At 56.7% G+C, this 69,816-nt stretch overlaps 1 protein-coding gene across 1 annotated transcript; it reads right to left on the bottom strand.

Moving 5' to 3' along the window:
• Positions 1–40,811: 40,811 nt before the first annotated feature.
• On the bottom strand, positions 40,812–69,445 carry LOC148222061 (protocadherin-9-like). Its single transcript, XM_088173909.1, has 3 exons — positions 69,284–69,445; positions 46,594–46,636; positions 40,812–44,778 (listed from the first exon to the last, which is right to left on the bottom strand). Exons 1-3 carry the CDS (start codon positions 69,317–69,319, stop codon positions 44,393–44,395), a joined length of 465 nt encoding a protein of 154 aa, XP_088030035.1. The 5' UTR covers positions 69,320–69,445; the 3' UTR covers positions 40,812–44,392.
• Between the last annotated feature and the right edge of the window lie 371 nt (positions 69,446–69,816).

Below are 69,816 nucleotides of genomic sequence, written 5' to 3'. Positions count from 1 at the left end.
GGAAAAGGGATGGAGGCAGTGATGGATTTGTGCAAAGCTCAGTCCTGTGGCCACCGGAGCTGCACCATCACCCTGCTCCTGCCGCACAGGGGTACTTGGGGAAAGGGATAATGAGCCAAGAAATGGGGAATTCTGGGGAAAAGGGATGGAAACAGCGCATGAACCCAGCCTGGTGCTGCATCAGCTCAATTCTGCCGCACAGCAGCCGCTCGGGGGAGGATTCCTGTGCAGGCCGAGGGCAGATGGGCACTGGGAAGAGCTTCCCAAAGCTCGGCTGCGGTCACCGCGCTCCCCGGGCGGGGCTCAGCCCCTGCCGGGCTCGGCGCTGGCTGGGGAGGGGGGAGGCGGCAGAAAAGGCAGAAAAGGCAGAAAAAGCAGAAAAGGCTCTTTTGATGGAAACGAAAATGTTGGCTTTTGAAAAACCTGGAGTCGGGGAAGGAGCCCGGGGGTTTCCATGGAAACCCAAGGCTGAGCCGTGCCGCAGCAGGAGCCGCAGCCGCGCTGGCTCCCAGGGCTCGGGGACAGCCCGGGGCTCGCCGGGCGCATCCCGGGGCGCTCCGGGAATCCGAGCCAGAGCTGGGAAATGGGATGGGAGATGGGATGGGCTGCCGGGAAGGGCTCGGTGGATGGGCTGGGAGGCAGAAGCCGATCGTGCTGAGCAGAGCAGGGGCCACCAGCCCCGCTGTAAACAAATCCTGCGGGGTGACAGCAGCGGGAGCTGCCGCCGATTGGCTCCGAGCTCCCGCTCCTATCTCCGGGAAGATCGATAGAACAAATTAGAGCGGGCAGAACAATGCGAGAGAGAGAGCCCTGCAAACCCCAATTACCCCAAAGCTAATTAATGTGTTTTTAAACAAACATGATGGCAGCGCTTCAAACAGCGCCGAGGCGGCCGCACAAGTTTCACGAGGGCGGCGGAGCAATTCCACAGCCCGGGGCCATGGGGTGGGAAAGATCCCGAAACAAGAGCGGGGAGGGAAAACAATTGCTCGATCCGAGCCCAGGCCGGGGGAAGAGGGAGCTTTTTCCAGCGCACAGCACGGGGACTGCGCTCCCCCAGCATCCCGCAGGGCTGCAGATCAATAGTCCTGGAGAAAAACAGGGAGAGGGGAAGAAAAGGAGCAAAAAGCACCGCAGCAGCTCGCTCAGCCCTTCTAGGAAGGAGCAGACAAAAGGATGGAAAGCTCAACCTTCCTGAAAGGACTGTGACCCGGAAAGCTGACCCCTGAACAAAACGGGATCCTTGGGAGAACAATGACACTGGAACACGGCGCTGATTGCTCCCAGGATAATGCGGGAGCTGAGAAAAACACAGGAAGCCCGGTAGCCCTGGACATCCCTGCACACCTCCAGGACATCATCCTGCCTGGACACAGCCCCGGGCAGCAGCTGGAAACCCCCCCTGAGCCGCAGCACCGGCGAACATTCCAGCAACAGGAGCACAACCCATCCCAACCCAGCTGGATCCTGCCTGAGAGGAGGCAGCCTCCACATCTCCAGATGTTCAGTTCCAGACCAGGAGAGGTGTTGGCCTGCCCTGGAGATTTGGGGGAAAATGCTGCCTGAAGGATTTGGGAGAAGATCATTGGACAGCACTGAATCCGTGCATGGATCCATCAGGCTTGGGGTGAAAAGAAAGAGGCTGAACCCAGGCCCAGGGTGAGCTTGGTGCAGGCAGCAGGAGCTGGGCATGGTGCAGGAAACATCCACTGTGGATCCTGGAAAACTTCCAAGCTCACAGCAACCCAAAGGGACTCCAGGAGAGCTGGAGAGGGATTGGGAACAAGGATGGAGGGACAGGTCACAGGGAATGGCAGGGCTGGATGGGATTTTGGGCAGGAATTGTTCCCTGTGAGGGTGGGCAGGGCTGGCACAGGGTGCCCAGAGCAGCTGTGGCTGCCCCTGGATCCCTGGCAGTGCCCAAGGCCAGGCTGGACATTGGGACAGTGGAAGGTGTCCCTGGATGGCAGGGGTGACACTGGATGGGCTTTAAGGTCCCTTCCCACCCAGCCCATTCCATGATCCTGTGATTTCCCCAGACTTTCCTGGCTCCTGCCATGTGATTCACAGACAATTCCCACGAGGGTTGTTGCGTTTTTTGCTCAACCCAACTCGCAAATTTTTCTCCCAAGAATTTGTCGAGGCTTTTAGCACTGACACACTTTTCCAGACTGAGGGTGGAGTCTGCGGTTGGGGAAGGAGGGTTCTGGAATTGCCCCACGTTGGTGGCCCAGGCCCTCAGCCAAAGTGTTCAGATGGCAACTGAGCCCCTGCTGGGAGTCCTCTGCCCCTCCTTAACCCAGCAGGGCCTTGTTTATCCCTGGAAAAGCAGCTGGAGGATCTCCAGGAGGGATTTCACTGCCCACTGATGGGGGACTGGGTTGGATGGACCCCAATCCTGCAGCCTGGATGTGACAGGACACAGGGAATGCTGGATCCAGCCCCAGTCCTGCAGCCTGGATGTGACAGGACACAGGGAATGCTGGATCCAGCCCCAGTCCTGCAGCCTAAGCCTGAAGTTCCCTGGGGTCAGTCCCGACTCAGACTGGGTCAGTGTTGGAGGCGCCTCTGGCTCTCGGTTCTCCTTCCCTCCTGATGGTCCTTGCCTGGTGCATGGGACCACTCAACCCCCAGAAATCCCATTTTTGGGGCCATCCCCCCAATTCCTGGTGCATGGGAGCACCCAGAAATCCCAATTTTGGGTCACTTCCAAGCTCCCTGCCAGGAGACCAAGGATGAACTCCCAGCTCCAGGCGCTGCCAGGACGGGCACCCACCCCCACCCAGTGTCGGTGCAGCTTCTCCTCGCTCCCAAATCTGCCAGTCCCAGCCAGCCCTGGGGTCCCCATCCCTCTCCAGCTGGGATCCACAGGGATGGGAGCTCCGGGAGGAGGCAGGGGAGGTGTCACACACACCTCGGGCTCCTTCCTGCCCGGTACAGAGGAGCTGTCGGGCGCTTAATTAGAGGCAGCGCCCAGCCAATTAGCAGGGATTTAACCGAGTGCTCCCTTTTTGGGATAACTGATGGGAGAAGGTCGGGAGAGAGGCATCAGGGAGCCCCAGGAAGGAGGATTTGTGCTCTGGCTGCTGTGGGGGAGTGCAATCCCACGCCAGCATCTTGTTCATCTCCTTCCCTCCTGCTCCTGAGCGGAGCAGGAAGCAGCTGGGGCCTGGATTACCTGGGACAATTCCATGACAAAGGTCTGGAAGGAGCAGGAAGGAAGCAGCACAATGGCCCAGGGCCGGAGGAAGGGTCCTGCAGGAAGGCACCCCTCCCTCCCTGCCATCCCCGCCGTGCCTGGGGACCTTCTCCGAGCATCCCTTCCCTTGGAATGCCGGCCACGCATTCCAGGGGATGTGAAACCTCCTGCTCCTCATTTCCCTGGGCTCCAGGTGTTGCAGGATTCCAGCCCTGGAAGCACAGGTGAGCAGCCCAGCCTCGGGGCTCCCCAGGGAGATGCCGTTCCACGAGCTGATCCTGCAGGAAGCTCCTTGGCAGAGACTCAGGAGCAGGTGGTGGCCGTGCCCTGTGTGTGGGTGGCACTGTCCCCTCGGTGCCACTCTGCCATCAAGGGTGAAAAAGCAGGATAAGCACCAGGGGAGGTTTGGATTGGATATTAGGAAATATTTATTCTCCAAAAAGGTTTGTCCAGCATTGGAAGAGGCTGCCCAGGGGTTTAAAAGGCGTGTGCATGTGGCACTTGGGGACATGGTCAGTGGTGGCCTTGGCTGTGCTGTTGGACTTGTTGATCTCTGATGTTTGTTCCAGCTTAACCAATTCCATTTCCCCCTCCTGCAGCCCTGCTGGGCACTGCAGTTCCTGTCCATGTCCCTTCCCCTTCCCAGGTGGCCTCTTCCCCGTGCTCCATCTCATCCTCCCTCTTTTGTTCCTGCCTCTCCCTCCCTGTTCTCATTCCTGCAGATCCCTCTGTGCCTCCGAGCCGCCCCCGGGGCCTCTCCCTCTGCTCTGCTCAGCTCATTACTCCTCCAATTTCCTCTTAAACAGTGGCAAAGCCTCCCAAGCTCACCTCTGCCCAGGTTCCCTCCTTCCCCTGCCTCCCCTCACCCCCCAGGTGCTGCAGAGGTGGGAATTCAGGTGCTTGCCTGGATGGCTCCCAATAAGGAACATCAAACGGGAACGGAGCACAAAAGGCACCTGGGGGGAAAGCAAAGCTCCCGATGCACGGCTGAGGGGGCTGAGGGGGGAACAGCACCCGCCAGAGTGCAGGGAAGAGAGGGGAGCAGCAGGATTCCAGCAGGATTCACCTGCTCCATGTCGGGGAAGGAGCAGGGGGCAGCAGGAGTCCAGCAGGATTCCAGCAAGATTCACTCCCTCCATGTTGGGGAAGGAGCAGGATTCCAGCAGGATTTCAACAGGATTTACCCACTCCATGTCAGGGAAGGAGCAGGAGGCAGCAGGATTCCAGCAGGATTTCAACAGGATTTACCTGCTCCATGTTGGGGAAGGAGCAGGATTCCCACAGGATTCACCTGCTCCGTGTCAGGGAAGGAGCAGGGGGCAGCAGGAGTCCAGGAGGATTCCCATAGGATTCCAGCAAGATTCACTCCTTCCATGTTGGGAAGGAGCAGGATTCCAGGAGGATTCCAGCAGGATTGCTGGAAGTGACGGATCCAGGGTGGTCTCCCCAGGTCCGTGTGAGCAGTGCCTGCCCCGGCCTGCCCCTGCCTCAGGACACGGATGCAGCCGTGGTGGAGCAGAGCTGCTGCTGCTGCTGCTGCCTGTGGGAATCTCCAATTGCTTCCTGAAGCGTGCTGGGATAAATGGCACCGTGGGAATTCAGGGTGGGAAGCCGGGGACAGGCTCAGCGTGGCTCTCCAAGGCTTGGCTGAGCTGGGATCAGCGCTGGAGGACTCCAAGGACGTGTCATTATCCTCTGCAGACAGCCAGCAGATATTTGCTGGGATTTGTCCATCCCTTCTGACTCGTGTTCCCCTGGGACAGCTCTGGCTGTCGTTTCCCGTTCGGAGCCGGAGCAGAGGACGAGCTGGGAGCACGCACGGATCAAACCCCCCTGGAGCCTTTGCCAGGGAAGGATGGCAGTGCCAGCTGCCCTTCCTGCCCCGCCAGGCCTTGCTGGGCTTTGGAATCCGACATCCTGAGTGCTCACATCCTCCAGCAGCGCCCGGGGCTGAGGAAGGGACCGAAGCTGAGCCACTCAGCTCAGCCACGGTCACAGCAGAGGTCACCTCATTCCAGGACATCTGGCCCTGTCCTCAACCCCCTCCAGCCCAGTGCCACCCCCAGCCCCGCTTCCCACCCTCTCCTCCCCTCCCTCTGCTCCTGGATGGACCAGCTGCTCCTCCTCCCCTCTGCCACAGCCTCCCCCACAGCCTGCTCTGACATCCAAGCGTTATTTCGTGTCTGTTTTGCTGCTAGGAAATGCAGTTTGGTGGCTGGAGATGGGGAGGGAACCACGTGAGCAGCAGCAGCAGCATCCCCACGGATCCCTGGCAGGCACTCAGCCCCTTCCCTGCTGCTCCAGGGAGCCACAGGCAGCCAGGGCTTGGACCATCCTGCCTTCCGAGGGTTAATGCCTGCTGCAGAGTCCCTGATTCCTCCTTCACGGCATTTCCCATCCCTCTGCACTCGGGAGTGGAGTCACCAGCCCCAAACCCCTCATCCTGCTGCCCACGAGCTCAGGATTCAGCAGAGGGAAGACCAGGAGCAGCGTTTTCCCCAATCCAGGAGCCCTGAACGTACAGGCAGATTAATTTAGCATGAACAAAACGCTCTGGCAACACGAATGCCCTGCAGCGACAGGGCCGGGGCACTGGGAGAGGCTGGGATTTGCCTGGGAGCAGGAACGCTGAGGCGGAGCAGCGCTGCCCTGGCTCTGGGTGCCGAAGCGCCTGGGAAGCAGGCAGGGATGCAGGAGGCGGAAAGGGTCACCCCGGGAGCCTGGGAGAGGGGCTGCAGGCGGTCCCTGGTGGGAGCAGAGCACGGAAATGGGAGGCAGGAGGAGAGGGATGCTGCCAAGAGCTGTCGCAGCATCCCTGACACAGGGCGGAGGGGACAAATCCCTGCGGGAGGAGCAGGAGGGACAGCGCAGCCTCACCCTGCCAGGGGCACGTCCAGCTCCGGGGGGTGGAGAGCAGCGTGAAATTCTCACTGTGAGAATTGTGAGAATCAAAGATTTTTTTTTTTTTTTTTTTTTTTGTGTGTGTGGCAAAATCATCATCCCACCATGCAGGGCAAGGGGAGGATGTCACAGCGAGAAAACAGCGCCGAAAACCAAGGGCAGCGACTTCCAGCATGGAATGTGAGCGGGATCAGCCCCGGGCTGGGCCAGGGAGGGGCTGAGCCACTGCCCAGCTGCCATTGCTGAGTTAACACAGCAGGAAAGATTCACTGCAGGTCCAGGAGTGCGCCAGGCTGGGAGAGCTGGGGAATGGAAAGATCCAGGGAGGTCTTGGAGCCTTTTCCAGTGCCCAAAGGGGCTCCAGGAGAGCTGGAGAGGGACTGGGGACAAGGGATGGAGGGACAGGACACAGGGAATGGCAGGGCTGGATGGGATTTTGGGCAGGAATTGTTCCCTGTGAGGGTGGGCAGGGCTGGCACAGGGTGCCCAGAGCAGCTGTGGCTGCCCCTGGATCCCTGGCAGTGCCCAAGGCCAGGCTGGACATTGGGGTTGGAGCACCTGGGACGGTGGGAGGTGTCCCCTCTGGCAGTGGGAAGCCATTCCCTGTGTCCTGTCCCTCCATCCCCTGGCAATCATCTCTCTCCATCTTTCCTGCAGCTCCTTCAAGGCCACCCTGAGCTCAGCCCAAAGCTTCTCCTGTGCAGGTGAACAATCCCAGCTGTGCCAGCCTTTCCTCCCAGCAGAGCTGCTCCATCCCTCTGCTCATCCTGGAGCCTCCTCTGGCCTGGCTCCAGCAGCTCCAGCTCCTCCCTGTGCTGGGGCAGCTCTGCAGGTGGGCTCTCACCTGAGCACAGGGACAGATTTTATCGAGGTCCCCTCTCTTCTCCAGGCTGAACAGGTTCCTCAAGCCACTCCTCATCACAGAGAGGCTCCACACCACTTTCAATCCCATTTTTCCTGTTGCCCAGGAGATGAATTTCCTTTTTGACCCATGCCAAGTTCATTTCCCAATGAGTCTCTGATGACGGAATTGCCCAAAATCCTTTTGAAAATCCCAACAGATTCTCTTGGCCAGATCCCTCTGTGCCCGTAGAGAAAAAAAAATTAAAAAATTTGGGAATAGAGTGACTCCAACCAACTGGATTGGGATGAAATGAGGTGCAGTGAAAAGGACTTGATCCCTTCAGTGCACATTCATGGATTCTTGATGCACAATTTCCTTCCCCAAACACCAAAGGAAATTTTTCCTATTCGAACCCATTTATTCATGTACCCCACAACCCCGTTTCTATTTTCCTGACACAAAGTCTGACCCACTGCTCTGTGAGACTCCACATCCAATTTAATCCTAAAAAAAAGCCCCACACAACCCCCTTGGGCCACATTTGATCCCTTCCCTCACTTTGCCACCGAGCCCATTTCCAGCACTAGGTTTTCTAGCAGGAGATGGGAAATATCATCTTTTCTTTCCATACCATTCTTTGGGTGAATCTCCCTGGTTCTGGCAATTAGTTCCTATTCACACCATCAATTTGCTCTAAATTCCCTCTCCTAATGGCAATTCCATCTGAATCAATTCCTTTGATTCCCTAAATCAACCTGCAGTGGTACCTGAGGCTCAGCCTGCCTTGGGGACCCCACCAGCCCCATTTCCTCCCTTTTTCTCTTCTCTCTTTAATTTCCTTCCTGACTCTCCAGCTGAGTTCTCCCCCTCCCTCTCTTGCTGGGCCTGGGTTTGTCTCCTGCCAGCCCTGGTGTTTTCCCAGGATTTACAGCCTGGCTGTGTTCTCAATTAGCAGGTTCCTTCCAGCTTTTATGGCTTCCAAGTCACAACATTTCCGAGGCTGTGGCAACATATTAGAGACTGCACATGTAAAATAGGTATTAAAACAGGTATTAACTGCACTCAGCCTCCAAATTCCCAGCTTCTGGGAAGGCTCCACGAAGCTTGGAGGCTTCAGACCACACTCTCTAAATTACCTTTCCTGGAGCATCCCAGGGAACAAAATCCTTGCTGCCTTTCACCTCCTACTTGCATCTAGCTGGAAAGAAATGTCCTTCCAACCTCTCCCATGCTTCTGTGCCCTCCTCCAGCTCCTCTGGAGTTGGGTAAGGCTGGAGAGCCCTCCCTGGTCAGGTTTACCCCTTTCCCAGGACAAATCCCTTCTGGGATAAGGTGGAGCATGGTGGGAGCAGGAAGGAGCGAGGAATTATTTTGTGGATGGAGACAGCCCAGCCACCTGCAGAGAGCTGGGATGAAACATCCTGGAGCAAAGGGTGGCTCCCAGGGGGGAGGTTTGGGATGTCAGGATGGAATTTTGGGCATCCAGGACCCTCTTTTACAACCTCCCAGCTGGGCACTGCTGGGATGGCTCCGGGTGTGATCCCTGGGCTGGAACATCAGGACTGCTGTGGGGAGGGTTTAGCTTGGAAAGGCATCCCTGGAGCTTTCCTTGCTCCTGGAATTCAGCTTGGAAAGGCATCCCTGGGGGTCTCCCCGCTCCAGGAATTTGGAGCACACAGAGCTCTGGATCTCCCTGCAGCCTCTGCTGGGTCTCTCCCGAGCTGCCAGGCTGATCCCGGGCACAGCTCTTCTCCTGCTGCCTCTCTCCATTTATTAGTTCAGGAAATGAAGCCCATCATCCCCTAGGAAAAGTCTGGAAGCTCTGCCTGACTCGCTCAGCTTCCCCCGCTGGAAACGGGGCTGGCGGGGCTTGGTGGAGCATTTGGAGCAGGAGATAAATGCCTGGGAGAGAACAGGGAGCTGTTTGTTGGCTGTGGTGGGAAAGGAGTCACTTGTGAGAGTCCTTACACACAGGGATGAGGAGGCTGGAGCCTGCTGGAGACCCCGGAATTGCAAAGCAAAAAGGGTGGGAAGGCTGGGAAGCAGCAGAGTGTCTTGGGTTGCAGTACAGGGTGTGACCAAAGTGTGAATTCTGTCCCCAGCTGTTAACCCAGCTGCGGCAGGGATCCTGATCTCTGTGGGGATCTCTGCTGTTCATGTTCCAGCTGTTCACCCAGCTGTTGCAGTGTTCTTTATCTTGCCCACAGCCCATCCTCCCTCCAGGAGATCTCTCCTGTTCATGGCCATGCAGTCCCAGGGCAGGGCTGATCAAATTCCATCATCCCATTGGGAGATGCTCCAGCCAGGGCAGGAGCCGAGCATTTCCTACCCAGATCAAAGGGGAGATTTGGAACAGCAGAGCAGCCTTTTCCCACTGCATCCCAGAGGAAAACCAGAGCCTTGCACATCATCCCTGCAGCTTTGGAGGAAAACTGCACCTTGTGCAGGAGCCCTGCTCCAGCAGAACCACATCTGTCACTGCAGGAGGATGCAGCCACCATGGAATGGGACTGCACCAACCCTGACTGACTGACGGGGGCACCTTGGATTCTCCCTCTGCCCCTGCTCTGGGTTTGTTCTCTGCAATACTGCATTGCTATTTTAATTTTCCTAGTAAAGAACTGTTATTCCCATTCCTATATCTCTGCCCAATGAGCTCCTTAATATCAAAATTATAATAATTTGGAGGGAGGGGGTTGACATTTTCCATTTCAAGAGAGGCTCCTGCATTTCTTAACAAACAGCTGTCTTTCAAACCGGGACACAGAGGCTTGGCCAAGCTTGGTGCAGGGCTGTTCCCTGGGAGGAGCAGTGACCACAGGAAATCGTCCCCTTCTCCCTTCGAGCTTCACCTAAAGCCAAGCTGGACCAAACTCAGGAGTTGTGACCCACAGCAAAGCCAAATTAATTCATCCCAAATTCACAAATACAATTAGGGAAGCATCCATGGATGTGGTTCCTGAGGAGAGGGGGGTCAGGACATGGCAGAAATGGGAATTCCCTCCTTGGCAAGGTGGGTGACAGGAGCTGTGGCTGGGCTGGAGCCATTTGGACATCAGGAATGCGAGGGAATGTCTCTGGGTGTTCACTCTGCTCCCAAGGCGTTCCAAAGAATAATAGCACTGATCTTGGAGGGATTTCAAGCAGCTGAAATTAGAATGAATGCCGTTTTTAATTTGGACTAACGAGCTTAAAGAGCAAAATGAAAGACTCCCAGCAATTTTGCAGAGTCAAGACACTTAACACGAAACCGGGGAACATCAGAATCTGATCTTTGCAATGTTTCCCATCTGATCCGCGGAAAGAGCAAACAAGCCCCAGTGTTTGAGTCAGATTAAATGGTTAATTATTACTGCTATTGTTGAACTCTGACAGTGTGGCAAATCAGTGATGGATGGGAGAGAAATAAAGCCGGGCTGGCTGGGAGCAGCCTGCAATGCTCGGGAGAGCTCAGCGAGCGCCGGGGACTCACAGCTGGATTTGTCAGTGTCACCCCACTGCTCCTGAGGGACACAGGGACATTTCCAACGGGCCTGGCTGGAGGAGAGGATGGCCTGGGGGGAGGCATGGGGTGAGTGTTAAAAAAAACCCCGAGCACAAGAAATACCCACATTTTTTGGGATGTTCCCTCCTCAGCCAAGCTCTGTCTGTGGCACAGAAACCCCCGAGGGATTTGCTGGACGCTGACATTGTCCCCTGAGCAGCCACTCTGAGACTGAGTTAAAATTAAAACACCTCCTGCCTTGCCATAACAGACTCCAAGGTTCGTGGGGAGAGCATCTGGCCAGATTATCTAAAAAAAAATGTGCAATTACAATAGCGGCGAGGTGCAAAAAAAGGAAAATAGATGTCCCCAGCTGTGCCACAAAGGCTGTTGATGTGACAGTCCCTGTGCCAGCTCCTCACTTCTGGAGAGCCAGGTCTGTGCAGCTGCTGCTTGAACTCCATCCCACAGCGGGGGAAATAAAAGGCTCTGAGGGTTTGGGGATAATGCTGCCCACAGAGGGACTTCAGGTGCTGAGCCACAGTGTCACTCTCAACAGGATCATCCCCATGGATGATGGTCCAAGACTGTTTCAGGAGGAAATTCAATTGTTCTTCCTGTGGAGCTGAGTGAAGCCCGGCAGGAACATCCAACATTTTCAACCAGGGCTTGATGGTGCCTCTCACCACCTTTCTGTGGAGCTTTCTGGTTTAATTTGTTGCAAAGAAAACCTTTAAAAATAAACCTCGGTGTTTCGGGTGGACACCAACATTCCAAGGGTTTCCCAGCTTGCCAGGACAGTGGTGCTGGGGTGAGATGAACTTTCAGGTGTTTGGGGAGCTCGGATAACGCCCTGATCACATCCCAAAGGTTCCTTGGGATGTGTTAAACCAGCCTGTGCCGGGCCAGGACGTGCAAGGAATCCTCCCTGGCATTTTTGCCAGGATGGCGAGGAGGCACATCCTGATTCCTTATGACAAAGATCCCTCCCAGCTCCATCCACATCCCTTATCCTTCCCTCCCTCCTGAACTCTCCCCTCTTCCAAAGACTCCCCAGGGATCAGAGAGTGCCTGGGCATGGAGCAGAGGGAGGGATGCGCCTGGAGCTGGGGAAGAGGCAGCTCCGAGTGGGGACTGCGCCTGTTCCAGCTTGAGGTGATGCAGAGACGGCTCCATCCTCGCCGGCATCCCTGTTTCCCTCATTCCCAAGCCCTCCTCCAGCCAGGAGCAGATGGAGGAGCCTCCTCCCTACCCACATCCCGCTGGGAGGAGCCACCAAGGTGAGGATGGGGAGCGGGGTGGGATCTGCCAGGCTCTCAGGGCCAGCAGGGATTGAAACAATCCAATTTAGCCGGTGCTGCTCCCAGGGACATGAATAATGGGAAGCTGATGCTAAACCGGAGCCATAATTTTCATACCAGTGCAAACAGATCCAAATTGTGATAAAAGGTTTTCATCTGCCGAGGCTTGGAGAGGCCCCCGCGCTCTGATTTACGGCGCCTCTTAATGTCGCATCTGACAGCACTTCGCAAACAAAATGTTCTGCCCATAAACTCGCAGAGAGCGACTTCGGGAGCCTGGGGGAGGGCAGGAGGGAGGCGAGGGGTGAGGGGGATGCTGCCGGGGCACTGCTGATCCAGGGGATTCCCAGTTTTCCCACCTGGGGAGGCAGGAGGAAGGTGAGGCTGAAGGCAAAGCAGCCGGGCTTGGGAAGCTCCAAGGAAAACCTCCATGTCCAAATGGCAATTGCCATCCCACTGAATCAACAGGAGCAGGGAATTGGCCGCTCTGGCTGGGAGCATCCATGGCTCGGCAGGGCCACGCTGCCCTTCTCTGCCTCCTGCCCCCTCCAACAGGAATTGCGCACTCAGCAGGAATCCTTGGGAGCCAGGTCCATGCTGGAATTCGGTCAGATGAATCCTTTCAGCCTGGATCCCGGCTTTTCACTCTCCCCAGAGCCTGTGAGCGAGCCCAGGAGGTTTTGCTGTGCCGTTCCTCGGTGTTTCCATCCCCTGTGCCCACGGCTGCCCCATCCCTGCCCGGCCCGGATCCGGGAGCCACATCCCTAAGGAAAAGGAGTCCCTTGTGCTGTCCCAGCCGGGAGCGCAGCCTGGCAGGGATGCTGCGTTCCTTGGGAATCGGGAGCTGCAGGCTGATGGATCGCAGCCCCCGGGCGTCTGAGCACGCAGATCTGCTGCAGTTTGCACCAGTGGAAGCTTTCTCAGCCTGCCTGGCTCCCTTCCCGGAGATAATGAGCTGCAGTAATTGAGCCCGGAGGTCAGGAATGTGCGGCTCGCTGCTGCCAGAGAGGAGAGGGCACTGTCGTGTGCGCAGGGAAGCTTGGCGGAGGTGATGCCGTGTCTCCATGGATATCGGGATGTCGAGCGGCGCCGCAAGGAGCAGGAAATCGGGGAAAGAGCCGTGCCAGGGGATCAGGGAACGCTCGGGTGTTGCAGAGGGGAGCGGAGCCAGCAGGATCCCCGGTTCCAGCCGGCGGCTCCGCGGTTTTGCAGGAGCTGTGCCCTGCGTGGCAGGGTGGGGAGCAGCCCAGTGCTGCTCCTGGATGTCCTGTGGGCTCCAGCTCCAGGCCAAGGTGGGATCTCATCCTGCTTTTCGGACCAGAGCTCACACTCAGCTTGTCCCATCACACAGGGACTCTGGGTGACAAGAAGTTTAACAGGAGCTGGTGGGGAAGGAATGATGGCCCCAAAAGCTGAGATCTTCCTATTTTCTCTTCTCTTCTCTTCTCTTCTCTTCTCTTCTCTTCTCTTCTCTTCTCTTCTCTTCTCTTCTCTTCTCTTCTCTTCTCTTCTCTTCTCTTCTCATCTCACAGAAAAAAGTTGCCTCACCAGTTGTCTCCTGGCTGGGGACAGGAGCCCTGAGACAACAAAACCTGCTCAGGATTAGGGGAACCTCCACAGGGTCCCTGCTGCAGCCCAGGCTGAGCTGGGAACACCTGGAAAACGAGAGACTCATTTCAGGCACTGGAGCTTTTAAAAACCCATTGCTTGCTCCAAAAAAAAAACAGGACAGAGGGAATTCTGGGATGAGGAGAAGCACAAGATGTGCCCTCAAACCCACAGGGTGGGCACAGGGAGCTCACTCAGAGCTTTTCCCCTCCTCGCCAGGGCCCGGGGATGCTCTGGCTGTTGTCAGAGCAACAGCAGCTCCTCGGCAGCTTCTCCTGGCAGGCAAGTTCTGCTCTGAAGCTCAGCCACAGCTCTGTGCCCTCCCAGCACGGAGCAGCACCACCATAAAGCACGTTTGGAGCTGCCCCAGGGAGAAAAATGCTGCCAGGCACCACCAGGCCAGGAAAAACAACCCCATTTTTCTGTAAATTCCCACTATAAACCACACCAGGGTGGCACAGGGCACATCCCAGCCCGCTGCCACCTGTGCTCCCACCTGCAGCTTGCTGGGATCAGTTTTGGTTTGGGCTGGGTCCGGGGATTTGGTTGTGCCCAGGGCACTGCTGGCAGGTTCAGGGGCAGACCCTCAGCACATTCACACCTTCTGGAGGTGGGAATTCCATATCCCACCCTCCTGCCACCACGGGCAAGGAGATTTTGTTCCTTGGGTGTTCGGGTGGCAAGGAAAGCTCCCGTGGCACTGGGGCACAGCTAGGAGCTGGTCTGGCACCAAAAAAAAAAATAAAAAATCATTCAATACAGATGTGGGCGTGGAAAACTCCCCTAAAAAAAAGAAAAAATAATTTAAAACAGCCTCACTGCCCCAGATGGGATCTGCAGTGTTTTGGGGTCCAAAAGAAACCCAGGGATGAACAGCAGAGGTCAGGGCTGATGGGTTTCCACTCGTCCCAGTGGGCTGGGAGCAGTGTGTGACATCAGGAGGGGTTTTTTGCTGCCTTTTGGTCGCTGTTTGGTGCGAGATTTCAATGCCCATAAACGCCCCCTGCTCTGATTAGAAAGAGTCCCTTCATCCCTGTGCCAAAGGAGCCAAATTTCACCATTCCCATCTCCCCCTTCCCGGGAATGCCTGTGGGTCCCTGCCCCACTCTGAGAGCCTTTGAAAATCCTTCAATTCCAGCAGCCACGCTGGTGCTTTCATCACCAGGGTCACGGCTCCTACCAAGAGTTATTAGTGTGCCTTTCTCTGGCCTTGAAAGCTCGCTCATATAATGTTCTGTTTGTGTTTGCAAAGGATTTTCTATGGATTTGCTGCTGCCAGGGCTTTTTCTGGGGCGTGTTTTCCCTGCACGGTGCCCTTTGGCTCTGCCCCTGGTTGGAGGGAGCTCTAAAAGGCTCTGGGTGTGGGGATCTGAGAGGAAAAAAAAATAAAAAAAAAAATCAGCAGCACTGATTTTCCAGGCTCTTAGATTCCCAGGAGGAATGGGTCAGGGCTCCTCCCAGGGATATCAGGACAAACAGGCACCAATTCCAGCAGCTGGAAGAGACAAAATGCAGCCTGACCCTTGTGCCTGGGGTGTTCCCATCCCTGCTGGGGTTTGTACCCAGGGCTGGAAATTCCTGTCCCAAAGGGCCGAGTATCCCTTCTCCCCCCCAGGGATTCCCCACCCTGCTTGGGAAATCAGCTCCTGCTCTTTGTTCCCTCTGCTTTGCACAGCCAGGGGCACATTCCTGCTCTCCCCTCTCCACATTTTGGGTAGTTTTCCCCAGAAATCTCCCAGGATCCTGCAGCAAGGATGAGGCACGTGCTGGATCCTGTGTCCAGTGGGACAATCCAGGTTTGCTGCTCCCTTCCCCGACTCAGCTGCACCTCCTGGGCTGCTGTCTGCCCCATCTCCAGGCTCTACACAGATTCCTGCCACATTCCCAGGGATGACTCCTCTCCTTGCAAATCCCTGAGGGCACAAAGGGATGGTTTATGGCCCAGAGAATGCAGGATTTTCTCCTGGCTCAGCCAAATGTGTGATCCCATCCAAGGGTGGCCCCAAGGACCTCGTCTAACCCATTTCCAGGTCTAACCCTCCTCTGATCCCTGCTAAATCCACATCCCCAGGCGTTCCTTGTGGCCATGAGTCCCTCCAGCAACGCTTTTGCTGTACATAGGAAACTGATTCCTTTTATCTGCTTTAATTAGGAACTTTCTGCTTCCCTGCTCTGGCACTTTCCTTCCCACTTGGAGAGAAGGGGAAAGGGGGACAGGGCTGTTCATGGCACCTGTGAGGGACAGGTACCTCAGCCAGCACCTCCTCCCCACACAGAGAGATCCCAGTCATGGAATCAGGGAATGATTTGGGTTGGAAGAGAACTTAAAGCTCATCCAGTGTCACCCCTGCCATGGCAGGGACACCTTCCACCATCCCAGGCTGCTCCAACCCCAATGTCCAGCCTGGCCTTGGGCACTGCCAGGGATCCAGGGGCAGCCACAGCTGCTCTGGGCACCCTGTGCCAACCCTGCCCACCCTGCCAGGGGACAATTTCTGCCCAAAATCCCATCCAGCCATTCCCTGTGTCCTGTCCCTCCATCCCCTGGCAATCATCTCTCTCCATCTTTCCTGCAGCTCCTTCAAGGCCACCCTGAGCTCAGCCCAAAGCTTCTCCTGTGCAGGTGAACAATCCCAGCTGTGCCAGCCTTTCCTCCCAGCAGAGCTGCTCCATCCCTCTGCTCATCCTGGAGCCTCCTCTGGCCTGGCTCCAGCAGCTCCAGCTCCTCCCTGTGCTGGGGCAGCTCTGCAGGTGGGGACTCACCTGAGCAGGACAATTCCTCTCCAGTTGCCTGCAGTGCAGCACCTCCATCCCCTGGTGCCAGCTCCTTCCCACCATTCCCATATTTACACTCCCAGCTCATTGTCCTTGTGGCTCTCCAGGCCAGAATTCTCTCCATTATCCGTGTCCTATCCCAGGGCACTGTTGTCCTTCCCCCTCCGTGTGACCAACCAAGGCTTTCTCCCCCAGCTTCGTGTTCCACCACCGGGCCAAATCTGTCAGATCCTCCCGAGCACAGGAGAAAGAAAACATTGCCTTCAGAAAAAGGGACACGTGGCATGGGAGAGGGGGAGAGCTCATCCATTTAGCTCAGAGCCCGCAGGAAAATCAATCCTCTGGTGTCGAGTTCCCCTCTCAGGTGTGGATACCGTGCCACGATTCCTGGAAAAGCTCCTGGCTGTGCCAGGGTGTGAGTGTCAGCAGGGATGAGCTCAGACACCCGAGCTGAGATGTTCCCACTTGGCTCTGGATGTCCGTGGCTCACTTCTCACCACTCTTTCCCGTTTCATTCGCACTCTCTGCAGAGGAAAATAAACTCCCAGGCACGACACGTCTGATAGAGTCTGGCACACGCCCCTGAGCTGCTGCAGGAGGAGCCCAGGGTGATTAACGGGGCTCAAGATCCCACCTCTGGCCTGATTAGTCTGACCTGTGTCTGGTTTCATCTTCTCAGGAAGACAATTTTGCAAGGAGGGCAAGTGGCACAAAAAGCTGAGTCCGTGGGAGCTGGGAGCTCTTCTTCCTAAATGGAGAGGAAAGCAAAGAGCTGGAAAAAAAAAAAAAAATCTGGGAGGGCTGGAAGGAGTTGAAGCCTTGTCCAGAGGCTCTCCAGGAGACACAGAGCGATGCCCTCCAGCCAGGAAGGGTCAGAGCCAATTGCCTGGAAGCAGCAGCTCTGCCCAGGGCTCAGCTGCTCAGGCAGAGTTTCAAGGGCAGCTCCAAGTGCCCAGAACTGGCTGGAAAAAGGGTGAGGGGCTGACCCCAGCACGTGTGCCTGGAACCAGGAGAGGAGCCAGCATGTTCTGGCCTGCCTGGTGCCCAAACCTTGGGGGCTGGCACAGCACGGTGCCTGGGTGAGGGGTGGCAGCCCAGCACAGGCAGGTCCCAGCTGGCTCCAGGACCTGCTGGCACCTCCTGCATGCAGCTGTGGCTCAGGGCCACGGGACAGGTGCAAGGGACAAGGCGGGGGAGGAAGAAGAAGGGAAGATGAAGTAGGCAGGGGATGAAGAGGCAGAGGATGGAGCAGGCAGGGGATGAAGAAGCAGGAGGATGGAGCAGGCAGGGGATGGAGCAGGCAGGAGGATGAGGCTGTCAGGAGGGATGAAGAGGGAGAGGAATGAGGCAAGGCAGAGAGATGAGGCAGACACAGGGATGATGAGGAAGAGGATGAGGATGGGACAGGAAGGGGATGAAGCAGGCAGCAGATGAAGACACAGAGGATGATGGAGACACAGGGAGTGAAGCAGGCAGGGAGTGAAGAATGCAGAGGATGAAGCAGGAAGGGGATGGAGAGGAAGAGGATGAAGAGGCAGGGAATGAAGAGGCAGGGAATGAAGAGGAAGAGGATGAAGCAGGCAAGGAATGAAGCAGGCAGAGAGTGAAGCAAGTTGATTTTAGTCCAAGCAGCCAAGCCCTGCTGCTGCTGCTGCTGCAGAAGTTTTCCCTGGACTGATTTATCCAGGGCTGGCCCAGATCTCTGGGACTGCAGGGCTGGAACTCGCAGGTGAGGAGCTCCAGCAGGACCCTGGGCACCAAGGTGGCACAGAGGGTGGCACAGAGGGTGGCACAGCCAGGTTGAGAAGAGCAGGCCATGCTGGGGAGCTGAGCTGAGCCCAGCCATGCAGGGACAGGGTGACACCCACGGGCTGTGCACACCAATGTCCCTCACGTCCCTCTCATTTGATTAATGGCCTCTCTGGACAGCTGGAGAAATTGTTGGACTCGGCAGCACAAGAGCAGAGATTGGCAATCATGTGAAAAATAAGGAAAAGGGTTCAGTGAAACCCTGGCACTGTGAAATGAATGGAATTAATTCAAAGGCAGCCAGGCCACGGTGTCACCAACGTCACGGGCAGGCAGTGCCCTGCTCGGGGAGAGAGCAGAGCCTGGGAATGTGGGCATGGCCCCATGGCCACCCCATCAATCCGGGCAGGAGCCTGGCCCTGCGTGGATCAGGGAAGTGCCTGGAGCCGCTTGGGCAGGGATGGGAGTGGATATGTGAGAAATGCCAAAGGCTGGGGTGCAGAGCAGGGGGACAGGGCAGTGCTGAGGCACAGCCTGAGGGAAAACAGCCCCTGTGGTCTGCAGGGAGAGATGAGGACAAGGAGGAACTGCCCCAGATTTCATCGAATTCCACCTCTGTGTGATGGGAGCAGGTTGGCAGGTGAGCCGGGAGCAGGCTGTGTCCCCTGCAGGCGCTCCAGCAGAGGTGACACTCCAGCAGAGGTGACACGGAGTGGGGATGTGCGTGGGCAGCGGGGTCAGGCTGCAGCCAAGAGCTGCAGTGACAATATTTGCTGCTGCTGCTGTGTTTGTCACCTCAGAGCAGCTCTGAGTTCCTAGCTGGGCACAAAACGATTCCGTTTCACGAGAACGGAGAGAAAAGCCCAGAGCAAAAAACCCGTGGAGGGGACAAAGGGGAGCTGTCAGCACTTTGGGAATGAAAAGGAAAGCAGCACCAAGCAGTTCCCAGGGTGCTGGGTGGGCTCCTCCAGCAGGATCTGCAGGACAGCTGGAGGGATGCAGGGATCCAGGCAGGGATGGGGTGTGCTGCAGTGAGGGCTGGGGAATCTCATCCCTCCCATAAAACCTCCAAGTGCAGCCCAGCAGGGCTGGAGGAAGCACGGGAAGCTCCTGGACTTCCCAGATATTTGGATATTTCAGTGTCCTGTGGCAGCTGGTTGCTTTCCAGCTCTATCCGTGGGAGTATCCAAACCCTTCACCCTTCAGACCTGCATGGATTTAATTTCCATCCATGGGTGATGCCAAGGGCTCCTCTGGCAGGATCAGAGCAGGGCACAGTGATCCCCAGACTCTGGGGTGGGATCCAAAGCACACCTGGGCTGGCTCCATCCTGGCACTGCCCGTGGGATCATCCCACGTGGACTTTGGGATGTGCACAGGGATGCTGGGATGGGGGGGAACATCCCCATGACCTACTGGACCAGCTGGTTCCCATTTGGAGGTGGCAATGAGAGCACGAAGGAGTCAGCAGGAGAAGGATGGACATTTCAAGCTGAACGTCTCGATTTTTCCAGCTGAGAAATGGGAAGTGACAAAAGCCAGGCTCCTTTAGCCGAGGCAGGAGATGTTCCTGGCACCGGCAGCCCACTCAGCATTCCTCAGGGACACATTCCCTGCTGCAGGCCCTGCCCTGGAGCTGCTGCCACCACGGCACAGGCAGCACCCGAGAATCCCTTTTCCCTCGCAGGGATTTGCTCCTGCAGCCACCGAGGCGTGGGATGTCACCCAGCGGTGACAGCACAGCAGGTTCCGGGTGCTCCACGCTCCAGGTTGTGCAGGAATTTTGTGTCTCCAGCCCGGAGCACTTGGTTAAGCCCAGGAAAAAATGAAAACTCCAGAGATACCCAAGTCTTCTGCAGAAACTCCAGATGAGACAAGGATCTGCTTGAGATCTGGACATGGAAGCTGAATTTTCCACAATTATCCTGCTCCTCCAGCCGCTCAAACTGGGATGTGTTGGTGCATTTGGAGGTTGCAGCCTCTGCTCCAGGGAACAGGAACAGGAGCAGAGGGAACGGCCTCAGGCTGGGCCAGGGGAGCTCAGGGTGGAAAGCAGCAGGAATTTCCCCATGGAAAGGGTGGGCAGGGATTGGAACTGCCCAGGGAGGGTTGGATCCCCATCCCTGGAGGTGTCACCTGGAGGTGGCACTGAGTGCTCTGGGCTGGGGACAAGGTGGGGATCAGGCACAGCTTGGATTCAACGATCCTTGAAGGCTTTTTTAACCTCAGTGATCCTGGAATTCTGTGCTTCCACATTCCCTATCCTTACATGGTAGAGAGGAGGAGAAATGGCAGAAGATCCCTGGGTGCAGATTTTCTCCTGGAATGGGCAGGGACTGATCTCCATGAGCAGCCTCTGCTTTGGAGCTGCCTGTGATTCCCGACTTCAGGAGCTGCTCCAGTTAAAAGGCACATCCAGGCTTTTATTGGGAATATGTGGTGAATTCTTCCTGGCTGAAGAACACACACAAGGAATTGGTGTCCAAAATCCAGGCTCTGGGGAAACTCCAGGAACTCCTCTGACCCTTTCATTGCCCAGTTCAAAGACATGTGATGTTCTCAGCACTTCAGGCTGCGTTGGGAACTGACCAAAAATTCCACCTCGTTTGTTTATAATCAGCTCCGAGTTTTCCCCGAGATCCATGGAAGCCTGCAAGGGGACACGGTTGTTTATTCACCAGAGCTTTGCAAACATGGAGTGCAGGGGGAAGGGGTTGGGAAGCTGCAAATGCAACTTCCTGATCCAAATGTTTGCTCTCCCTCTTCCCCTTGGGTCTGCACAGTGTGGAAAGAGGGTCAGGGAAAAGTGTCCCTGCTTTGGTCACATTCCCATAGGAAGCATCTGCTGCTAAACATATGGTGTGGAATAAAACCCATCCCAGAAACACAAACACAGCCTTTCCCTTGGTCTGTGCCTCACAGAAGATTCAGGAAGGGGTTCTGGGAAGAGGGGAGGTGGCCTGTGGGATGTAGGTGGCACAGCAAGCTCAGAGTGGAGCTGCCGGGAGCGGGATCAGGGGAATTCTCCATGGATCCATCAGCTGAAGGTCAGGAGGGAACTCTGAGCTTTCCCAGCTGTGCCAGGAAAACAGAGTGTGAGGAAATGGGAATGCTGGAATGGGAAATATGGGAGTGTCCAGGGATATGAGTCTGCACCTTCAGAGCCTCTGGCTTTGTGCTGCTGGTCCCTGGATTGGGAACAGACCCAGAGCTGTCCTCTGACCTGGTTTGAAAGACAGGGGTCTGCTAAGGAAGGCAGGAGCCTCTCTCGAAATGGACAATATAAACCTCCTCCCTCCCAATTATTATAATTTTGAAATTAAGGGGCTCTCAGGCAAAGATATGGGAATGGGAATAACAGTTCTTTACTAGGAAAATTAAAATAGCAATGCAGTATTGCAGAGAACAAACCCAGAGCAGGGGCAGAGTGAGAATCCAAGGTGCCCCCGTCAGTCAGTCAGGGTTGGTGCAGTCCCATTCCATGGTGGCTGCATCCTCCTGCAGTGACAGATGTGGTTCTGCTGGAGCAGGGCTCCTGCACAAGGTGCAGTTTTCCTCCAAAGCTGCAGGGATGATGTGCAAGGCTCTGGTTTTCCTCTGGGATCCAGTGGGAAAAGGCTGCTCTGCTGTTCCAAATCTCCCCTTTGATCTGGGTAGGAAATGCTCGGCTCCTGCCCTGGCTGGAGCATCTCTCAATGGGATGATGGAATTTGATCAGCCCTGCCCTGGGACTGCATGGCCATGAACAGGAGAGATCTCCTGGAGGGAGGATGGGCTGTGGGCAAGATAAAGAACACTGCAACAGCTGGGTGAACAGCTGGAACATGAACAGCAGAGATCCCCACAGAGATCAGGATCACTGCCACAGCTGGGTTAACAGAATTCACACTTTTGGTCACATCCCACATTGCAACCCAAGACATTTCTCATCCCTGTCCTTGGCCAGGCACAGCTGTGCTGTGAGAGCTGAGACTGATCAAAGGGAATTCCACACCTGGAACATCAGACCCAGGGTATGAACTGGGGGAGTTACTGGGAAAGGACTGATCTGGGTTCTGGAAGGGGGGCTGGCATCAGTCAGGGAGTGGGAAGAGATTGTTTTGTGTATCCCTTGTTTTTTGCCATTATTATAATTGTTATTATTATTACTATTATTTTTACTGTAATTATTATTATTAACCATTATTATTTACCATCACTATTTACCATTATTATTGCATTTCACTTCATTTTCAAGTATTAAACTGCTCTTATCCCAATACACAGCTTTCATTTCGATTCTCCCCATTCCACCAGGGTGTGTCACATTTGTGAGGCTTCTCCAAGCTCTTCAACCTTGCCCAGGCTGGATTCCCAATAATTCCCTTCTCCTACACTGTGTGCCCACAGGAATTTTTCCCTGGGATGAAGAACTGACTGACCAGAAACAGGGAAAAAAAACAGGATCTGGAGAAAAGACAACTCGAGACCTGACCTGAGCAAGAGGCTGGGCTTTAGGACAGACTTTAAAGGAAACTGTAATTAAAAGCACTGAAATAAATAGAAAAAGGGATTAAATCCCACATGGATTTACCAGAGGCACTCCATGGCAGGTTGGCTTTTTTTAGGAAAGTAGCTGCTTTCCCAGACAAAAGAATTCCAGGAGATCTCATCTCCCTGAACCTCAGTCAAGTATTTGATGTAAGGCACAGAAGAAATTATTAATTAAACTGGTGAGGATGGGGATTAATGGAGAAAGGAACCTGGGAAAGCTGGGAAATGCCCAGAGGGGAGGTGGCAATGGATGGAGTTAAACCAGCAAGCTCAGAGCTGCAGGCAGGCTGCTAATGGAGTTCCTCAAAGATCCATTTGGGCTCTGATTTTCCTTAATATTCCCACTAATGATCTTTGCACAAAAGGTAGGAGGTTGCTGATAAAGCCTGTTGGGGATTCAGAGGAGAAGCCGGTGATGGCAGCAGTGGAATATCAAACAGAAGAGCTTGGGTGACCTCAAAGGCTGCAGGAAGAAACCTGGAAGACAATTCAGGAGTACAAATGTGGGATGAGGGGCTCAGGAACTGATCCAGGAACTCCAGAGCTGCTCCAGGACATGAAAAGCACGAGGAGTCACTCAGAGAAGGATCAGCTCAGTTTGGAGCAGAGGGGAAAAGGAGGGTCAGCTGAGCTCCAGGAGTCCTGGGGACAGAAATCCCCCACACCCAGGACCAGTCCCGACACTCCTGCTCCCTCCAAGCCTCTCCCCCTTCCCATGCCTGGAAGGATTTGGCCTCCTGGGATTGCTCTGCCACCCCAGAGAGCTCCAGGGAGAGGATGGAGGAGAATTCCCTGAGCTGAGGGGTGGCACAAAGGAAAACAGGGCTGGAGAACTCACGAGTCCTGGAATAACAGAGGGAAGAGGGACCTGATGAACATTTGTGTGACTCTGGAAGGGCTTTGAGCCTCCTCAGGATCACCAACCCTGCGGCCTCACAGAGATGTGAACCCCGGCCTCCAGGTTTGGACAAGTTCAGGAGGAATTTCCCCCATGGAAAGGGTGGAAAGGGGCTGCCCAGGGAGGTTTGGATCCCCATCCCTGGAGGTGTCCAAGGAATTCCTGGACGTGGCACTGAGTGCTCTGGGCTGGGGACAAGGTGGGGATGGGGCACAGCTGGGATTTGATGATCTTGGAGGGTTCTCCCAGCCTCAGTGGCTCTGGAATTCTGGGAATGAGCCAGCTGGGGCCATGCTGTATCACTGCTCTCCTCCCTGCCTGCTGCCAGAGGTTTGGCACCGAGCTGGGCACAAGGGACGTCTATCAAAATATGTCACCTCCTCTGTGTCACTCGGCTCTGCTCCAAACCTCACGTCACGAGGTGGCCCAGTGTCAGTGTGGCCAGTGGCCAAATCCCCTCCCTGGCCACTCCTTCTGCTGTAGGTGACACATCCCCCATCCCCGGGCTGGTCCCTGGGAGATGTCCCCTGTCCCTCCAGGCTGTGCTGAGGTGACAGGGCTGACGTGTCACCGCTCCATGGAGCTGACAGCTCCGGAGATCCATCAGGGCTGGCAGGACACCGAGTGTGGCTCATCCCGGCGCCAGCTGTTCCTGCTTCCACTCCATCACCCTTGGAGCAGCTCCGCGGTCGGGAGCGAGGGATGGCAGCTCCTGGAGGAGGTCTGGGCACGTGGCAGGCTGGTGACAGTGACAGTGACAGTGACAGTGACAGCCGGGCTGCCCATGGTGACACGGCCCCACTGCCAGCGCGGGGCAGGAGCTGCGTGTGGGGTGGAGGGAAAGGGAAGTGTCAGGACGGAGTTCCAGGTGCTCCCAGGGTTATCTGGAGGGGGAAGAGCCCCTCCCTGTCTCCAGATTTCCTGAAGAGAGGCCCAAAGCTTCACCTCCTCCCTCCAGGGCCTCTCCCTCCTCCCCTGGAGGACATTCCATTCACTCCGTGTTTTCCACTGGAAACAGCCCCAGTGCCACCCCAGCGATCCCAAACTGCCCCAGCCTCCTTCAGACAATCCCATCCTGGGCTGCCTGGGCAGAGAGGAGTTTTCCAAACATCCTGAGGGAAAAGTCTGATCCTGGGGGATGCACATCAGCTGGAAGAGGAGCTCCAGGAACCTGCTGAGTTGTCCTTAGGATCTTCCAGCTGCCAGCTCAGCAATGCCATCCCTGTTCACCCCAGGGAGAGGTCGGGAATGGGTGTGGATTGAGGGAGGTGTCACTGGTGCCGAGGACAAACCACATTCCTGTCCCCTCCTGCAGCTTCCCTGGCAGCCACCACTCCCATTGCCATTGCCACTCCCACTCCCATTCCAATTCCCATTTCCACTCCCACTCCCACTCCCAGTCCCACTCCCATTCCCTGAGGGATTACCCAGCTGCTCCTGCAGTGTTTTCCCTGACACTTCAGCCCTCTCTCCACATCCCAGCACCCAGGAATGCGAGGTGGGACCCTCAAAGCCTGGCTGGGAAGTAAATCCCACACGATCCCAGCTCCATCACTTGTGTATCCCAAGTGAGAAGAAGCAGGGAAGTCATTCCGTGGATAAAGAATTCCCAGTGACCTCGTTGTGCCTGGAGCAGCTGGAGTGGAGAGATGTGCCCTGAGGATGGGGAAAAGCTGGGAATGAGCTTTTCCAAGCCTTTCCAGCCCATCCTGCTGTTTCCACAGCGTTCAATATTGATCCATGGGATGGGAGGCACAGGAATGACCTCTGTGCTGGAACAGAGAAGAGCCTGCCTGGAATGAGGGACCTGGTGTGACACCAGCCTGCCACCACCCTGGGACATGGGGACATTCTTCCTGAACCCTGAGTCAGCCCTGAGCAGCATTTTCCTGCTGATTCCCATGGAAATCCAGCCCTTTCCCTACACAAGGGCTGCTCCTCTCCCATCCATCATTTGCTCTCCTCGCTGTTGCTCTCAGGCCATCCCAGTCCAAGGGATGCTGATTCCTGCTTTTCTCCAGCTGGAAAAAAGATCAGTGAACACCCTGACATGCCAGTCTGGCCTGGCCACACTCCTGCCCTGTTCCAGGGGTGGGATGAGGCAGCAGGGAGCCACCTCTGCTCCTGTGGGAATGCTGTGAGTGCCCCACGGTGCTCTGCTCATCCCATTCCCAGTGGACGGGATGAAAATGGGAATGGTGTCTGCTCAGCTTCACCAGCACAGCAAATCTGTGAGGGCACTGATGGAATTCTAGGATTTTCCCATGGGATTTGGGCTCCTGGATGACTGCAGCCCAGGATCCTGGCTGGATCCATCACTGGGGGGGGATGCAGGGAGCAGGGAAGCAGGATGCTCCTGGCCTGGGGCTGGCTGGGACACAGCCCTGGCTCCCTCCTAGGCAGGGGCTGCGTTTTCCAGCTGCCAGCAATTTCCATGAAAAACTCATCAGCGCAGTCAAAACACGTTGGCTGAAACTCTGCAATTTTGAAGGGGAAAAAAAAAAAAAGATATTTTAAGCAGTGTCTTGGTCAACAGATAGAAAACCTGGGGAGCTGAAGGAAGAGAAGTGGGAAATTTTAAAGGGAATTTTCGAGGGGCAGGGGAACTTGTGAGGGTGGCTGAGCCCACAGAGGGTTGGAGGTGGTGACAAAGTGGCCCAAATCGTGGTGGGGACAGGCACTGCAGCTGTGAGGAGCAGAAATTCCCACCTTGGGAATACAGGGAGTGATCTGACACGATCCTGAGCAAATCCCAGGAAAAAGGAGCCCCAGCTGCTGCCAGTCAGGCTCTGCTCTGCTCATTCCCAGCAATCTGCAAATACAATTTTGCTGTGACAGGTCCAGTCCCTGATGATATTTTTCTCTCCTAACCTGATTGTGCTCTGGAATGAAGTGGCCCAGGAGTTCATCAGTCCCACGAGGCTGGAACCGTCCTTGGAGGCAGCTTTGGAGCCAGACTTGGAGCATCCAGGGTGCCCAGCTTGGAAATGAAGCATCCGAGGTGAGATCCAAGGTGCTGCGAGCACACTTCTTGCTCTAGAGATCAGAATTTCATGGCCTATCGCCAAAAAAAAAGGGAATTTTTTGGGGGTAGATTATTCCAGAGGTTCCTCAGCACGTGGTCAACCATGGGATGATGCTGTGGGTGCAGCCAGGGCTGAGCTGGATCCTGCAGGATGAGGATCCAGAGCTCCTTCCCCTCTCCTGACCAGAGACACGGAATAAGATTCCCAGAGAAGCTGTGGCTGCCCCTGGATCCCTGGAAGTGTCCAAGGGCAGGTTGGGCATGGCTTGGAACAACCTGGGATAATGGAAGGTGTCCCTGCCCATGGATCTGATCCTTAAAGTCCCTTCCAACCCAAACCAGTCTGGGATTCCATGACCCAGTCACTGCCACAGCCCCAAAGGCCTCCAGCACAGAGCATTCCTTGGAGCACACATCCTCTCTCAAACGATTTAGGATTTTATCTTTGATGGTGATTTTGCCCAAATCAAAAAAATATGTCTATTCCCATCTTATTTTATTTTAATAGGATTAAGTATCCTTGTGCTATCAAAATGTCTGATTCAACATTTGCAGGCTGAGGAATTTCTCTCTCTGTTCCAAATGACATTTAGGAACAAAATTGAATTTAAGTGTTCCTTCTACTTGTGTTTGAAACAGTCCAAATTGCAGTGACGTATTTGGGCTTTGTTGACACGGAACATTTGGATTAATCCAAAAGAAACACTTCCCGAACTTCATCTCCAGAAAGCACTCAGACTTTGATGGGGCTGTTTCATTTGCAAATGAAGGGAGGGAAAAAAAAAAAAAAAAAAAAAAGGGGAGGAAAAGTCACATCCTCAGCATTTCCTGGGAAGCTGCAGCTCCTTTCCTTCCCCGTGGTCTCTGAGGATGTGGGATGTGCTCCAGGGAGGAACCAGCTGGATCCCAGCCCCAGGATCATGGGCAGGGTGAGGGGGATGCAGTGCAGGTGGCACTGGGTGCATTGGGACCGTGGAACCTGGGACTGTCCCCAGCAGTGGCACCTCCCAGTCTGATCCAAGCTGGTTTTTAGCAGAAGCCCAGAGAAGCTGGAAGTGTCCAAGGCCAGGTTGGAGCAACCTGGGATAGTGGGAAGTGTCCCTGCCATGGCAGGGGCTGGAATGAGATGAGTTTAAACATCCCATTCCATGATTCCATGATAAACCATCCCAGAGTTTTAAGATCCCATTCCATGATTCCATGATAAACCATCCCAGAAGGTGCCACCCACCCTTCTCCCAGCCCTCAGCCCCAGTTCCTACAAGCTTGGCCACCAGTGGATCAGCAATGACCATATTCCAAGGGATGGGAAGCTTTGGATATTGCTTCCAGCCAGGCCTGGAGCACACCAGGAGCATTTACAGCAGCTGGAATCTCATGGCCTGCAGGGAACAGCAGCCTGTAATGGATTCAGAGATGGATTCAGTGATGGATTCTGTCATGGATTCAGTGATGGATTCAGTGATGGATTCAGAGATGATATTCAGTGAATATCTCTGCTGCTGCAGGTCAGTCTCAGGGCTCCTCTCCTGCTCCGTGGGTGTTTTTTGCCCATCCCTCTCCTCCATTCATCAGCTGGGAGCTCTGTGTGCCAGGGGACATTTCCCAGAATCCCAGGATCACTGAGGCTGGAAAAGCTCTCCCAGACCATCCAGTCCCAGCTGTGCCCCCTCCCCACCTTGTCCCCAGCCCAGAGCACTCGGTGCCACCTCCAGGAATTCCTGGGACACCTCCAGGGATGGGGATCCAACCCTCCCTGGGCACTTCCAATCCCTGACCACCCTTTCCATGGGGAAATTTTCCCTAAAATCCACCCTGAGCTCCCCTGGCCCAGCCTGAGGCCGTTCCCTTTCCTCCTGTCCCTGTTCCCTGTTCCCAGATCCCAAATCCCCCCGTCTGTCCCCTCCTGTCAGGGAGTTGTGCAGAGCCACAAGGGCCCCCCTGAGCCTCCTTTTCTCCAGGCTGAGCCCCTTCCCAGCTCCCTCAGGGATTCTCCAGCCCCTTCCCAGCTCCCTCAGGGATTCTCCAGCCCCTTCCCAGCTCCATTCCCTGCCCTGGACTCTCTCCAGGTCTCTCTGGCCATGAGGGGCCACAACTGGACACAGCCCTCGAGGTGCCCCAGCAGTGCCAGCACAGGGGACAGGCCCTGCCCTGCTCCTGCTGTCACACTGGTTTTCATCCAGGCCAGGTGCCCGTGGCCTCCTTGCCCACCTGGGCACACCTGGGCTCGTTTCTCCTCAAGTCTGATGCTGCTGTACCCACTCAGGCAGGGCTGGAATTTTGCTGGAATTAATAAAGCAGCAAGGCACAGACCCTGCACTGTGTCCCCTCCCTGTGCCCCCATCCCTGGGCTGCTGTCACCAGGAAAGGGTGGCATTTTTGGGGTGGCATGAGGAGAGCCTGACATATTCCCACAACAACAGGGCAGCTTCCAGCGAGGAGCAGGCAAAGAGCAGCAGAACTGCTGGGAGCTGTGATGGGCTGGGACGTGATGGGATGGGACATGATGTCCTGGAGACAGGGGGACAGTGACTCACTGCTGGAGGGGGGCAGGGAAGGCAGATGAACTCATGCTGCCAAAGAGGGGAAGGGGAATCAGATGGGTTTAACAAATATACCAGGGGAGTCTCAAATGCTGGTGAGAAAGTAGGAGCCATTAATAAATTAGGAAGAAGATTAAATTAATGATGACTCTCAAATGGCTGAAGCACTGCAGAGCCTTCTAAAATCTGCCTTTAACCAAGAAAAAAAAAAAAAAGAAAAAAAGAAAAAAGAAAAAAGAGAAGCTAAAGAGTTTCTGTGGGCAATAAGAAAACAAAGGAAATCTTGTCAAATTGTCACATTTGAATCTTAGGGAAAGGCAGGTGAAGCTGAGCAGGGCTGGGGCAGGCAGAGGGCCTGGGGTGGGCCCAGGAATAAAGCAGAGCCCCACAATAGAGTTGTTGGAGTTAGAGAGGAGCAGGAAATTACCCGAGGGGTTGGGAAAAGGAAGCAGAGCAGCCTGCATGAAAGGACAGCGATCCCAGCAGCGATAACTGCACGGCTCCATCTTCAACCCAACAATGGAGAGCCGAGAGCCAGGGACACTTGTGGAAAATAAAGGATTGGGGCAGCACCCCGAGGGGCTGCAGGGACAGAGGGGAGCAGCCCAGCACCCTCAGCCTCTGCAGGGAGCTTTGCTCCAGGAATTACCCACAGAATTCCTGCCCTCTCTCTCTCTCCACACTGCCCTGGGAATTGGGGAGAAGGCTCTTCCTTCCTTTTTCCCTGTGGAGCAGATGTCACCAGGAAAGGGTGGCATTTTTGGGGGTGGGATGAGGAGAAGCCCGGCAGTGCCTGGAGCTCGGCTGGGGACAGCAGGATGCTGTGCCAAGGAGGGGATGGGACAGAGCTGATTCCAGAGTGTCCCATGGCTCCTCTTCCCACCCTGGTGCTCTGGCAGGGATTTCCTTCATCACCCATCCCAGCTCAGGAGATAAAAGGAGGACCACGCATCACATCTGAGCCTCTCGGTGTTGGCAGAGAGGCTCCTGCAAGCAGAGGGGACACCAGAGGCAGGAAGGGACCTGGGGGCACTGATGGACAGCAGGCTGGACATGAGCCAGCAGTGTGCCCAGGTGGCCAAAAAGGCCAATGGCCCCTGGCCTGGATCAGGAATGGTGTGGCCAGCAGGAGCAGGGCAGTGATTCTTCCCCTGTGCTCAGCACTGGTGAGGTCACACCTTCAGTGCTGTGTCCAGTTCTGGGCCCCCAATTTAGGAAGGACATGGAGGGGCTGGAGTGAGTCCAGAGAAGGGCAACAAGGCTGGTGAGGGGTCTGGAACACAAATCCTGTGAGGAGCAGCTGAGGGAGCTGGGGATGTTTATCCTGAAGAAGAAGAGGCTGAGGAAGACAAGGCAGTGTCAGGGCACAGGTTGGACTTGATGAACTCCAAGATCTTTTCCAGCCTTGCCGATTTTGTGATTCTCTGAAACCACCCCTGGAGCAGTTCCAGGATGAGCTCTGGGCCTCCTCTTCAGCAGGTCCAGCAGCCCAGGTCCCTCAGCTCCTCCACCCAGCCCCAAAACCCATCCTGTCAGTCCTGCAGAGCCTCCCCAGCCCCTCCTCACTGCCCAGAACAAACATCCACAGGTCCCCGAGCATCCTTAGGGACCCTGCAGGGTCACCCCACACACAGCAGGGCTCCCTGGGGTGGTGCTGGCAGCAGCATTGCCACCCAGATCCTGCCTGCCTGGGCACAGCTGGAGGCACAGCTGGAGGCACATCTGTCCCAAGGAGATACAGCCACGAGAGAGGCACCAGGGAGACGCTGAGGGGGCTGGAGGATGGGATTTAGGAGGCAGATTACATGAACTCAATCTGTCCAGCTCTGCTGATCAATCACACAGGCAGAGCCGGATCACTGTCTCTGAGTGCCTGGAGGGTGGAAAGAGAGGGAGATGGAAATTGTTCACTGCAGTTATGGGGTCAGGGGGGGATAGGGAATGCCAGAGCTGCTGACTCAGCTCTTCCTGCTCTCCATGATGGTTCTCCAGGGGCAGGGATGGGGCTGAGCCCCAACCAAACCCTGCCTGGGCAGCAGGGAAAGCTCCTGGCCCACGGCTGCAGGTCAAGGAGCTCTGTGGAAACCTCATCTGGGATGAGGGGATGGAGCAGGGAGAAAGTGGTGGGAAAACAGGACTGTGCAAGGAGAGCAGCAGGGTGAGGAAGGTGGGATGGGACAGGTGAAATCTGCAAAGTCTGGACAGGTGAGAAGCTGCAAAATTTGGAATTTCTGTGGTGTCTGTGCTGTTACAGACCCCATTTTGGCACCGTGGTGCTGTGGGATGTTGCAGCAGCCCTGCAGGGAGCTGCTCCTGGGGATGTCCTTGGGTGGGAGAGCTCAGGATAAGGGAATGGGGTCCCTCCATGCAGAAATCCATGCACAGGGATGGAATGATTCCTGTCCTGTCATTATTGGGACATCATCCTGGGGGTGTGGGGAGGATTGGGATTGGGATCCATCCCTCCAGGCATCACTCCCAGTCCATCTCCAGCACCGTTCAGCTGCTCTGTGTGTCCCCTTCCCTGTCAGGAGCAGGACTGGTGGCTTTCAGGTGTCCCCCCCTCGGTGTCCCCCTCTCAGCCCTGCTGTTTCTTGGGGCCTCTGTGCCTCGTTCAGGCTCTTTATCTGTTTTCATTTTCTATGCACACCTCTGGGGCACTGCTCAGATATAAAATAATCAAAATGACAGTCCCCAGATAAAGGCCACTTCTGCTCGGAAAACACCGAATTCCCGTGGAAAAGGACACAAATTTCAGTTTATTTTCTACCTCAGCACCTTTCAGGCCTTGCAAGTGTTGGATGCAAGGGAAAATCTCCCGGTCAGGTCTTTGCCACCTGTGAAACGTGGTGCAATGCATAAAGTTCAGAGGCAGGAGTGAATAACAGCGACTTTCATTAAGTGTCAAGTGAAAGCAGAGCCAGGCTGGAGCCTAATTCCAGTTGGGACCCGTTCAATAGCAAATTAACCTGCCAGTGATCTCCCAGGAGGCTACTGAGCAGAGCAGGAGGAATAATTTGAAACCAGGTTTGGAGAGCTAGGTAATATCTTTTTTATTAGATCAGCAGATAATTTGTAGCCAGATATTTATTCCGCGAGCCTCTGCGTGTGTGAGGAGCCCTGTGCCTCCCCCTCTCCCTCCCAGATCCCTGAAAACCTCTCAGGATATTCCCATCACCGAGGCAAACCCCGAGCAGGGGGTCAGGGATGCCCTGGGAAGGGCAGGGGGGAACTTTTGGGTGCTATTTTCTGTGACCCCTCCCTGGCCGTGCCCGGGGGAGGGGAGGCAGAGCGAGGGTGGCCACGGGGATGGCTGAAAAGGTTTTTTCCTCCTTTTTTTTTTTTTTTTTTTTTTTTTTCCCTTTTTCCCTGGATGATGCTGGCAGGGCCGGAGTAGCATTACCTCACCAGCGCCGAGCCGCGTTGGCTGCAGCGCCCGAGGAGGAGGAGGAGGAGGAGGAGGAGGAGGAGGTGGAGGAGGAGGAGGAGGAGGATGTTATCTCCTGGCAACCCCCGCGCCTGTCACATCCATCACGGCAGCGGATGCAGCGCAGGACCCGCAGCTCCGGTGCCACGGGGGTCCTGCTGAGGAGGGCTCCCATCCCTTGGGAAAAAAAAACAACCAAACCTTGGAATGGGCGTTTCTGGGGCTGTGGGTGACAGGGGTGGCAGCTCCGGGCTGGCCAGGGATGAGGACAACAGGAGTGAGGGCAGAGTCGGGAAATGAGGCTGGAGAGGATGGGTCCTGCCCAAAGCTGAGCTCAGGGGCAGAAATCCGCAGCTTGTCCCAGCTGATGGGTCAGCCCCCCACCCCTCACCCCCAAGGAGGGGCTGCTGTGGCACTGAGGGTCCTCTGGGCACCCCTTTCCTCCAGGATCCAGATCCCATCTCCACGAGGAGCTGCCACCAGCCTGGGCCGATGGATCCCTCTGCAGCCACAGCCAGGCCACTCCATTTCCCCCAGTCCTCCAGCACCAGATTTTCACCTCTGGCTCCCAAAAGGAGCAGGGTGAGGTGAAATATTTGTGACCTCTCTGCTGGGGGGATGCAGCCACGTGTGCATCCATCCTCTGCCTTTAGCCAAAAATTCCTTGCTGAGCATCCATCCCTGGCTCTGTAGGGGCTGTGCAGGTGGGAATATCCCTGCACAGACGTGAGGATGAGAGGCATGAAAAGCTGAGAATGCCAGCCACGGCCTCTCCTGGCTGCTGGCAAGTCGCCTTCAGCCTCACCCAGTCCTCCAGCACCAGCCTGTTCAGGGAGTTCCACTGGAAGGGGAATGGGAATGAGGCAGCAGGCAGTGCTGGGATGGACCGGAGGAGGAGCAGAGGGATGGGAAGCAGAGCCAAGGGGATCCAGGGAGATGTTGGCTCCTCCTGAGCTGATCTGGGCTCAATTTGCAGCCGATTCAGCACCGAGCCCGCCAGGGCTGGGCTGGAGGAGCTCGGCATGGCCGGGATGCTCCTGGCAGCTCGCAGGGCAGGGATGGAGCTGGAGCTGGAGGAGAGCCACGATGGCCCCGCATTTCCCGAGCATTCCACGCTCCCGGGCTGTGCGGGAGAGGGAGGGAGGGGAGCGGGGAGGAGCGGGGGAGGGAGAGCCTGATGAGGTATCCGGGAATGGGAGGCAGACAGAAAAACTAATCGGGGATGATTGAGCGAGAGCAGGAGGATGAGTGAAAGATTGAGACAGAGTGATAAAGAATATGTCAGACGGACAGGAAAACTAATAAAGAATAATAACAGCCCCTGGCCCTGCGCAGCGCCAGCACCCGCCTCGGGCTGTGCGGGGGGAGCCAGGATGGGTGTGACAGCCACCCCCTGCCCAGTGACACACGGGGACATGCTCTGTGTCTGTGTGACAGCCACCCCCTCTGTGTGTGTGTGTGTGACACTCACTCCCTGCCCAGGGACACGGGGACACGCTCTGTGTGTGACAGCCACCCCCTCTGTGTGTGTGTGACACTCACCCCCTGCCCAGGGGACACAAGGGGACACGCTCTGTGTCCCCCCCGGGACATCTGGTCCTGCACAGAGCAGCTCTGGCAGCTCAGCCTTGCTCTCACAGCCCTGTCGGTGCCAGGGGTGTGTGGGGCTGTGCAAACCCAGGTGGCACTGCCCCCATACTTGTCACTGTCCCCAGGCTGCTGTGGACACCCCCAGCCCAGCCCAGGGGGAGGGTGAGGTGCTGAGGGAGGTTTGCCTTTCCCAGAACTTCCCAGAACTTCTTTCCCATGGATCCCATCCCATCCTTTCCTCCCATGGAGGATCCATGGGATGGGATGGGATGGGATGGGATGGGATGGGATGGGATGGGATGGGATGGGATGGGATGGGATGGGATGGGATGGGATGGGATGGGATGGGAGGATAAACATGAGGGATGAAAGCTGGAGGTGACATCCCACAGCTCCAGAGTGAGAACTGCAGGATTTGGTGTTTCCTGGTGTTTCCCAGGCAGGGTGAGGATCTTAAGGATCTCACTTTTACCTGGATAGGGAATAGCCCTGAAGGCTCAGGTGGGGCTGATTTTCCATCACATTTGTCACCTGTTTGGGATCCCAAGGATCTGTGACAGTCCCAGTGTTTCCTCCTGCTGCACTCAGCCCTGGCTGGTGGCTGTGCCACAGCCGATTCCAGCATCCATCGGCCGGAGGTGGAGCTCTGGAACAGCGAGTGGGATTTGATCATCTCTTCATCTCCTGCACATTTGAGTCATGAGCACAATTCAGCAGCTTCCAGGCTCCAGGGAGGCCAGGGAAAACATCCCCTCCTCGGCTTTTCCTCCTTGGAAATTGTCTGTCCTTCCCCACCTGCCTCACCCCAAGCAAAGATTTTTGGGATTCCATCACATTTGGGATGAGCTGGTCTGCACAGCGAGGGAGCTGTGCCAGGGCAGACCCACCCTGGCATCCAGAAAGGCCCTGGGAAAGGTGCCATCCTTTCCAGCAAGATTGGAAAGGGCTGGGATGTGCAGATTTCCCTTTTCTTGGGAAAGGAATGCCATGCCCTGAGAGATGAATCCTGCAGGATCCACACATGAAGGAGTCCTGGATGTGCTCTCAGGGAGCTGGGGGAGCTGGGATCTGTGTGGGGATGGAGAAGCCAGAGCTGCCACGGCGCTGGAGAAGCAGAACCAGGAGCAGAGCAGTGACTGGGATGGGATGGAGAGCACGGGGAAGGATTTAGGGTTGGGATAAGGAGGGCAAGAAGGCTCCACCCCTCCTGACATTCCCCCAGCGCTTCCCCACATCCCTGCCCTGCACACCAGCCCTTCCCAACACTTTGCTGATCCATCTGCTCTGTCCTGGCTCCCTTACAGCCAACTCCCTCTGGCACAGAGCCCTCTGCTTCCTTCCAGGCTTTCCTTGAAGGCCTCGTGTTCCCTTTTTCTGGTTTCACATTTGGAGCCCCTGGGCCGGGCCAGGGCAGCCTCTGTCACCCATTCCCTAAGGATGCACATCCTCCTTTGGCAACCCCCTGGTGTGTTTGGGTAGAAAGAGCTGAGTTTTGGGGCTTTTCCTGGATTTGTGGGTGGGTTTTGTTGGAGTTGGCTCTGGAATGTGGTGTCACCATGCAGGCAATGAGCTGTGAGTGGGCAGAGCAGCCTTCCCTGCTGGCTCCTCCAGATCAGATCAGTGCAGGGAAGCTGAGGAATGATCCAAGCCAGTTGATTCCAGAGGTGTTCCCAAAGTCCTGGGTCCACTTTCAGCTCTGCCTCATTCCATAGGACCATAGAACACGGAATGGTTTGGAAATAACCTTTAAAATCTGTTTGTTCCACCCCCTGCCATGGCAGGGACACCTCCCACCATCCCAGGCTGCTCCAACCCCAGTGTCCAGCCTGGCCTTGGGCACTTCCAGGGATCCAGGGGCAGCCACAGCTGCTCTGGGCACCCTGTGCCAGCCCTGCCCACCCTGCCAGGGAACAATTCCTGCCCAAAATCCCACGTGTGGCAGTGCCAGAGGAACAGAAATCTCTGCCCTGTGCTTGCAGGGTAACACCACTGTGGGTTATGGGGGATTCCCTGATGTTATCACAACCCTAATTAATTAATCACTGGGTCTGATGGTTTTCCTATGGGATCCTTCCTGTGCTTCCCAGAAAGCCAAACCGAGCCTCTTGGGCCTGCAGAGCATCCCTGGAGCTGTGACAAGGCTGCTGCAAAGAGGGAACTGAGGAGGGCTTGGATGTCCAACCTCTTTTAAAATCTCCTTTTCACAGATTTTAGTGAAGAATCTTCTTTCTCTGGAGTCCAGCTTTGCAATCTGGGGCTGTTTCAGGGATTCAGCTGTGTCCAAAATGAGATCAGAGACGGGCTCAGGGAGCCAAGAGATCGGATCCATGGCAGGCATTAATTTGGAGTTTCCCAAAGCTGCCATTCCCCAGGAATGTGGGTGCTGGGATGTGATTGGCACCTGCTGGGCTGATGGACAGGCAGGGAGGGAGCCGGGGAGGGAGGGCAGGCACAATTCCCTCTCCGTGGCTCCCATTCCCGCTAATCCCATTAGGGCTGTTCTCACTAAGCCCCCTGAGCCCCGCCTGCTCCAGGGAGCGGCTGGGCCGGGCTCTCCTGCCCATCCACCCGAGCTGAGCCTGGTCCCAGCCCGGCCCAGGCAGCTGTGACTCCTTGTGGGTTTAAATCATGGGGGTGGGCCAGCCTGGGGGTCAGACTGGGAAAAAGGGGCAGTCCAGGCACTGGGAGGGGCTGGGAGCAGGGCAGGGATGGGGACAGAGTGGGGTGGGAGTTCTGGGGGTGAGGGATGGGGTCAGGGTGGGGTGAAAGCTCTGGGGATGAGGGATGGGGATGAGGAAATGGGGACAGTGTGGGGTGGGAGCTCTGAGGGCTAAGGGGACAGGCACAGGGTGGGATCTCTGGGAATGAGGGATGGGGATGGTGGGGTGAGAGTTCTGGGGGATGAGGGATGGGAACAGTGTGAGGTGAGAGTTCTGGGAACGAGGGGACAGGTAACTCTGGGAATGACGGGTGGGGACAGGGTGGAGTGGGAGCTCTGGGAATGAGGGGACAGGGACAGCGGTGTGAGGGATGGCCATGGAGCTCCACCTGGCCATGGAGCCCCTCCCTGTGTTGGAGGATGACAATTCCCCGCTGGAGAGGAGCAGAGCTCCTGCCCGTGGTTCGCTGCTCTGGCAGCACCCCAGCCTTGTCGCCATCAACAAACGGAGCCGTGCGCTCTGCTGGGGCTCCAGAGCCCCCCAGAGAGGGGGGCTGGGCTGCCTCTAAATCTCCTAATCCCCTTCATCAGAGTGCCAGACAAGCAGAGACACCGAGCAAACTGCCTGGGGCTGGGCCCCCCCTGCCTCCTCTGAGCCGCTGCAAATCCCAATCATCCTGCGGGCGATTACAGGGGCTTCTCCTGGAGCACAATATCCAATCTCCCCCAGAGGCCACCGCAACATATGCAGGGCCAGGCTCCGGGGCCACCGCGGGCTTGTCTCTCGCTCATCCTATTAGCGGAGAGCCTGGCAGGGATGTGCGGGGCCGGGCACCTCCCAGAGCCAGCGGGGAAAGGAGGGAGCTGGGAAACTTCCCTTCCCTTCCCTTCCCTTCCCTTCCCTTCCCTTCCCTTCCCTTCCCTTCCCTTCCCTTCCCTTCCCTTCCCTTCCCTTCCCTTCCCTTCCCTTCCCTTCCCATCCCATTATCCCATCCCATTCCCAGAGCCTATCTGGTGCCTGGAGAGGTCCTGTTTATCTTGGCAGTGTCCCCAGCCCTGGTGACCCGGAATGTGTCACCTGGTCCCTCTCCTCTGGCACTCCAGGCTCTGTTCCCAACCCCGATCCGGCCCCTCCCTGCCCTCTCCATGGTCCTGCTCTGGAGGTTTCACAGCTGCCTGTGGGAATGATGGAATAAAACACATCTCGTGGTTAAAAAAGAAGTTGTGTCAGCTCTTCGGGTCTTTTGGAACCTCTACCCTGAGCACTGGGCTGGCTCAGCGGTGATGCAGAGCCCTGCTTCCATGCCAGCAGGGATTTGTGATTTGTGGCCATCATCACAGCAGGAAGAGCTGTCCCATCGCTCATCCGAGGAAAAATCCACCCTGCTGGGCACTCACTGCTCAGCCAGCTCTGGCCAGGGCTCTGCTGGCTCACTCCGGAGCTGCTTGTCCCTGGAACCAGCTCAGCATCTTTGAAATTCTGTAAGGATTCAGTGAGGATAGATGAGGCTGTTCTGAGGATCCCACCTGGCTCCCTGTTTTCCCGAAATGCCCATTGCTCTGGGAACGAGGAACTTGGAGAAAGGAACACACAAGCACAGATGGGGATGGGGGTGAGCCCCGAGGTTTCCCAGAGCAGCTTTGGCTGTCCCTGGATCCCTGGAAATGTCCAAGCAGGGCTTGGAGCAGCCTGGGACAATGGAAGGTGTCCCTGCCATGGCAGGAGTGGGATGAGATGATCTCCAAAATCCCTTCCAACCCAAACCCTCTTGTGCTCCTGTGGCTACTGAAAATTCAGCTTTAAACTTCCCAGTGCTTAGGGCTGAGCAAAGTCCTGCTGGGAAAACCCTCAGGAAAAACAGTCTGGGAGGAAATGGCACCACTGCACTGCTGGAGCCAGCAAGAGAGCCCAAAGCTCATCCCCATTACCATGCAAGGCCTGGAAATGACCCTGCCAGGTCTGTGCAGGCAGATGGACAGCGGGGGCTGCAGGGTCAGGCCCTCGGGAGGCACAGGAATTAAATTTCCCGTCAAAATGGATGTTCTTGGCCTGGCACATTCCCAGCTCCTGCTGTAAGCCAGGACCCAATTAAACCAGCTGTACCTGGAAAAGCCAGGTCACAGCTTGGCATGAGCCCAGCCCGTCCCCTGCCACACGCTGGTGTCGCCTGCCACCCCTCACCCCTCCCTGCAGGTGCCCCAGCACCAGGAGAGCCACCAAGGGGTGGCCAGGAGCTTCCATCTGCTCCATCCCCAGCCAGGAATGAATCCCCATGGTCTGAGCAGGGACACCGAGGCCACATCAGCCACTCCATGGAGCCCAGGCAGGTGGGACATCCCTGGGGTGGAAGATTCCTGATTCCCATCCCCCTGTGGGGCTCCCTGGGCACCTGATCCCATTGCCAGGATGCTGCTGATGGGATCCCTGTGTCCATTCCTGTTTCCTATCCCTCTGTGGGGCTCTGTGGTCACTGAATCCCATTCTGAAGGTGCTGTTCATGGGATCCCTGTGTCCATTCCTGTTTCTCTTCCCTCTGTGGGGGTCTGTGGGTACCAGATCCCATTGCCAGGGTGGTGCTGATGCGATCCCTGTGCCCATTCCTGATTCCCATCCCCCTGCAGGGATCCCTGGGCACCAGATCCCATAGTCTGGGTGGTGCTGATGGGATTCCTGTGCCCATTTTCCATCCCTCTGTGGGGCTCCCTGGGCACCAAATCCCATCCTGAGGGTGCTGCTGATGGGATCCCTGTGCCCATTCCTGTTTCCCACCCCCCTGCAGAGCTCTGTGGGTGCCAGATCCCATTGCCAGCATCCCTGGGATCCCTGTGCCCGAGCCCCCGGCCGTGCTGGGCAGCTGCAGCATCCGCAGCATCCGCAGGCCCCTTCCCAGCCGGTAATTGATGTGTGCTGCCATGGAAACCGGAGGGTTCCAGCCCGGCTGGATGCGAGCTCAGGGCTGTGCCGGAGGAGCGGGAAGGCTTCGTGTGCCGATGTGGGGTGAGGGGAGAGCACAGGAACGGGGAGGAGAGGCAAGGAGGGAACGAGGAGGGGAGGGAGTGGGTGGGAAAGGGCCAGCAGAGAGGGGAAGGAGGCACAGATGGGGTCAGGATATCCTGGGATGGCTGAGGAGCAACTGCAGGGCGTGGAATGTTCGGGATGGACAAGGAGGGCCTGGGACTGTCTCTGCTTAGGAAAACACCCTTTGGTCACCTGTCCTGGGGACAGGAGCTCTGCCCTCTGTGCCAGTTGTGCCAGCCTGACACCATCCTCAGCATTCCTTGGGATGGCAGCAAAGGGAACTGGGCTCTCCAGGATCCCTGGAGACACCTCCCTGCTCCCATCCCTGCCCGAGGGGCAGCTGAGACCCCTCCCCAGCCATCACCATGAGGGGTGACCCCTCAGGAATGGGGGCATCAGGTCCCCTCTCGTGGCCCTGCAGAGCCCTGGGGAGGGGATGGCTCAAAAGGAGTCCCTGCAAAGGGGAGAGGAGGCTGAGCTTCCTCTTCGTGTGGGAACTCTTCCATCCTGGATTCTTCCAAGCTGGGAAGGAGTCTTTGCTTGGTGATCCAAGCACAGTGAGCCCGAGCTGAGCAAGGAGAGGTGCAAGGCTGTGAGTGAGCCCAGCACAGCCCAGATGTGCCACAGCTGTATGGAACCCACCAGAGAGGGGAACAACTCTACCCCAAGCCAGGAAAGCTTGGGATCATCAGGATCCTGTGCAAAGGGAAACCCCACAGACACGGCTGGAGGAGCTCCCTGCATCTGGGGTGGGAAGAGCCACAAATGTGCCCCAGTTTGGAGCAGCCCAGATGTTTCCAAAGGGTCTGAAATACCCAAAAAAATCCCAGCCAAGCCTGGGAAATGGTGGGAAATGGTCTCCAAGGAGCGGTGGTGGAGATGAGAGCGGGTCTGGAGAGCTTTGATGGGATTTTCCCTGATTCCCACCTTGGCTGGTGACAGGCACAGGCAGCCTCAGGGCTGGGGGTGTTTTTTCATTGACATATTTGGGTTTCAATTATAAAATCAATCCCAGACTCATGGAACGGCTTGGGCTGGAAGGGGCCTGAAGGGACACCTTCCACTGGAGCAGGATGATCCAAACCCCATCCAACCCTGCCTTGAAGGAGTCTGGTCTGTGGCAAAGTGCTTTGGGGGCTTATCCTCCTTGTCCTTGTACAGGAACATCCTCAGATTGGACAACAGGGAGCCAAGAGCAGGGAAAGGAGGCAGGGAGACCCCAAAGGATGCTCAGGAAGCAGCCAGGCCCAGGCAGCCAGGTTTTCACACTTTTATTGTAAAGCTTTAGGAAGGGCTAATTACAATGGAGTTGGTCATCTTGACAGCTCAGCAAACGAACGGAACAGGGGAAGAACGGAAAGGGGGGGATCACGACGGTGTCATGCTCACGGCTCCGAACAGAAAGAGTTACAAGGGAATCAATTGTGCTCACAGCGCCCGGGGAAAACCAAGCCCAAGGCCCGAAGGCTTCCCCGCACAGGGAAATGCATCACACATTGAGCAGTACAACCTTAGCAAGAGGCGTCGCCTTAGACATAGGGCACCATCTGAAAAATAGTGGGGGTACTTTACTCTGCCATAGGATTTCTCCTTTAGAAAAGCTACACCTGCATGTACATAAAACTGTACAAAAAACAAGGCATCACAAGCAAGGAAATGAAATCTCGTATAAATAGAACCAACACTGAAGAGCTACAAAGGGGTCGCTTAGATCCTTCCCACGCAGCCCGCCTGCTCCCTGGCTCCCACCTTTGGTTTTCCCCCCTGGCTTGTCCTAGTGCAGTGTGAGATACAGTGAACCCTCCTCCTCCTCCTCCTCCTCCTCCTCCTCCTCCCTGTGCTTGTCTGGACTGGAGCCCGTGGGGAGCTGTTCCTCCCCCCACGCGCACAGAGGCTTTATCCTTCTGGCTTATAATTGTGCAAATGAGCTTCTTCCCACAGCACCTCTTCCTCACCCTCCCCCAGGACTGATCCCCAGCCACACTGGCAGCTTCCCCCCGGGATAAATCCCCTCGAACCCCTCTCCCAGGACTGATGTCCAGCGCCCTCTCCTCCCCTCCATCCCACTGCACCCCTGGCACCCCACTGGTCCCATTGCCCCCTCTGGCCTTCCCCACAGAGATCTTCCCCTAGACCCCCAAAGCCACTGCACCCCCAGACACCCGGACACCCAACCCTGGCCCCGCTGTGCTCCCCTTCCAACCCCCAGCAGCCCTCTGTGCACCCCACAGGACTCACCCACCCCCAAACCCCAAACCCACCCCTAAACCCATCCCTCGGGGACCCTTCTGCACTAACCCCCCTCCCCCTGCACCGTGCTCGCACTGAGGACATCGCCAGGTGCTCCAGGAGACAACACAGCAATTCCAGCCACAGGAATTCCAGCCTCGGGATCCCTCTGGGGACCCCAGCACAAGGTAGGGAGCCCACCCGCCGGGATAAGGTGGTTTTGGACAAGCCCCCCTCGGATGTGGCTCTCCCGGGGGTCCCCAAGAGGGGCACTGGACACTGCCACTGCCTGAGCCCAGGGGAGGCGTGAGCAGCCGAGTTGGCAGTGGAGTCAAAGATCGTGGCCAGCGCGGCCAAATTGCACATTCTGCCCAGTTTGGCCCTGAAACTACAGAGCTACAATAAAAACAAGTTCAGGAGCGGCACCTGCTCAGGCAGCCAGACCGGGGGAACTCGGTCCCGCGGGGCAGAGCAGGAATCCCGGCCGGGCTGGACATCCCCCAGGAGCATCCCGCCCGTCTCCAGGGACACCTGGCCGGGCAGGAGCAGCAGCGGGAGCCGGGAGGAGGGTCCTGCCTCCTCCGGGTGGCACCGCCAGGTGCCGGGGCTGCGGAGTGGCAGCGGTGCCACTCGCGGAAGGCAGGGCTGGGGCACGAGGGACGCGAGGGACGCGAGGGACACGAGGCAGAGGGTGCGAGCAGGCGCCTTCTGCCGCCCTTCCTTTGTCCCCCGGGGCTCGGCTGGCACCGTGTCCCCTCGGGCGGTCCTGCCACCGCCCCATCATGGGGAGAGGAGCTGCTCAGAGCGGGGTGCTGGAGGGGAAGGAGCTGGGCAGGGGGGTCCCGACAGGCACTACAGCTATGGCAGGGCAGGCCCTGCCCCGGCCCAGCCCGGCCCTGCGGGGTCCCTGTGCCCCCAGAGCCACCCCCGCGGGGTCCGAGGATGCGCCATCCTGCCGGCCTCGCTCCCTCAGGAAGATGCCAGAGCTGGAGACGGGAAGCACAAGGGTGCAGCACGGCCCCTCCTGCGGCCCAGCGGGCAAGGACTGGCGAGGGCTGCCCAGCAAGGAGGTGCGAGTGGCCCGGACCCCTCCTGCCAGGGGTGCACCCCAAAACCAGCACTGTGCCCCAGCTGCCGAGGGAGCAGTGACAGAGGCAGGGGTCCCCCCGTGGGGAGCCCTGTGAGGGGCAGGGGCTCCTCTCCCTCCACCCCGGCTGGGGACCCTGCACGGGAGCTGAGGAGGCCGGGGCAGCGGGGACCTGCCGGGGCGGGGGGTGGCCCGTGGACCTTTGACAATGGAAGAGAAAGCTGGACCCCCGTGAGAGTGGCCCTGTGGCCTAAGGGCAGCGGGAGTCCAGCGGGCAGGGGCTCGGCGGCCCCCGGTGTGACCCTGAGACAAAGCTCCTCCTCACAAAGGCAATGGTGGCTTTACAGGCGGGTGGGACGGAGGTCGAGGGCACGGCACAGCCTGGCCTCGTGGGCATCCCCTGCCCCGGAGGAGGCCCGAGGCGATGGGCTGAGAGCCGCTGGCGACCTCCCTGCCAGCAGAGGCGGACTGAGGGCTTCTCCGGACCCAGCCGGTCCCTTCCTGGGGACATCCCCTCCCCGGACCCAGCCGGTCCCTTGACTGGGGGCTTCCCCACTCCTCCTCCACCCGCCAGGCGCAGGGCCACCACCGGGGACCCCCCCACACCCCCAAAGCAGCCCCCACCTATGGCACCGGGCAGTCCCTAGGGACCCTGCAGCTTGTGGGCACAGTGACAACGTTCAGAAAGAGATCCAGGCTGAAAAAACAGCAAAGTCCCTACAAGTCCGGCCAGGATGCTGCCCCTCTCCTCCAGCTCCCCAGCTGCTGTTTCAGGGACTGATCACATCTCTATTTACAATATAGAACATGAGTGCGGGCCGGACGCTGCGCTCCCAGGGGCTCTTCCACGCAGGAAACCATTCAAAGCTGGAACTTGCTCCCTGTGGTTTGTAATATTTTTTTTCTCTCTTTTTTTTTTTTTTTTTTTTTGCTTTGTTTTGTTTTTCCTCTTTTTTTTTTGTCTGCTTTTTTTTTTTTCTTTTCGTTTTGTTTTGTTCTCTCTTTAAACGTCTTTTTTTTTTTTTTTTTTTTTTTTTTTTTCTGTTTCAAGGACAATAAAAAGTTGCGATCAGGCAGGACTTGAATGTCATTCCTATAAGATTCGTATTTACAGGAGTCTACAGCAAAGAGACAGGCAGCTGGCTCCCCCCGTGCTCGGGGACACCCCTCGTCCTATGCCCCAGGAACTCCACCAGCTCTGCGTGGACCTTTGGTACTTAAGCCCTTCTCTCCCTTCTCCGTGCCCTCCGCACCAGGAGCCTGCCCAGCCCTCCCTGGCAGCAGTTCGGGATGCTCGGCAATTGGGGTTGGGATGCTCAGCAATCGGGGTTGGGATGCTTTCTCATCCTCCCCACCCACCCCCAGCCCCAGGGCAACACGGGGTTAAAAAGGCGCTCCTCTCATCCCTGCCTCGCCCTGCCCTGCTCCCCGCAGAGCCCCCAGCCTGGAGAAGCGGAGCCATAAAGCATCGAAGTGGAAAACGTTCCTCTGGCCTCTGCTCCCTGCCCCTCACGCCCAGCCTCACAGGTAGATCTCCCTCTTGGTGGTCTGAGCCGAGGGGGTGGTGGCTGGCTGGAAGTCCGAGGTCTGGGTGAGAGGAATTTCCTCCATGGGAGAGTCCTTGCAGGGCTCATGGCTACTATTGGAGAAGGCACTGTACGTGGGGAGCAGGCGGAGGTTGGCCATTTTGGTGCTGCGCTCTTCCGACAGTCTGGGGCTGCCGTTCCCGACTTGCTCTTGACTCCCTCTGTCTTGGTAAGGCACAAAAGTGGAGAGTTTGAGGGCGTTCTTGGGCCTGCGGCTGGGGGAGGACTGGCCAGGCATCCAGCACGTGTCGGAGTGGCCGAACTCTGTGCACTCCCGGGTGCAGGTCCCAGTCATGGCTACATCGGGCAGAGGCCGGAGATCTGCGGGGAACAAGGGACAGCGGCGTTATCCCGGGAATCCCCTCGGCATCAGGGACCGGACATCTCCGTCCTACCCACGCTGGGAGGGACGGATGCACTCCTCTCGTCCAAATGTTTTTCCCCTCACCGTGGCCTGCAAGGTCTCGGGAGCATTCCCACCATTCCCAGCTCCCTGTTTTTTCCTGGAATTTCCCCTCGCCACAGGCTCTGGGCCCATTTTTCTCCTCACTATGGGCTCTGGGCCTGTTTTTCCCCTCAGCACAGGGCGGCCATTTTGAGCTCTGGGCATTTCCAGATTCCCATTCCCCCCTTTTTCCCCACGATTTCCCCCCTCACCATGGCCTGCAGGGTCTTGGGAGCATTCCCAGAACCTGGGAGCCGGACTGATGGACATCCCAGGAGCCAGATCCATGGACACCCCAGGACAGCCAGGGAGCAAGGCAGAGCTGGCAGGGAAACCCAAAGGCACAGAGAAACAGGAGGCAGAGCACAGGGCAGAGCTCCCCGAGCCCCTTTGGAGACCAGGACTGCACAGTTTGGATTTGCACAGCAGGACACACGCTGCCACACCAGGATTGTCATCCCAGAAGTTTAGGCACCGCCTGGAACCTGCTAAATCCCAGGAATTCCCACTGGGAACCACCCATGGCTTCAGTGTGCAGAGAGAGAAGTGCCCTGGACTCAGCCCAGAGGCACAGCCGTGTGTCCTGGGCAGCATCCTCGGGAATCCCTGCCCTGCTCCCACCAGGCATTCCAGGCCACATTCCAGCCTTCCTCAGCAGGAGTCACAAATCCAGCCAGAAGTCCTGGTCTCCTGTGGAGCCGGGAATCCCTGAGGACACGGAGGCAAAGCCATGCCTATCCTGAGAGAGGCTGGAGATGCCAGGAGTGCCCTGTCCACCAAATCCCTGCTCCTGAGGGAGCCCAGCACCTGAGGGCACCACAGCTCCCTGCTCCTGGCACAGCCAGGACACTGAGCACCAGTTACCCCAGTCCACGGACTGGTGTCTTCACACACCAGCCACCCCCTGCCCCAGGTGTCCCTGAGCCTTGGCCAGGTGTCCCTGGCACAGGCAGCACCCGTCACGAGGTTTCTGAGGCTGGAATTTGGCACTTCCATGCAGAGCTGAGTGTCCCTCCCAGAGCCATGCCAGCCACGAGCCATTCCTGCCCAAATTTGGGACACCACGTCACTGCCTGCTGCCACAAGCAGATCCAGCCTGGTGCTGATGCTGGGGTGGAACCATGACCTTGAGGCTGCTCGGACTTCCAGATGTCCCTGTGGTTCCCAAAAATCCTCTCCACTTTTCCACCACCGTGGAGCTCTCTGCACTGACAGACTGACGGAGGGAGGTGCTAAGGAACTCTGGGCACCTGAGACATGTGGGGCACTCCCTGAACACAATTCCCACAATTCCCTCATCCCAAAAGCAGGACAGAGCCACGGGCGCTCCCTGAGCCCTGGGAAGAGGCAAACCAGAGCACCATGGAGGAGTTCCTGCCCTGGCCAACGCTCCCTCCTGCCACCAGTTTGGGACTGTCACACACCCGAGTCACCCTGGCACAGCTTTCACACACAGGATGCAGGAGAAGGCTCCAGACAATGCTGGGAATGCTCGACACCGGCATGGATGAAAGGGCGAAGTCAGCAGCCAACCATTGTGTGAGCACATCTTGCCCTAAAACAGCCCCCAGTGACCGTCCCCAAAGGCAGTCTGGTTTCCCCCTGGGGCCTGTGCCCAAATTCCATCCCTGGTGCCCACGGAAGCTCCCCCTGGAAGCTGGGATATCCTGGTGGGAGCCACACGGACATACCTGATGGCAGCCCCCCTTCACAGCCTGCTCCGCTCAGGGGACTCTGATGAGGGGCAGAAAAAGGACGACAGCGTCACATCAGTGCACAGCCCCGGCCTCCACACCCCCTTCATCCTCTGCCACCCCCTGTCCCCCTGGTCCCCGCTGCCTCCTGGCCCTGCTCCAGCCTCCTGGAAGCCGCTGGGCCACCGCTGCTCCTCCTCCCTCCCTCCTTGCTCCAGCTTTATCCTGATCCTCCCTGCAGCCCAGCAGCCCTGGCGGGACTCACACGGGGACGCTCGAAGCCACCTGGGTGGTGACACCAGAAGCTCAGGCGTGCGGAGGGGCTGGGGCCGTGCACAGAGACATGGATACATCCCATGGATACACACATGGACAGGGATACACACGTGGATACACACACAGGGATCCATCCCAGCAGGATGCTCCGCCCTGCGCACCGCACGCGGGGCACAGCCATGCTCACACCGCGGGGACAAAAAGCAGCAGCAGCAGCAGCAGCACAAAAGCAGCGCAGGGGACACGGCAGTGGCGGTGGCAGCACGAGCACGGCTTGGCAGGGCACGTCCTTGCACCAGCTGCCCTTTTTCCTGGGGAGTTGCCTCCATTCCCTCTCCCATGTGAGATACAAAACCAGAGGCACAACTGCTCCGTTTTCATCCCTGCTCTGGGCGAGTCCAAGCAGAGAACGGAATCTGAATCCCAGAGGATCCATCAGGTTTTCCTCTCAGGACCCACAGGATGCTCCAGTGGCCACACAATGGCTTGGTCACTTTGAGGTCGTGTTCTGTGGCCTTTCACTCCTGTCCAAGAGGAATTATCGCCATCCTTCCCTCACCAACTTTCCTCCTGGACATCCTTTCCACTTCCAGAAAGGCCCTGGTGCTCTGTGCTCCCAGGGGAGTGGATGGGAGCCATCCTCTCTTCCTGGGGCAGAAGGAGCTTTCCGAGGGGACTGGCAGGACTGAAATAAAATCCACCTCTGCAGGGAACAAAGCTACGGAGATTTCCTCGTGCCAGCAGCAGCTTGGGAATGGCAGGATCAAGCAGGAACGCTGTGTTCAGGGTCTTTTATTCTGCTTTTCCCATTGTCTGCTCCTGGCACTGAAGGCTCTTTCCAGCATTGTCCCCTCTCTTGTGGAGCTGCTGAGGAGCGGATTCGGTGCCATGAGCCCGGAACGGGGCAGGGTGGAATTCCTGAATAGCTGGGACTGAGGGAAAACACGACCCCATGGCCTAATTCCCAGCACATGCTGGTGGCTCGGGAACTCTGATGTGCCACCAGACAAGCACAAATCCCTCTCGGATGGGAATTTTGCCCCATTTTTCCCCAATTCTGTGGGGTGGTGAGGAGGCAGGCCCACACCTCGGGGTGCACAAAGGGTGCTCGGGATTTCGGATCCCTCCTCCACCCAAAATGCACTTTTGCACCTCTGAAGCCCTGGAATGTGACAACATTCCCAGGGATGATGAGGATGGCCACGCCCTCCCTGGTATCAGGGTGTCCTGGCCACACCAAGTAAAGCTTTGTGCAGCTGCCGTCTTTTCCCGAGCTTTGGCCCATCCTGGTTATTCCAGGCCACCAGACTGTGCTTCCCAGGCAGGGAAGTGGTTGTTTGGGCATTCACAACCCTCACATCCTCCTGGCTCAACCCTTCCTGCAGCTTTGCCTCTCTCTGGTGTCCCCCTGTCAGCTGCCTTGGGGTGCTCTCCTCCTTAGGGATGAATCCAGGACAGGAAAGGCTGGGATCCCTTTTGTTTTTTGGGGTTTTACACCAGGACACCCTCAGAGATGCCAGGTTGGCTCAAACAGAGGCACAAATCGCTGATGATGAGTTTCCTATCTCACTCTCTCCCCACGCAGGGCAGGAACTCATCCCGTCACAGAACTCCTCCAAAACCTTACTGGGGGATCCCAGCAGAGCTCTGGGGAACTTTGGGAACAAAACAAAAGCAGCAGCCTCAGCCAGCAGCGCTTCCATCTCCTGCAGGAGACGGACAGAGGTTCCCTGGCCCTCTGCAAGCCTGGGAGCTCCAAGCAAAGCCTGAGAGCCAGCCCTGAGCGCGCTTTCTATGCCACCTTCTACAACATCCCCAGCCTGGTTTGGCCCTCCTGTGTCTTGCACTTGCATCAGTGCAGGGAGAGCGGGGCTGGATGATGCAGCACAGAAATTTTGGAAGGGAGAGGATGTGCTGGAGCAGCTCAGGAAGGGGAGGCAGTGGGGCTGTGACAGAGCAGAGCACTGCAGAGGATGCAGAGAAGCCCAGGAAAGGGGAGGAGGGAAGCACAGCATGCCAGGAGGGACTGGAAAGGCTGTGGGGAAATCGGGAATGGGAGTGTGGGGAGAGCAGCTGGGAGGAAAACGACATTCTTTCCCAAAGCTGGGATCAGAAAGAGCTTTCTTCCCTCCTCGGGGAGAACTCATTCCAGTCAGCTGCCCCAAAATCAGAGCCCCAAAGCCCTGAGCTGTGCTGGCCCTGGGGACAGAGGGATGGAGCAGGGCCACACTACACCAAAAATTCCAAAGGTCTCTCCTCAGCCGGGGAAAGGGGCAGTGCTCCCAGGAGAGGCAGCTTGGCCACCTGGAAATGCCCCTTCTCCCATTCCAAGCCCCCAGGGCTCTGCAGAGCCCTCTGGGATGTCCCTGAGGGTGGTGGCCTCCCGTGACATCACCTCCCAGCAGCACTGTCCCCTTCCCTGTGCAACCAGGACTCCCTTCCTGCCCCACAGCTCCTGGCAGCCGGCACCATTCCCTATTCCACCATTCCTGGTGCCGTTCTCCTGCACCGTGGCTCCTCCAGGAACCATTCCTGGCAATCCTGCTCCCCGCTGCCCACGGCTGAGCTGCTGCCGGGCCCCATCCTGCCATGCCAACGTTCTCCACAGGTGCCACTCTCCCGCAGTGCCACTCCCTACAGGTAACGTGTCCCCCACAGGTGTGTCCCCCACAGGTGTGCTCCCCACAGGTGTGTCCCCACAGGTGTGCTCCCCACAGGTGTGTCCCCCACGGCGCTCTGCTGAAGGCGCAGCTCTCCCATGGCGCTGCTCCCTCCAGGTGCCATTTCCCGCAGCGCCATTCCCGGGAAGCTCCGTCCCCCACGGCGCCGCTGCCTCCAGGTACGGGTTCCCCACGGTGCCACGTCCTGCAGGTGCCATGTTCGGTGCTGCTGCCGCCTCCAGGTGCTGCCTCCCCCCGCTGCTGCCTTCCCTGCAGGCAGCGCTGCTGCAGTGCAGCCATTTCCTCCAGGTGCCATGTTTTACAGCGCTGCTCCCTCCAGATACCACTTCCCTGCCGAGCTGCTTCCTCCAGGCACCGGTGCTGCTGCTCCCCTCCCTCCTCACACAGCCCAAGGAACAGCTGGGATTGTGCAGCCCAACATCCCGTGTTCTTACACTGGCTGGCCCCATTCCTATCCCATCCCATCCTATCCTATTCCATTTCATTCCCATTCCATCCTATCCTATCCTATTCCATTTCATTCCCATTCCCATTCCTATCCTATCCCATCCCATCCTATCCTATCCTATCCTATCCTATCCTATCCTATCCTATCCTATCCTATCCTATCCTATCCTATCCTATCCTATCCTATCCTATCCTATCCTATCCTATCCTATCCTATTTCATTCCCATCCCATCCCATCCCATCCCATCCCATCCCATCCCATCCCATCCCATCCCATCCCATCCCATGGATCTCATCCCATCCCAGCAGGATCTCCCTGCAGGAATCAGGAGCTCCGTGGCTCATTCCCCCTGCCAGGGCTGTTGGGAGAGGGGAGCTGTGCTTCAGGTGCCTCTGGAGCCAGGATTTCCCTCACAAGGCTCATTGACAAGGTTCCCCTTCATGGTCCCCAAATGAGGCAGGCACAGCCAGTGCATTATCCCAGCAGGGAATCATGGAATGGTCTGAGCTGAAGGGACCCACCAGGATGATCCAGTCCAGCTCCTGGCCCTGTCCAGACCCCCAGCAATCCCACCCTGAGCATCCCTGGAGCTCTGTCCAACCTCTCCGGGAGCTGTGGCAGCCTCGGGGCCGTGCCCATTCCCTGGGGAGCCTGGGAACCTTTCCCTGCTCTCCATCCCAAAGCTCCCCCTGGAGCCGTTCCCTCCTTCCCTGAGCTGTGCCCTCAGCCCAGTGCCCTCAGCCGCTCCTGGGTGGCCCCTGCAGAGCCTTCCCCAGCCCCGGCTCCTCCTCTGCTCCCTCTGGAGCAGCTTTGGGTCTCTCTGATGCTGTGGCACCCAAAACTGTCTCAGAACTCAAGGTGAGGCTGTTCCAGCCCCGAGCAGAGTGGGACAATCCCTCCCTGGTGATCCTCCAAGGACACCCTTTGGATGCAGGATCCCTCCCACAGCACCTCATCCATTTCTGGCCCAAATTCCCACGTGGACAAGCCCAGAGCTCCCCGATGTCCCTGTGGGAGCTGCCCGAGGCTGCCTGGCCCCACAGCGATGCTCCAGGGACCGATGGGCACAGAAAGCTCGAGAGCTGCGAGCCCAGCACGGAGCTCCCTGCAGTCCATGTGAGCCCCAGCTTTTCCCAACCTCAGCTTTTCCCAATCTCAGCTTTTCCCAGCCCCAGCTTTCCCTCCCTCACCCCCTCCCCGTGCAGACGGCTTGCAGGACCACTCCTAGCACTACAACACCCAGCCAGACGGCTGCGGGACCAATTCTAGCACTACAACACCCAGCCAGATGGCTTCCCAAACTTCCCACCCTCGCTCCAGATGGCTCCCGGTATCGGAGCCCGACCCGGCACTGCCCACCGAGGAGGTGACTGCGGCTCCGAGCCACACCTCCAGCTCCCGGGGCAAAAAGGAGCAACACCCGCTCTTCCCGAGCATCCCCAGAGCTCCGCAGGATGCTGCCAGCGCACAGACGGGTTTCTCCTGGGCTCCGGGAGCCAGGAGATGGAACAGACACTCAGCATCTTCCCGGCCCCTCCAGCCCCGCTGGCTCTGCCCTGGCTCCGAGCAGCAGCACGGACAGCTGGCCCTGCAGTGAACGGGCACGGAGCAGCCCCAGCCCCTGGGGATATCCCGGATTCCCTGCTCCTGCCGAGGGGGTCCCAGCACGACCCAGGAATGGATGTGGGCAGATGCAGCCACCAGGCTCAGCATCGCTGGGGCTGGGGAGCTTTGCCTGCTCCCATGGAATCTGTTTTTCCTTTACCCAGCTCCCAGGGAATCTGTTCTTCCTTTTTCCGACTGCCAGGGGATCTGTTCTTCCCTTCTGGCTCCCAAGGGATCTGTTTTCCCTTTTTCACACTCCCAGGGGATCTGTTTCCCTATTTCCCCAATCCAAGGGTCTCTGTTCTTCCTTTGCCCCACTCCCAGGGGATTTGTTCTTCCCTTCTCCCCACTCCCATGGGCTCTGTTTTCCCTTTTCCCTTTCCCCTACTCCCATGGGCTCTCTTTTCCCTTTTCCCTGCTCCCAGGGGATCTGTTTTCCCTTTTCCCCACTCCCATGGGGTCTGTTTTCCCTTTCCCCTACTCCCATGGGCTCTCTTTTCCCTTTTCCCTGCTCCCAGGGGATCTGTTCTTCCCCTGAGTGCCGGAGCCGCCTCCCTGCTGCAGTCACACCACGGGCACCGTGTGACAGCGGCCACATCGCCACAGCAACGGCAGGCAGAGCACCCAGATGGATGTTCCCTGACACTGAGCCTGTCCCTGCAGGGCTCAGCAACATTCTCAGGGCTCCCAAAATCCCCATCACCCCACAGATACCCAGCGAAACAAATTCAATCCCCCTAAAATAGGTTTTGTGCTCGTGGTGCCACCCCCATGATCTCCTACCCTGGCACAGAGGGGTTTCAACCTTTGCTGGCCTATAAAAAGCAGAATTATTACATTAAACTGCTGAATAATTATGTTAAGAAGCACCTTAATAGGATTACAGGGTTCAAAGGTTAGGAAATGCCAAAATTAGGATTGTCCAGGCTGCCTTAATTCTCCTCCTGAAAGGGCTTTGTGATGTAGACCTGAGTCACACTCTGGTGGGAAGTATTTCCCCCCCGGGGTCCCTTTGTGGCTTCGAGGGAGAGGACAGAACCACCTGGGAGATTCAACAGGGAAGAAACGGCTTGGCCAGTGAAACTCTGCCCCAGAGGCTGCAGAAACTGGGGAAGGTACAAGGAAAGGGTCAAGCGATCACAGAAAATTCCTCCTCTAAAAAGGGGCTGGAGGATGGGGGGGGTGTTGCTCTCCTAAAGAGAAAAAACCGGCAATTTTCTCTCCTCCTTCCAGAAATAAAATATCTGGGCACATTTCTCTGGCACTTCTCAAAATATTTGGTACCTGGCACATGCCCTCTATGAAAAATCGGGTCCTTGCAGCTAAAACTCGCAGCAGCCAAAAGCAAAGGCAAGGAATGAGCATGGTTGGGCAATCCTCCTCACTCACATTGCATAAAACAACCCAGTCCAGCTCCAGGATGAAATCCTGGATCCATTAATATCCCAACATTATCCTCTGGCTGTCCTACAAATGAGAGACATTCCAAGATCCAGGAAGGTTGGGGAGTCCAAATCAACCCATGGAATAACCAAACCTTCTCCCCAGCATTGCTCCTGCAGCATCCAGGCGAGCAACAACGCCTGAGGTTCTTTTAGGGGCGCACAAAAATCCTAAAAACACAGAATTTCGGGCAATGGAGCTGCCCTCCTTCCTTCCCTGCCTCAGGAGCTGGGACAGGTGGGAGCCCAGGGCTCTCCTGGCTGGGGCACGGGCTAATGATGGTTATGTAAATCCCACGGGAGCAGGCACCACCTGCCATCCCCGGGGGCTGCCAGCTCATGCATGCCTTGGATGCGCATTCCTGCTGCCCAAATTCCTCCGGAATTGCTCCTGCTTGCATTCCCACCTCGCCTCTGCTGATGGATGCACGGGATTCCGCCCCGGGGGGGGGCTCTGGGGATGGGCTGTCCCCTCCTCCAGGCAGAGCTCCTCGGGAACACAGGAATGGCCACCCCAGAGCTCCCTGGGGACACAGGAATGGCCATCCCAGAGCTCCTCAAGGACACAGGAATGGCCACCCAGAGCTCTCTGGGGACACAGGAATGGCCACCCCAGAGCTCCTCAGGGACACAGGAATGGCAGAACTCTCTGGGGACACAGGAATGGCCACCCAGAGCTCTCTGGGGACACAGGAATGGCCACCCCAGAGCTCCTCAGGGACACAGGAATGGCTGTCCCAGAGCTCCCTGGCACACTCTGGGTACCCTGTGCTGCCAGCCAGTGTGGCCACAAGGGGCCAGGCCACCAGGAGTAGTGTCACCAGTGCCACTCTGACCACCCACTGACCTGGTGACACAGTGCCCACAGCCCAGGGTGGTGGCCCTGGTGGCACCAGGTCCTGGGGAGCTGCCAGTCCACATTAGCAGGGGTTGGTGACACACAGTGCTCCTCTTACCCCGTGTCCCCGTGTCCCCAGCTCTCAGAGCATCACTGGTCATGGTTCCAGAGGAGCTGGAGACCTGAGCTGTGGCAGGACTGTGCCCTGTGGGGCTGGGGACAGTCCCCCCACCCAACAGGGGATGTCACAGCAGCAAATGCTTCTCCCAGGAGGAACCTGAGCAATAACCCTTGAGCTTTGCCTTGTGCTTGAGCCTGTGAAAGCCAGGTCTGATCCTCCCTGACCTGTCCCCTCTGCCCCGGGCTGGGGGGAGCACAGAGGGTCCCCTCCATCCCCATCCCACCCAAACCATGGCACTGCACCATGGCATCCCTGGGGCTCCTCCTGCTGCTGCATCCAGCACCTCCAAGGGTTAATCTGCCTCTCCAGAGCTTCTCAAAGCTAATTAGAAAGATCCTGGGCAAGTGTGGTGGCAGACACCAGTGCACTTATCTCCCACTTCCGGGGCTCTGCCCTTATCATTTAATTAAAGCTGCAGCCCTGCTTCTGTGGCTGCCAGCAGCTCATCACGGAGGGCACTGGAGCTTGAGGCAGCCTCTGCCAGGAGGAGCAGGAGAAGGGAGGGAACAGCCCCGGGAAGGACAATCAAAGGCAGAGAGGGACCCCAGTGTGGCACCCCTGTGGGGACATGGGGACAGCTCTGCTCCAGGTGGAGCTGGGCGTTGTCACAGCCTGGGAATGAGCCAAGGAAATGCCTTGGTGGGAGGCACTTCAGGCTGGCTCCGTCTGCCCAGAGCAGCTCTCCCACAGAATCCCAGGATCACTGAGGTTGGAAAAGCTCTCCCAGACCATCCAGTCCAAGCTGTGCTCCATCCCCACCTTGTCCCCAGCCCACTCAGTGCCACCTCCAGGAATTCCTGGGACACCTCCAGGGATGGGGATCCAACCCTCCCTGGGCACTTCCAATCCCTGCCCACCCTTTCCATGGGGAAATTTTCCCTAAAATCCACCCTGAGCTCCCCTGGCCCAGCCTGAGGCCGTTCCCTCTCCTCCTGTCCCTGTTCCCTGTTCCCAGATCCCAAATCCCCCCGGCTGTCCCCTCCTGTCAGGGAGTTGTGCAGAGCCACAAGGGCCCCCCTGAGCCTCCTTTTCTCCAGGCTGAGCCCCTTCCCAGCTCCCTCAGGGATTCTCCAGCCCCTTCCCAGCTCCATCCCCTGCCCTGGACTCTCTCCAGGTCTCTCTGGCCATGAGGGGCCACAACTGGACACAGCCCTCGAGGTGCCCCAGCAGTGCCAGCACAGGGGACAGGCCCTGCCCTGCTCCTGCTGTCACACTGGTTTTCATCCAGGCCAGGTGCCCGTGGCCTCCTTGCCCACCTGGGCACACCTGGGCTCCCAGCAAGGCACCCTCAGGTGCACCCTGACCTCAGAGTCCCAGAGCAGAGCCAGCCATGCTCAACCCTCCCAGAGGAAAAGGGCAATCCCTGCCATGCTGTACCAGAATCCCAAAAACTGGGGACTGCAGAGAGCACTGGGAGATGCCCAGGAGGGAGGCCACCAAGACCTGGATGGATGTGAATCAAGGGACAGGATGGATGTCCACGAAGCAATGGCAGCAAACGCTCGCTGCTCTCCAAAAGAGAACACGGATCACGGAATCATAGAATCACAGAATAATTCGGGTTGGAAGGAACCTCAAAGCTCATCTTGCTCCCTGCCATGGGCAGGGATATCTTCCACTGTCCCAGGCTGCTCCAAGCTCTGTCCACCCTGGCCTTGGACAATTCCAGGGATCCAGAGGGAGCCACAACTTCTGGGAGCAACCTCAGGGCCTCACCACCCTCACAAGGAAAGATTTTTTTTTCCTAATATCCAATCTAAAGCTGCTTTGTGTCAGTTGGAATCCATTCCCCGATGGATAAGCCCTGGGAATGCTGTTGTCTGAAGGCCACACAGGGCAGTGTGGGCACAGCTCCCCAGGGATGTGTTCTGCACTACATTCAGGGCACATTTTGGGACAAGCAGCCCCCAACCACTGCTGGCAGCTCCCATGCCAAATTCCACACCTCCCTCCCAAAGCGTGGTTAAGCTAATGGATCTTGAAAGGAAATTTTCATAATCGCTTTGTTAGCAGGGCTGAGGCAGCACGGCTTGTTCTCCAAAACCAGCTGGAACAGCTCTGCTAAAACATAGGAAAAAAACAGAAAAAAGAAATCAACCTGAGGGAAACCCAGCATGGAAAATTGAAGCCGTGGTGCTGGGAAGCAGCCGAGGCGATAAGCGATCGGAACGGAGCCTGTACAACACAAAATGTCAGAGCCCGAGGCTGCGCAGAGCAGGGAAGGATCCTCACTGCAGGCTCCCAGAGCTCGTGTGTGTGTGCCCAGAACGCAGCCACGGCAGCAGCCCTGCCTGGGAATGGCAGCAGCAGCCCGGGGAGGGGCTGGGGAAGGGGCTCAGATGGAGAAAAGGAGGCTCAGGGGGCATTTGGTGGCTCTGCACAAATCCCCAAGACAGGAGAGGGCAGCCAGGGGACGTCAGGAGCTGCTCCCGGGGGACAAGGACAGGCTGAGAGGCCTCAAGTTGCACCAGGAGGGGTTTTCAAGTTGGACATCAGGGACAATTTTTTCCCAGAAGGATGGTAAAGCCCTGGCAAAGCTGTCCAGTCACCCTGGAGGGATTTCAAAGCCATGTGGATGTGGCACTTGGGGACAGGGGTTAGTGGTGGCCTTGGCAGTGCTGGGGGAAATGGTTGGACTTGATGATCTCAAAAGGTTTTTTCCAACCTTAATTCCATGTTTCTGTGCAAAGGGTGGTCCTGTCCCCACCCTCTGCTTACGCCCTAATCACACAAGTCAGCATTAATGGGAAATATTTGGATCATTTCTAATAAATTTACAGCAGGCCTGGTCCTCTCACCTCACCTCCAGCCACGGGGAGCACTCCAAGGAGCACCAGTTCATGTGCACTGGGATTTGGGAACACCAGCCTGGCTTTGTGAGCCCTCTCCAGTGTTTGCTCCTTGGTGGCTGCCTCTCATTGTTCCCGGGTATTAAAGCTCTTGTGTCAAGGAGAAAAGAAGTGGCGTTCACATGTCTGCCTTTGAACAAACCCATTGTTCAGCTCCATCAACAATTTAATAATCCTTCCCCGGCAGGACAATGGATGGGGGGAAATCGTTGGAGCAGGGGGGCCGGGAGCCGCAGAGCCAAGTGCTGTTCCCGGCCTTTGAAGTCCGGGAGGTGTTTAAGTGACAAAAGAAATCACAAGTTTATGAAAAGGGCTTTTCTCGAGGAGGGGATCTGCAAACAAAGGCAACCCAGACCACTCGGAGGGAAGCAGAGCAGGGAGAAGGAAGAGCCCTTGGAAGAGAGTCAAGCCAAACCCCAAGGAAACCGGGAGAGGAAATGACAGGATGGATTTGCATGCGGACGCTTTGTTTCCTTGCCACGGATCTTTCCCGGGCTGCTTCCGAGGAAAAGGAGCACCCTCATGTCATTCCAGCCTGTCCTGACCCTGCCTGAGCTGTCCGAGGGGGAAGAGGCAGATCCCTGCCGGAATTCTTGCCAGTTGTGAGAAGGATCAGGAGACGGGCACTAAATGCAGCTGGGCTGTGCTGAGCGGGAAATATCTGTCCCTGATGGAGCCCTGGACCCCAAACCCAGCCCTAGGGAACCAAACCCACCTGAAATCCAGCACACAGCAGTCCTGGGAGCGTCAGAGCAGGGATACAGCCAGGGAACTTTGTGGGAATGATCCCACATCATACGAGGCCGTTTCTCTGCTGGTTGCTGGGAGATCCAGAGCCCCGAAACCCTGGACTTGCCAGCCCCTTTCTCTGCAGTGCAGCCGTGCCACAAAGCAGCTGAAAACGCTCCTTATTGACGCCTCTGACGCCCACAGACTGCGAGGCTGAAAATCTGCAGTGGGAGCACCACGGGGAGAGGTTTTGTGGCTGGCACGTGGCAGGAGCAGCTCCGGTCACGGTGCAGGCAAAATTCACCCCAAAGGATCAACCCTGGTGCTGGAATTGGACCCATTTGCTCTCCTGCTGTGATTCCTCAACAAGCACTGAAAGGATAAACCAGGACTGGGGAGAAATCCCCTTCTCCTGGAAAAGAAGGAGGGATCAGCACCAAAGCTGAAGGAGCAAACACGGGATATGGGGAAGTTTGGGGATGAGGCAACCTGGTGATGGCTCATTTGGGTAAAAAAAAAAAACAAAAACCAATCCTGATGAATTTTGCTGTGCCCTGTGTTTGTTTTTAGGATGGCAGCAAGAAACCCTTGTGGGAAAAGACGAATAATCGCTTCCGATAGGGAATACCAAACTCCAGCTACCCCTGGGTGCTGCAGTTTACAGGATGCTGGAGGAGAGACGCAATAAAGTTTGCACCACTCGAGGGAGACCTGCCAGAGGCAGTCCTAAAGGCTGCCATGAATAAAACACGCTTTAAAGAGCCAGCCAGGATTGCAAAATCCGAAAATCCAGGCGGGACAAGCGGGATCCATCATCCCCCCACCCACCACGTCACAGGCAGGTTGGCAAAGGGGATTTGCCCAGAGCGCAGCGCCAGGGAGCAGCAGGATGATCACGAGAAGATTTGGATTTCACGGTCCAACAGAGATGGATGAAAATTTCCCGAATCGGCCCAAGGGCATCGTTTTTTAGCGGTTATTTTTCCAAAGGGAGGAGACGGCAAGAGCAGGTCTGCTCCTCATGCGAGGGAAAATCCGTGAGCAGCACGCAGCAAAGCAGCGCCTGTGCCCAGGTAGAGAGCTCGGAGGGATCCGCGATTGGAGAGGTCCGGGCCAGCAATTGACCCTTTGAAGGAAGCCGTACATCATCATTAAAGAGCTTCACATCCCGAGGGACCCGGAGGCGAAACATCCCCGGCGCTGCTGTCCCGCTGCGGGAGAAAACAGGGCTGGGGGAATGACAAATGGAATTTGGGCAGGGTTTACCTGCAGCCCGAGCACGGGAAGGGCTCGGGATCTGCTCCTCAGGGAAGCTGATAGGAGAACAATAGGCTGCAAGTGGCATTGTTTGCAGGAAAGGCGAGATATTTGCTTTTTCTCACTGATGCTGCTGCATCTCTGTGGGGGCCCCTTCCTGTGTGGCTAATAAGCAGCAAGACGCCAGACGTGGAATACAAAAATTCCTCTGGCTTTGATTCGTTTTCTTTCTGGATAGAGTCAGCCTTACTTTTGTCAAGATCCCTGTTGTCTGGGTAATTTCATCTAGAGATCCTCAAGGAGCAGAGATCTCTACATCACTCCAAGTTTAATATCTCGGTTTGAGCTGGCATATATTCCAGCAATAATTTATATAGCTGAAGAAGGGAGGAAAAAAAAAAAAAAAGATTACTTCTGTCTAATTGGCATTACACTAATTACCAGCAAAATACATCAGGCAAATATCACATCTCCTCACTCTCTGTCATTTTGCATTCCCTGCTCCATTTTCTCTTTCCTCGGCAGCGATAAAACAACACGACAGCCATTCCGACATCCCTGAGCAGGGATCACATCCTGACCCCCTCCTCCTTTTCCTGCTGCCTCCTCGTTTCCTCACGTCCAGGCAGGTTGTACTAACCCAGGGACAAGCAGCTGATGGAGAGCTGCTGTTCCCAGGAACCCTGCTCTTCCCTGCTGATCCCTTCCCCAGCCTCTCCCATGCTCCTTGTCCAGAGGGTTCACCCCTGGAAGAACATTTTATATCTGAGCAATACAGAACACACACCATAGGAGAGTCACAGATTTCACCCATGGGCCACCTGAGCTGATTTATTCCTGATTCACAGCATCCCTGCCAGTCTACCCCAAATTACTGGAAAAATGATGTTATTTTGGTTGTTATATTGGTTATGATGTTATTTTAGCCTGACAACACCAGTCTCGTGCTGGAGCAAAGGTGCCAAGTGTAAATCCAAGCATGTCCAAAAGATACCCCGAGCAGAATCCTCATCATCCAGCTCGTTCTGACCTGAGCTCCCTGCCAGACAGGAGCCCTGGACAGAGCACTTTGTGGGGATCCTTCCCTGTTCCTGTCCCCCGAGCCCAGGAATGAGGTCTGGGTGTTTGTTTTTAGGGATACAGCCCTGGACAGAACACTTTGTGGGGATCCTTCCCTGTTCCTGTCCCCCAAGCCCAGGAATGAGGTCTGGGTGTTTGTTTTTAGGGATACATCCCTGGAAGGAGCATCCAGGTGTCCAGGACACCCTGGCAGGTTCCATGCTCCCACCAGTGAGGTTCAGCCCTCCTATTTCACACGGATTGAGGCTGAAATGCCTCACAGGGATTATCTGGGAACCTTAAACCCTGTCCAGAGGCACAACCCCCTCTCCATCCCACTGCACACACAGACAATGTCCCTGCGTGTCCCTCCTGGGAAAACGGAGCCTTCTGGCCACCAACACATAAATTCCCCCATTCCTGCTTGTTGGAAGCTTCTTGTCCTGCTCAGAGGTGCTGCAAAGGGAGCCCAGCTCCGGCCACACTGGCCAGGGAACAAGGACTGAGCCCCACGTGGCCGCTGTTGTGTCCCTGAGCAAAGCGTGGCCGCCTCAGCTCCCAGGAAATGAGCCCTGGATGCTGGCAGGGAGCTGAGCTCTGGGAAAGGAGAGGCAAAGGCAGGGGCTGCCACGGTTTGATAACCTCTGAGGCACAGCAGCCTATCCCTGGGATGGCTGGCCACATCCATGACTAATGGGAGATTTATGGAGTGTCCTCTCCGCCGGGGAAGCGGAGCGCCGGCGTTCCAGCCACTTAACGGAGGGGACTTCAAATCAGGATGGATGAGAGCCCGTGGGAAGGAGACAGGAAGAGAGATTCTTTAATGGTGAGAGCACAAAGGATCAAATCCCGGGGAAGAGCCAACAACTGAGACTGACACCTGACCTGTCTCAACTGCAAAGCTCCCATTGATTTCACCGGGGACAGGGATGAATCCCTCATCCTCTATCTCCTGCCGGAGAGAGGGATTTTCCATGTGAGGGATCCACACCTGACCGATCCTTCAAACTCAGCCACCTGCTATTTGTATGAGAAAGGAACTGCGGTGTGGAGTCCAGGAGAAGCTCAAATGGGAGATTTTGTAAGCTCCTCTGGCTTTAAGTTTAAATCCCCCACTAATGCAGGTCCCTCGCACGGGCAGAGGCACTGCCAGGCAGGTTTATGGAGACATTCCCGAGCCTTGGGAGGCAGATAAAGGGGGAATAGCTGCGGTAGATCACACAGGAGCTGGAAATGGCACGTCAAATTACTTCAAAAGGAGCTTTCTAAGGAAGCAGGTCTTTGAAAACAACAAATAGTCTGGGGCTGCTGAGGGATCCTGCCTGTCTGTTGCTTTTACACTCGGTGGCTTTTTCTGGTTTAGACGTGCTCTAAAGCTGAATGCCAAGCTCAGAATCCCTGCCTCCCGCAGAATCCCGGCTTCCTGCAAGTTCAGCTCTTTGTGGAGCCACGGAGCAGGCAGGGTGGGAAATCTGCTCTGTCTGGAGAGCAAAAATGGCCAAAAAATGTGGTCCAGGAAAACCTCAGCCTGGTCACTCCCCTGTCCAATTGACCACGGAGCTGTGCTGGGACGGCAGGACAGCCAAGAGGGACAGGAGGCATCTGCCTATTCTGCTCCCAAAACACACACAGATTTTATGATTTCAAGAGAAATCATCATTCCCATTCCTGGCTGTCCCCCACCTGTCCAAAGGAACGGCAGCAAGTCCCAAGTTCAAGTGTGCGTTTTAAAATGGGCTGGGAAGCACAAAAGAAGGGCCTGAAGCAGCTTCACCCAACCCCTCACTCCAAGGAAATGTCCTCCCTGGAGAGGAACGTGGGACAAGCAAAGAAGGGCCCCACCCTCCCATTCCCACCGAGGATCTAATTCGGAAAACTCTTCCTGGAACTGGGTTTAACAAACTCGAGCTGAAGCCCTGAATAGTTGGAGGCTGACGTAATCTATTTTTGGAAAATCGACTTTCTACCAAAGAAGGGATGTTGAGATTTGGCCCAGAGATAAGAATAGCTGTGCACGACCATTTGCATGGGCATTTGCATCGGAATTTGCAACCATTGCCAGGGAAAAGGAAAATGCCAAGTCCTGTGTGGGTTGGGTTCCTGGTTTTAATGTCTCTGGGGTCATGTCCTGCCAGGTGAGAACCGTTTCCCAGGCCTGCTGAGGTGGAATGTGATGGAAAATGTTCCTGCCTTGGACTGGAGGAGTTCCATGACACAGTTTGGCCTCCCTTGTTGGGGAGATGGGAAATCCTCCCTTCCCTGGGACAGCAGAAGTCACCTTCCCTCAACGATCTCATTTGTAATTCCTGGTTAAAAACTTCCATATTCCCATCTGTCTGTAGCTGATTCCCTTCAGGAAAGTTTGCCATGGTGCTGACCAAGCCTAAGAGTGGTTCCAAGGAGCAGGGTGAGTTTGGGGTCAGCAGCTCCCAGCGTGTTCTCCTGGCCTGGGGTCTCTGCAGGATTTCCTGGAAAATCCACACAGAGAGGGCAGGGTCACCTCCCCGAGCTGTGCACTCACCATGCACAGGGACAGCAGCATCCTGGGGAGGGCTTCCAGAGGGGAAAGAGGAATAGAGATCAGGGAAAAGGATAGAATTTTCTCCACCCAGTAAATTGAGAGCAGGAGGAATGTGAAGGATATAACACAAGCCAGAGGACATTCACAGATTTCCAGTGGACTGCCACAGAACAGCAAGAGGGAATGGAGGAGATCCCAGCCCAGCCCAGGATGGCAAGGACGAGCAGAAAACATCCAAAATCCAATCCTGGATGCAGCAGGCACACACAGAGCTCTGGGGACCAAGAGGAGGCACCTTCCCACTGAAATACGGAGTTTTTGTCCCTTGGGCGTTGACTCTGAGTGACTGCACTGCCTGGACCTTTCACAATCACACCACGTGGGCTCAGGGACAGAAAAAAGCAACCAGAATCCAACAGGGATATTTGGGTTCTTCAAATAACTCCTCTAAAGACGTCCAGGATCTGCCAAGGATCTTCGGAGAACTCGAGGACACCCTTATGTGTGCGCTGCCACATAATCCTGCCAGGCCAGGGAGGCAGATAAATTCTTCCAGCTATTTTGGACATGGTCTGAAGCGAGGAGCAGCCTTCTTAGAAGGTCTTGAGAGGATTAAAGGCCCTCTCTGGGGCTGGGAGCAGCGTGCTGGCTCCTGGGGCAGGGGAACAGCTGTCCCCTGTTTACCCCGGGCTCCTGGGGACAATTAAGGGAGGTGACCTGGCTGCCGTGGCAGGACAACTGCCCTGCCCCGAGCAGCTCTGGCGTAAGAGTTTGCCCAGACACGGCCTGGAAAATATGGAAAATAAGGAAACAGGGCTGGAATTACAGCTCAGGCAGAAATGTTGAAACTGGGATGGGGTAATCCGGGGCCGTTTGCAATCTGCTGGATGTTGTCTGTCCTGATAGAAATCTTTTCCCAGCGGTGATTAAGCAAACCAGGAGCCGGTTTTGGGGATGAACCAACATTAAGTGTGGAAAGGAGAGAAGCTCCGGATTTCTTCTGAAGAAATGCAGGTGCTGAGGATCACTGAGGGACACAGAGGGAATTTCCAGGGGTGGATGAGGAGCAGAACATGGTCACAAAGAATGTGGGCACCTAAACCCGGGCAGGAGCGGGAGCTGCTGCTCAGGACAAAAGGAATTCCAGCCCTGGAGTGTTAAAAAAGGCTGAAGATCAGTTACAAAAACCTCAAACCCACAATGTCTCAGCTAGAGAGGAGCCCAAGCAGCAGCCAGACCCAAGCTCAGCTGGGCAGATGTGTGACCTGCTGGATCCAGGTCAGCAAAGAGCAAGAATGGCACGGATCTAGCTGGAATCCCACATCCCACTCCAAAGCATTCCTCAGCCTCTGCAACAAAGCAGAAGTGCTGCATGGTACATTTGAAAAATAAAACCAAACCCAACTCCACAGACTGCAAATGTGCCTGGAACTCTTTCTGCAAGACAAAAGGGACATTTAAAGATAATGTAGGAAAAAGAGAATGAGTTTTAAGATCTAGAGGAGTCTCTGTGCCAGGGAAGGAGACAGAATGTAATTTTTTTCTCCCATCTGTTGGCTGCGAGGAATTGAACAACAATCGCAGTGAGAACCTTAAAAAGCAGCTCATGACTGGCACTAAAGCAGAGGCAGGAGGCAGCGACTGCCCAGGGCTGCAAATCCATCCTGGTGGTGAGCAGGAAAAGGGGATGGTTGGCTCGGGAATACTCTCAGCCATCCACCTTCTCAAGCAGCTCGGAGCATTGAGAAAACTCCAGGGAGAGCTCAGAGCCCCTTCCAGAGCCTAAAGGAGCTCCAGGAGAGCTGGAGAGGGATTGGGGACAAGGCATGGAGGGACAGGACACAGGGAATGGCACGGTTGGATGGGATATCGGGAAGGAATTCCTGATATGAGGGTGGGCAGGGCTGGCACAGGGTGCCCAGAGCAGCTGTGGCTGCCCCTGGATCCCTGGAAGTGTCCAAGGCCAGGCTGGAGCAACCTGGGATAGGGAAAGGTGTCCTTGCCCTTGGCAGGGGGTGGGGCTGGATGGGTTTTAAGGTCCTTTCCTTGATTCCATGATCCCACGGCACCGCGGGGTGCACACACAGCCAGGTGCAGCCACGTTTCCATGCCACGGTCACAGTGTGAACACAAACTCTCCCAGACACATCATCCCTGCACCTGGAGCCGCTGTGGATGTCACCAAGTGCTGCTGAGGGGCTGTGGGACATCACCTGGACACATCCACCCCACCAAAAGCTTGTGGGCAAATTGGAGACCACGCAGAGAGGAAAATGAGCTGGAGGAACGGAAGGCTTGAACTATAATCAGAAATTAGCAAAGAGGAGGAGGGAAACTTCTCCCCAGACTGCCTCTGCAAGGGTTGCCAAAAAGCACCACACACATCCAAGATGTGCCAGATGTTGCTGCTGCCCAGGAATGAGGCTGCAGGTCTGTGGTGGTGGCAGGAGCAGATGGCAATGGCCGGGAGGAGTGCGAGGAAGGGTGGGAGGAGAGGAAGAGAGACCCAGCTGCCAAAATCTCTTGCCTTGGCTCTGCTCACAGGGAGGGACTTGACTCAGTTTTCTTTCAAAGAGATCTTTAAATGTTGAGTTGCCTGAATGGGATCTCCGAGTACGCACCAGGAGAGGGAATTCTGGTGTCGTGGGACTCGGTGGGAAGAAATGGGAGGAGCTGAAGCGGAATTTAAGCGTAGACTGGTGAAACTGGGGGCAGAGAGGAGCTTCCACTGGGAGGGCTCACCTGGGGTCTCACACACTGTGCTACCGAAGTGGGAAATTCCCAAAGGGATGCTCCGGACAGAAATCACGGGCTGGGATTTCACGGCCGTGTCACACACGGGCAAGACAAGCTGCTCCTTCTGGCTTTGCAATGCATCCACCTAAATCTTCCCTGAAACAAAGGAAAACCTGGACTGGCGGGGTTCTGTTGAGCCCAGCAGCCAAACCTGGGAATCGACATCTCCATCCATCCACTCCAGCTGTGCCCAGGTGTTGGGAGGGGCTCGGACAGCACCGGGAAAAGGCTGGGCTTGGCAAAACCCCGGTGATGAGCCAGGCTTTGCCACAAAATCCCAAAGCTGGGCTCTGCTCCTGTCAGCAGCAGCCTGGGCTCTGGCATCTGGGAGCAGCTGGATTCCTGCCTCGTGCCTCTGGAGCACCAGGATCCCGACACGGCAGAGGGAGGAGCTGCCAGCTCATCCAGGGTCACCCAGAGCGAGCAGCCACCTCCGAAAAATGCAAATTGCAATTTTCTATTTCATTCCCCACCCACGGCGGAGTTTCTTCCCTGGAACTGTGAGGATAAAGTCATGAACATCTGGGAAGTGCAGATCCTACGGCACATGGAGAGTGTTGGGAATGCTCATGAGGTGGTTGTTAATTCCATACTCCGAGCAGGGTTGTAACTGCATGCATTAAAAATGGCATGGGGTCCTCACTTTAAATAACAGCCATAAAAACAGATTTTGGAGGTGGAAAAACATGAATCAGAAATGCCTCATCCAATAAATCACAATCTCAGATACGTTTGCACCACGCAAGGACAGAGGGAACGCAGCTCCGTGTAACAATTCCTAAATTGCTCGTATTTGGTCCTGAAATCCTGTTAAATTCCCTCGATGGCTGATGGGGAGTGACTGGCACTGTCCCCATTATGGCAGGGCAGAGCCTCCACGGAGCACCAGCATTCCCAGGCTCCTTCCAGCCAAAGCAAATCTGGGATCTGGGGGGAACAGATGTCTTTGGGAAAAGCACCGGGTGGCCAAGTGGGAGACTGAGCTTCGTTCCCATCTCAGCGTGCCCCACCGAGGTGGGGAACGGCGCAGGGGAACGCTGGGGAGGAAACAGTGGGCAGAGAGGGAAAACAGCAGGGATGACAAACCCCGGGATGACTGAGGAGCTGCCACGTCAGTGCCAAGCTCCTGGAGAAGTCTTCACCAGAACCAGCGTAATTCCTCCTGCAAAGGGCCTGGCTCAGCCCCTGCAATACAGCATTTTACTGCAGTCTGCACAGCAGAAAGGGTCCAAAAAAGGAGGACACTGAGATGTGTGTTAATCAAGTGAAGAACCATCTACAAAGAAAAGGCATGGATCTGTCTTCCAGTTGAAAAGCTATAAATAGCCTTGCATACTTGCTTATCAGATTGGTTCGGCTGCAGGGATAATCTCCTGGAGAAAGCAATGGAAGCCCTGTTATGTTGGATATTTATAACCAGATGAAAGCTGAGAAAATGCACAGTGGTGTCAGCCCGGCGCTCGTGCCGCGGGATGGGGGTGCGGGATCCAGCCCGTCTCCACAGTTTAACGGGAGGTCAAGAACAGCTTAGTCTGCCCCAAAAACCCCGGATCTGATCTCTCTGAGGGGCTGGTGCTGCTGATGAAGCCAAGGCAAGGACGTGGTGGGACAGTCCCCAAAAGGTCACGACGGTCTCACATCACTGGAGAGTCTTTGCAGGGAATAAGTCAAGAGATGGATTTGTCTCTGGACAAACAAAGGCTGGTTGGAAGCACAGATGTGGATGTGCCACAGCTCGGGCAGGGCACGGAGCAAACACAACTCTGGTGAGCTGCTCTAACAGCCCCAGTGCCTCCTAATCCCCAAATCATCTGTCCCAGGGCCAGGGTCCCCTCACAGATCCCCTTAGAGGATCACGACCTGAGCCCAGCTTCCCAGGTCCCCTCTGGGCTGCCGTGCCAGATTATCTGCAGAGCACCAGGATCAGCTCGGGATAATGCTGGTGGATTCCCAAGAGCTGCCACGGCCTCTGCAGCCAGTACAGGTCAGGACAGATGCTGGAGCTGCTGGAGCCTGATTCCCAGCCCCTGCCATGGGAAGGGAGCCAAGACAGGATGTTCTGGGGGATGGAGAGAGGAGCAGGGTTGTGGTTATTCCCTGGGATCCTCACACATGGATCTGGTGGTGGATGGGTGTGGGTGATTCCTGCTCTCCTGTGGGGTGAGCTGGTTTATAGGTTTATAGGGCAGGTTTGGGAGCCATTCCTGCAGGCTCCAGGCTGTGTCCCTTGGCCTTCCTCAGCTCTGCTCATCCCTGTCGGGCACACAATGAATGCTCCAAGGAATATCCCACGACAACCCTCCCTGCCTTCCAGGTGTTCCTCTCTCTCCCTTCTTTCTACTTTTAGCCCTGCTCCTCCCTCATCATCTCCAAGTTTCCTGTCACATTCCAGGGCTCAACATTTCCTCTTCCAGGTCCATCACCCTCACTACCTCTATCAGGTCATCCATGGAGCATCTCTTCACCCACCACCCTTCCAGCCTCTCTTCCAAGTACTCAGGGATTGTTCCCGTGTGCCAAGGCTCCAGGAACTGCTCCAAACTGCTCTTCCCAGGTGACTGACTGGCACTTCTGGGGACGAAGTGATCTGCACAACATTCGTGGGCAGGAAGGTGCAAAAGATGGATTTGGAAACCCCACCACGCCTTGCTCCAACGGTTGTAACATAGAGAACTCCAACGTTCCTCCAGGAATAACCTGGGGATCGGGAAGAGATGTTCCACTAGACCTGTCCAGCTCCACAACAGAGGGAGCCAGCCGGTTTGCAGCTCCCTAAAATCTGGCTGAACACTCGCTCAGCCATCTTCCTACCACACACACACACACACCTGTCCCAAAGTCAAGGATGCTCCCAGAAACAGGAGGAGACTTCAGGAGAGCCCTCTGCCACCTCCTCCTCTTCCCTTCCAGAAAATCCTTCCACCCTGCCACCTCCACAGCCACCTCCCCTGGGGACACGAGCACAGAAGGCAGCAGGTACAGGAGAGAAGATGTTATGTGCACAGCCAGAGCCAAATCCAAGGAAGCAACGGGAGCTGGCCGGAGAACACAGCTTGGGGTGGGTGGGCTGCAGCCAGGCGGGGCAGCACGGGGGCAGCACGAGCAGCACGACGGCGGGTGAAGCTGCATCGGGGCAGGGGGAAGCAGCTGTGACCCCACAGCCACCTCCAGGGGTTCTCAGGGAAAGCTGGACCCCACCGGGAGGTGACCTGAGGGGCACGGTGAAGGGACACGTCGCTCTGGGGTTTGCCACCACCACCACCACGCACGATGAGACTCCACTCACGGATCTCCTCAGCCCAGCCTGTGCCACTAAACCTGCTCTGCCCTCTGGAAAATCCCATAGCTCCCACCCCAAACACTCATGGGGAGCTCCAGCACACCCCAACCCACCCCCCGAGGTGGGACAGGCACCCCTGGGACCCCTGACTGAGGGACACGAGCTCCCCATGGGCTGGGATACAGCCCCTCTGCTCGCCCCTGTGCTGCCATCTCGGACCACCCTGCTGGGCCCTCTCTCTGCATTGTTCCAAATCTACCTGGCCCCTGCCACACCCACCTGTCCTCTGCCTCACCCATCTCCTGCCACACCCACCTGGCCCCTGACACACCCACCTGTGCCCTGTCACACCCACCTGGCCCCTGACACACCCACCTGTGCCCTGTCACACCCACCTAGCCCCTGACACACCCATCTGTCCCCTGCTACACTCACCTGTCCTCTGCCCCACTCATCCCCTGTCACACCCACCTGTCTCCTTGACTCCTCCCACCCCACAGGTGGCTCAGACCTCCCCTCCCTCCCCCACCTCTCCCCTCCCCACCACTCCTTGCCGCTCTCTCGCTTTGAGCCTCGCCTCTTCCCATTCCTCCCATCCCCACCACGCCGAGCGTGTCCCAGCCGAGCTCCACGCCCCCCACACCGGGAACACGGACCATGGAGGACCAGGAGCCTCGGGGACAGGTGCCAGGGGAGGGCACAGACGCGGGGGGCGGGCACGTACCGTTCTCGGGGTGCTCCATCTCCCCGATGCTGCCATCGGGCGTGGTGCGCTCGTAGTGGTCCTCGGGCAGGGCCAGGGGCCCGATGCGGGGCCCTGATGAAGATTTGCTGCTGGGGGTCTCGGATTCCTCCAGCCCGCTGTCGTAGTAGCTGTGCTGGGAGGGGTCCTGCAGGTCCTGAGCCTGGCTGGCTGCAGAGAACGTCACTCGGCGATGAGGTAACTGCAGACAAGAGAGGAGATGCTGCATCACCCACCCGGCAGGTGAAGGCAAGGGTGGGCTCACCCAACCTCATCCTCAGCCCCCAGAGCCCTCCTGACAGACTCAGCACCAGGCTCCATCCCCATCACGTCGAGCTTTGCACGCTCCCTGTGCTCCCCCAGCCCATCGCTCCCTCCTCGGCTCTGTCCCAGCCTCCTCTGTGGCCCAGATGTCCCCTCCCACGGCAGGACGGCTCCGGACAGGTCCCCCCATCAGCACAGCCTCCCCAATCATTGTCCCCGCTCAGCAGGCTCCCGACACAACCCCAGAGCCT

This window comes from Sturnus vulgaris, chromosome 15 (assembly GCF_052056855.1).
Source record: "Sturnus vulgaris isolate bStuVul1 chromosome 15, bStuVul1.hap1, whole genome shotgun sequence".
Lineage (NCBI taxonomy): Eukaryota > Metazoa > Chordata > Aves > Passeriformes > Sturnidae > Sturnus > Sturnus vulgaris.
Note: the sequence above shows the minus strand (reverse complement) of the source record. Positions and strands in the feature narration are given on the sequence as shown.

What these genes read in the sequence shown, in the direction of transcription:
- LOC148222061 (XM_088173909.1), bottom strand. Translation starts at nt 69,319, where the DNA reads ATGGCAGCATCGGGGAGATGGAGCACCCCGAGAACG. An exon ending in GATGGAGCACCCCGAGAACG is followed by an intron (nt 46,637 to 69,283) that starts GTACGTGCCCGC and finishes GCCCCTCATCAG; the next exon opens with AGTCCCCTGAGCGGAGCAGG. An exon ending in TGAAGGGGGGCTGCCATCAG is followed by an intron (nt 44,779 to 46,593) that starts GTATGTCCGTGT and finishes TGTTCCCCGCAG; the next exon opens with ATCTCCGGCCTCTGCCCGAT.